This window comes from Lolium perenne, chromosome 2 (genome assembly GCF_019359855.2).
Source record: "Lolium perenne isolate Kyuss_39 chromosome 2, Kyuss_2.0, whole genome shotgun sequence".
Classification (NCBI taxonomy): domain Eukaryota; kingdom Viridiplantae; phylum Streptophyta; class Magnoliopsida; order Poales; family Poaceae; genus Lolium; species Lolium perenne.
The window spans coordinates 316,566,865-316,619,748 of NC_067245.2; the positions used below are offsets into that span (position 1 = coordinate 316,566,865).

The 52,884-nt window shown below is 45.2% G+C and overlaps 3 protein-coding genes and 1 non-coding gene across 6 annotated transcripts; 3 read left to right on the forward strand and 1 right to left on the reverse strand.

The window, feature by feature from the left end:
* Positions 1–6,465: 6,465 nt before the first annotated feature.
* LOC139835889 (beta-fructofuranosidase, insoluble isoenzyme 7-like) lies at positions 6,466–7,032 on the forward strand. Its single transcript, XM_071825785.1, has 2 exons — positions 6,466–6,630; positions 6,715–7,032. Exons 1-2 carry the CDS (start codon positions 6,466–6,468, stop codon positions 7,030–7,032), a joined length of 483 nt encoding a protein of 160 aa, XP_071681886.1.
* Positions 7,033–11,232: 4,200 nt separating this feature from the next.
* LOC127336735 (replication termination factor 2) lies at positions 11,233–14,183 on the forward strand. The gene is made up of 3 exons (XM_071826803.1): positions 11,233–12,184; positions 13,074–13,267; positions 13,823–14,183. Exons 1-2 carry the CDS (start codon positions 11,806–11,808, stop codon positions 13,079–13,081), a joined length of 387 nt encoding a protein of 128 aa, XP_071682904.1. The 5' UTR covers positions 11,233–11,805; the 3' UTR covers positions 13,082–13,267; positions 13,823–14,183.
* Positions 14,184–20,291: 6,108 nt separating this feature from the next.
* LOC127336733 (uncharacterized) lies at positions 20,292–26,810 on the forward strand. 3 transcript variants are annotated; one of them, XM_051363570.2, is made up of 8 exons: positions 20,292–20,661; positions 21,133–21,255; positions 21,749–21,834; positions 23,208–23,285; positions 24,447–24,606; positions 24,709–24,777; positions 25,028–25,135; positions 25,633–26,810. In XM_051363570.2, exons 1-8 carry the CDS (start codon positions 20,425–20,427, stop codon positions 26,659–26,661), a joined length of 1,890 nt encoding a protein of 629 aa, XP_051219530.1. In that variant the 5' UTR covers positions 20,292–20,424; the 3' UTR covers positions 26,662–26,810. The 3 variants fall into 3 exon arrangements, with proteins under 3 accessions (XP_051219530.1, XP_051219531.1, XP_071682905.1); XM_051363571.1 differs by having other exon boundaries at positions 20,293–20,661; positions 23,235–23,285; positions 25,633–26,788; XM_071826804.1 differs by lacking the exon at positions 23,208–23,285 and having other exon boundaries at positions 20,293–20,661; positions 25,633–26,788.
* A 306-nt stretch (positions 26,811–27,116) lies between these two features.
* LOC127337819 (U5 spliceosomal RNA) lies at positions 27,117–27,231 on the reverse strand. The gene has a single exon (XR_007874125.1). It is a non-coding gene; the product is annotated as a U5 spliceosomal RNA (small nuclear RNA).
* Positions 27,232–52,884: the final 25,653 nt, after the last annotated feature.

Consider the following 52,884-nt stretch of genomic DNA (forward strand, 5'->3'; position numbering starts at 1 on the left):
TGCTTTGTTAATTATTCACGAGCAACAACCAATAATAGTTTGTACAAACCTGTTGCTTTCATGAGTGCAAAGAATTCACATGTTTGTCTCGGCTGGCATCTATTTCGAAGCTTGAACATAACTCCCTTTTGTGTGGAATGGTTTAGCAACTTGACATAATGGTAAGAGGAGGTAATCTTGGATTGGTGCACAACTGGGTGTCTATTCGCTTGCAGATTTACGTATGTAGTGTAAGTATATGGCCATTGACAGGTTTAACTATTCGATGCCCTATGCCAGTAATGTTTGTAAGCATATCCAGAGAGCAGCTATTTACTAATACCATGTTCTGCTCTTCTATTTTAGTCATGTGTTCTCTCCAGCTGTTTGCGGAGCTAAGGGACGGTGAAAGCAATGGAATCGCGCTGAACGGATTTTGTTTCCGCCATTGGCGCAGAGCAGTGGAAGACGCTTTTAAGGGCGGTATTTAATCATCGTAGGATGGATCAGGCGGGGCTACTCTTCAAGCTGTGGCGCGCATTGCAGGTGGCGCAGCAGCCCAGTGCAACAGACCTACAGCCCAAATCAAGCCACCGCCATCCTCCGCCTCGCCCTCCTCCCCGGAGCTCAATACAAGGTTTCTGGGACGCTGCCGCCCTCCTCTTTATCCTGCTCGGTGCTCAAGGACACCAGCAAGTACTAGGAATAAGTCTAGGGCGACAAATTTAATCCAATGGTTTTCAAGGTAAATAGCCTCAAAAGCTTTAGTACCTCTATATGTATTCTGGCTACATGATACTAATTCAAGAGATTTAAGATTCTCCATTAATCTGCTGACATGGACCAGACGCGATGGTGTGTGTGTGTCATAATATTAGTCTGAATCTTCATTTGAAGATAAAATTCATGTCACTCTGATTTTATTTTGGCTCAGATGTATTTGGAGAAAAAAATATGAATTTCTTGTTGTTTGGTATCTAATGCATTTGATGTTAGGTGCATCTCTCTGCTGCTGCTGCTGCTCCCCGACCTGGTTTCCTCCTCGACCGCAGAGACAAATAGTACGCCTCACTTACCATTCCCCTTATCTTTTAGATTATTTTCAGTCCCGATTTACCTGGTTGTTACCTATATATGAATTATTGCTTGCCAAAATCATTGATTGTTCGTGTTCAAGATCATACATAGATATGGCTCTATCAAGTGGATAATACTGAACTTGATGGATCTTCCATTCCTCTATTGTTTTAGGTGATTTTATTAATCTCTGAAACCGAAAGTATGATCCTCATTCTTATTATAGTCATATTTTCATTGTTTTCCGCCCCACACTTCGGACTCCATCGTCTCAACAAAGGTGGCTCCAGTGGCCCAATACATGTAAATGGATGCACGGTCACCTGAGTCTATTTTTCCAATCATTTTTCATTGGTCTTCCGCACACAACATGTTCAATGAACTGCAATGGCTAAAGAAAATTAATTTTCCATCTTGCAGGAATTTTTGCAGGTGATGGAAGAGGAGATATACAAATCAAGAATTATTATTGCATCTCTTCTTTTGTAGGTTTTCTCCACTCTTGTCTCATGTGTTGTATTTGATGATGGTTTTGATTTCTGCATGCTTGAATAGTTTGTGTATATTTCCAGCGTTAAGATTAACCTTGAAATATATGATTAGCTGCCTCTATGGTGCTTTACTGAATGAACAAGCATTTCCCTTCTAGAATCTAATGGGTTTATGTAAGAAAATAGCAATGCAATGCCTAACATGCTAAAACTGAGAGAAAGCCATACACGGAACGAATAATTTACAACTCTGTAATGAGCTGGTTGGTACCTTTTTGTATTATTTATACATATATTCTAAAAAAGTTAGCAAAAGGTTCTTGTGGAAATGAATTTTATTTTTTGTTTACCTATGAATCTTCCTCTAGCCTTGGTATAGAAGATTCAGTTTCTTACTCCACCTGAAAATTAAGAAGTTCCTACAAATAAGGCTCACATTTGGATTTACACAACCACTAAATTAGGAAATTGATTGCTTGTAATTTCTGTAGGCACTTTGGCCTACCTTTGTCTTTGTCTTTGTCTTTATCAATACAAGTTTTAGTAATGTTTCAGGTTGGTCATAGCCGTACAAATATGTGTTGTGCCGCCGGAATCCCCATGAATAGGATCAAACCTTATTCCATGCTATTTCCATAAGATTCTTCTTTCTTATTCTTAAGCAAGCCCTCGAGAGGGCTTAGTTGATCATGATTTCTGTTTTCTCTTTCTTTTGCTTTTTGTTTGTTTCGAGAGTGTTGAAGCTCTGTTTTTGTGATGTCTTGATTTGATCATAGCTGCACAATTTTGCTGAGTCTTCTGTTAGTTGAAGGTAATATGGTTGTTTGTTATTTGTAGCTTTAGATAATTGAATCATACTAGGTGGCAAATATCATTGATTGCGCATGGCTGAACTTGCGTGATTCATGGCACATATTGGCATTGACCATGGCGAGGGCGTGGAATTGACCACTTTTTATTAGGATTTATTCAGTACTTATATGCAAAGTTATTTTAGTTTCTTGAGGCACTCTTGAGGGGCAAGTTGAGCAGAAATAGGGTCAAGGAAGACATTTGGTGTGAGCTGCAAGGTAATTATGGGGGTATTTACAAGATTTATGTGTGATCTCCACCTATTATTTATTGTGGTTATCGGTTATATTTCTACGTGGGTTATTCTTGTGATAGCCTTACGCATTATTTGCATACAAACTATATATTTTGAGGGCAAGACTAAGTTGAAATCTTGCAGCTGCCACCAATGGGTTATTTTAAATATTAATTCAGAGTTACTACTATTGCAGCTCATATTTCCTATATTGTTTCTGAAATGCATGTTCTCTCTACTGATGGCATGATGTTTTCTGTCTTCCTATGACTAGCACCTTTCTCAAACGGTTATTTAATTGTAAAGGTAAACAATATTATATGCATTCTTATTGTGTACTATTGTTTTTTCTAATTAATGAACTGATCAGCAATACATATTTTGAATTTTATGTGATAAATCTCACAACAATTGTGAACTGTGGCCAGTGGACAAAATGCATGGTACTGCTATTTTATACGGTATTCGATTTTCATGCAATTTTTCATAACCAAGGGTCAACATAGACATAGAGTTCATCATATTTCCATGTTATAGACATAACAAAATTCACCTTCAGCATTATTTTGGTACTGACATGCTGAAGAGAATACCATAGTTTGATTAAATGAATTTTTGCTGAAGAAATAAGAACACTGTAAATGAATGTTTGTCAAAGAAAAAAAATAGTGAGTAAATGAATATTTCCCTGCAGACAAATTAATGAATGTTTTAGGACCTAACATGCCTGATAAGTTTGTCTTGCAGCCAGATTGAAGCAATCAGGCATGTCTTCTGTTTGCATCCAGTATTCACATTAGTTGGTTCCACTCCTTATGCTTTGGATGTCATTAGGGAGATAGACAAACGGATAGGGAGTTTCTTATTTGCCTCTTAAGATTGATAGCTGGTTCGTCAACATTGTCTGCTTTGGGACTTCAACATTGCTTAACAGATAAGAATTTCAATCTGTCTCTCAAACATAGACCTTATACATACCCCCTGCCAACAGACTCAATTCTTATTGCCACTCCTAATTAGATAACTAAGTCTCGATGGATACAATGTATAATTTAGTGTTGACCCTAAACAATGGCAGCTGCACTTCTAATATTGAAACTTTTAGCTTTCTCATACACATTTTTGTAATCTAGTAAATCAACTGACATAGTAAGAAAAAATAAATTATAGACAGGGCGTACCTCCCTTGTGTTCCTGATCAAATCTACATACCTAGAGCGAGTAGATGAAATAAGCTACCAGTTAGACTCACTTCATTGCTACACACAAGGATATATGTCAGTTATTTCATATGGACCCCCTGCCTGATTTTTTGATGCATGTGCAAATGCATTTGGCAGTGTCACAAGCCTCAACCTAGAGAATTTGAGATTTGGTGAATCAGACATATCCAACTTCCTCATCACTTGCAAGCTGTTGAAGGATCTACATTTGTTCAATTGTGACCGATAATCCCAGCACATTGCAAGTTGAGCACGCTCATCTCACTGAACTCAGTATCGTTGGTTAACTTCTTGAACAAGTTAAGCTAAACTAGCTCTCTCAACTCACGCAAATGGTCCTTGATGATTGTATTTATTTCCAAGATCCACTGGTTCTTGGTCATGTCCCATTGCTCAAGGCTTTAAGCCTCACAAATGTCGCATGTAGTTTTCACAAGATGGTCAAGTTAAGTGAGTTTTCTAGCCATACCTCTATACTAGATCTGAAGCTGGGATTTAAATCCAAAAAGGTTCAACATTGTCGCTTTGCTAGCCATGGCTTCAACTCTTCTCTCAGTTCTCTGCTCATTTCATCAGCATGTGTTTATTCGTTGCAGATTTGGGTGCAGCCAGAATGTCCAATGGAAATTCTTGCATCCTTCCGCCAACTAATCGGACATTTACCTAGAGATTTCTGTTTGCCACGTGGGCTTAATGTTAGGTGTCATTTCCCCTTGACTAATCGGACATTTACTTTACTCTCTACTAGGTGCACATCAGGAGCGTGTGTCATGCACGACGCCATTAGATCATATGCAGCTTCCAAACTCGACATTACAAAAGACCAGCGTACCGGTTGCTGAGAACCTGGCGGTGTTCCAAGCAATCGAGTACATGCAATATTTGCAAAAAAAACACTAAAGGTCTGTAACTACACTACGCTGAAGTTTGAGGTGAAACACTACCATGTGTAATATATTTACTGATTTCATCTACAATTGTTTAGCAGGTGATTACTTATGTACCTATCGTCTTTTGTTTACACCATTTTTTCCTTCTGTATTGTATTTTTTTGCAAAACATGTCATGCTATTGCTGACCCACATAGTGTTTTACTAGAGATTAATACGTGGCCGCACCCCTAATATAAAGAAGAGCAGTATGCTTTGCTCTAACTTTGACTACTACTATTATGTGCACAACATACCTCCGTGTTTTTTCTCGCCTGCTTTTGCTTTTCCGTTCAACTATTTCTGTCGATTTTGACACAGCTTGTGTTATCACCCCCACTGTCTGATAGATTGGACCGGTCTATATTCCAATGATTCTTATTAGGATAGTACCCGTATAAAATGGTATTTCTAATTACTCCCTCCATTCTGAAATAGTTTATATTCTAGCCTCAAAATTTATTCTGAAATACTCTACATTCTAACTTTTAGTCAACAACACAACACTAACAACGAGGTGGTTTTGCTCTCTTTATTGGATGTTGTTATTTTTAGTTTAGTTTGGATTGGTTGTTCACATACCTAAGTAGTATTAATAAATGCACTACTAATTTGTCTCATATTTTCTAGAATGTAAACTAAATCAGAACGGAGGGAGTAGGATGTTCCTGCTATATAATGTACTTTCATGACTATTGCTTCTCCGATCTATTCTCTCATTTTTCAGTGCAAGCTATCGTATCATACTGAACATGAATAAGCTCGTGCTCTTTAATATTGGTTTGATTTAGGCTTTTGGCTTTCAGTGTAGCTATTGATTAATTTGCTTTTTCCTTTGCAGGAATGTCGGCTTTTGGTGATGCAAGTAGCAGCTATTAGGTGTTCATTTTCTGTTCGGGTGTCGTGTCCTCTAAATACAATGTCCTTTCTTGATTGGCCTACATATGAAGTAGGTTCCTGTTGCAAACAATCCCTGTGCAACTTATGTAGATGTTATTTTTGTCATCATTCTTGCTCGGTTGTTTCTATATTTTCTTTTCGAACACTTGAGTGCTTGGTGGCATCTATATTTCCTTTTTGAATAACCAAGTGTTGTGTGCTTTGAACTTACCGCTTGTTTCACGTGTGGATAATATAGCGGTTCTCAAATTGTTTATCAGGTTGGAAGTCCGGGAACACGCGGATCGAGTTGACAGACGACCATGAGTCTTGAAATACTTTCAGAGCCGGAGATTGTGCTTTGAGTCGGTTGCTTTTAAGTTGAAAGGCTTGATAGTCAGCACGAAATGTTTTTTGTTGGTTCAAGAACTATTTATGTGTGACATTGATCTACATGTTTGCCATGGATTTGTTGTTGGCCACATGCATGGTTCAACATTATTATTTGTCTAATATTTCATCTTTAGTTGTACCGAGCCAATAACCGTTGTTATACAAACTGCGATTCGGTGTGGTTTCCACGGGATCGTGCGCCAAGGCGCACATCTAAATCTAGTACACTATAAAGTTATGGACCCAGTTAATTGTATAGTATATGTGTTCTTTTGTGAAAAGAACGGTAGATACTTTGGTGCCGCTCGAAAAATCTCTTTATTGGTTTATGATGCCTTTAGTAATAAAAAAAATTCTTTTATCTCGTGTGGGGTGGGGCTGGTTGGCTGGTTCGTGGGGCGGGGGCCATGCCCCCCTATGCCCCCCTACAAAGTAAGGTGGAGGCGGACACCGACTACTGCACTTGGAAGCCCTTTGACTACAACCTCGTCTATAAGTCCAAGTACGTACACGACGAGGCCAAGAAACGATGCTTGCTCTGGGGCTGGACCAACGAATCCGACAACGTGCATGTCTATGTCGCCAGAGGTTGGGCTGGCGTGCAAACGGTCCCAAGAAAGATATTGCTGGACAGCAACATGAAATAGATTCTTCAGTGGATCGAGGGAGATCGAGACGCTCAGGGTGATGCGAGTCAGTTCGCTCGAAGCGGAGGTGAACGTGGTGGCATGAAGGAGATCACTGGCATCGTGGGATCGCAGGAGGACCTGGAGGTTGTGTTCAACGTCCTATCCCTAGAGGGAGCCGAGAACGTCGAGCCTAGCCAGCTGCTGGACCCTAATAGGTTGTGCGGGGAAAGCGACGCGTTAGTGCGGTTCAGCGCCGGCCCATTCGGGCTTCTCGTTATGGCCTCAGTTGACTTGGAGGAGCACATGACGATCTTTTTCAGAGTGTTCAGGCACCTTGACATGTAGAAGGTCTCATGTGCACCGATCTCACAAAGTAAGTATCCTTTGGAAAGAGAAATGTCACAATTCGTCAATATTTTTCATATGTTTGTTTATTTAAACATCTAGAAAGAGAAATGCCAACCCTCTCTCCCCCACCCCAGAATCTCTTCGTTTTTTGCGAATGCCCTCTCGTGCGCCAAGGATTTGAGGGGCTCCCATGAAAGAAGAAAGGAAAAAAAAACAGCAAATTACAGAAATTGTTGATTTATTGATGAAGAATACCCCGCCTCCCCCCCCCCCCCCCCCCCCCTTGAGGAATACACGAGAAAGGTAACATATTTTGGAAAATGTTAAGACTTGATATATTTTTGTCTCTCCCCCTATGCTAAAATCCTCAACCTCGTCATCCCGCTCCTCAACAACGTTCTCGGTGCTAGTTTTCGTGACCTTTCCATGGCGCGGCTTGGTCGCGACAGTCTTTGGCACCTCGCCGTCTCCGCCATGACCAGGACGTAGAATATCCAAAGTTGGGAGCGGAACGCCGCGCCGCTAGCATGTTGCAGCCGGACATGTTCCCTTTTGTTACAATCACGGCCGGCAAAAGGGGAGAAGTAGATCAAACCAACATAGTGCAACACAACAATTTTAACGTGGAAAAACCTCTTTAAAAAGGAGAGAAAAAATCACGGACGCCAGCCGTTAGAATTTCACTATCGTGGGTAGAGTTCATAAACCGTAAGAATTTCGCATATTCAACTTATTTCATGCAGCAGCTTACAAGAAAGTGTATATAGTGATGGTAACCTAAGTCGGTGACATTTCATATCGCCGGGCTTCCCGTACGCAAACTGCACTGGGTTGAGTTATGTGAAGCACAATGTGACACTTACCAAGAATACTACGTGCTGAGGGGATTCCTTCAAGGTTCCTCCAAGTGCTAACAGAAGTATGTTTATGCTTTTTTTTTTGAAATTGTGGGTTTAAAGCGTAATACGATCATTTGAAAACAATTGTTACTATATTACTACATAGTAAAATACTGTCAGATAGGAATTATTAGCCTGTGCATAAAGATAGTTCACTCTGTGGCATTATTAGCCTAGCACAGGCTTTTCTTTCTTGGACGGCACTAGGCGGCGGCGCCGCATAGATCGAGTCTCCGTGCGACGGTTCACTCCTAAAAAAAATTAACTCCCACTCCATCATCCCGTGGATGCACGGACCAAAAAAGCAGGACTACCGGAGAAAAACAGAGTGCGGCATGCACTTCCGCCAAGCCTAGCTGAAAAGATTGCTAGCTGCCTTAAAGTTGCAGAAATAATTGGCTAGTAAATTTTATTTAATTACCAGGTTTTAACACGGGAGAAAACCATAATGTCCCTAATTAATCCAGTAATTAGTCTTATTAACTGGTAACTACACGAAATTAATATGGCTATTAGAACTACTCTGGAAATTAGTAAATATGGCAGTAGTAACACCACTAATTAATCAGGCAACTCCGTACTAACTAATATGTCAATTACAACTCCGTACTAAACTAATACTATGGAGTATGTCAACTACAATACCAAATTAATCTGGCAATCACCCTAAGCAAATTATGATAACTGGCCTAATTAATCTGTCAATTACTCTTGGTGATTGCATGAGTAATTGCATGCATGCAGGGGTAAAAGGGGAACTGCCCAATTTTTTCCCTCCTGGTGATCGCTGCCTAGTCGCTCCTTAATAAGCGTGCTCAGAGATTTACGCCTTAAGCTGTGATATGGAGGGAGTAGTAATCTGGCAATCACCACTAATTAATCAGGCAACTACTACTAACTAATAACTAGCCTAATTAATCTGTCAATTAATCTTAATTATTCTGGCAGTAGAACTTAGTTAATCTGGCAATTATTAGTACGTACTAAATCCTGGAGCTACTAGTATTAGGGAGTACAGCCATGCCAAGAGGCAAGAGCAGCACGCAGCGGCGGCGTGCCTGAGCAAGCAGCAGCAGCATCCGCGCGCGCATGAGCAGCAGCAGCAAGCAGCAACAGTCTAGCAGCGGCGAGCAGGCAGGCAGGCGTGCGCGCGTGCGAGCAAGCAGCAACAGCGACCTGCCGCGCTCCGGCCGGCAAACGCGGCACCACCCCGCTCCCTCGTGCTCGACCGAGCTGGTCGACTGCCCCTCCTCCGGCCGCGCGTCCATCCGGCTCCTCCCTCCGCGTCCTCGCCCCGCCTCGGCCAGGTCCCTGCCCACCATCTCCGTCTCTCACTACACCACGTCATAGAATTAGGGGCACTTCTCCTAGTGGCACTTGTCAAAGTGCGGCTAATAGTAGTCAATTAGGGGTACTTTTTAGAAGTGCCTCTAATTATATACCTATTGGGGCACTTCTCAAATGCCCCAATATATGTATACCTACTAGAGCACTTTTTCTAATGCCTCAATAGATATATACCTTTTGGGGCACTTCTAAGTGCCACAATTTATGATTTCTCACTTAACAACTATCCTAAAAGATCAATTAACCCATGTAAACGACAGTGCTACTTCATTGCCAATCCAAGAGAGCACATACATTGTTTCAGAATCACATAGAAAGATGTTGTCAGCCATTGGGTTGTTTGCATAGCTAGCTAATTGTTTTTCCCAATAGCAAGTGTCAATAACATGGACATCAGAGGATAAGCTGGTTTACACATGAAAGCAACATCCCATACATATATACTAACACTGCAGTTCATACATACTGACCCATATTGCATATTAGCATTACTTAACAGTCTATACAAACATAGAGGTCCATTTCTAACAGTCCATACTTAGCATTACTTAACAGTCCATACTTGAACTAGATTATTACTGATGTCAATACTTAGCATTACTTAACACTCCATACTTAAACTAGATTACCGAAGTCCAACATTTCATACTAGCACAACAGTGCTATTGCATCCCAAAATGCTACCACTAGTACCGTTGTCACCTTCTTCATGGGTTCAGGTACTGTTGCCACCGTCTTCATGAGTTCAGGGGGCGATGAGAAGCCAAGGGTAATCACCGTTCCTATCGACCGAGAAGCAGAAGATGTAGATGCTACCTTCTTCTAAGCCCAACCTCCTGACAACCTTCGTCCAGCCACTTGTCATCATTGCCCTCTTTAGATATTGTCCCAGCCTCATCTTGACATTGTAAGATTTTTGATATCCCGCACACTAAACTGGTATCATAATTGCATCATCTAGGTACCCGAGGTACCTCTCTATGAACTTCACGGAAAATTCCTTGCAAAATAGAAACAATGGAACATCATTAGGATACAATATTTGTATTCTTCCTAAAGTACTAGTAATTTTGAGAATTTTTGCATGGAGTTGAAATAATTGCAAACCATTTTGCAGTTCTTATGGATGACAGGAGATTGGCTTATCAAACTTGGTATTCCCCGTGTCCTGCAGATAATAGTTGTACATGTGAGAGACATAACCGCTTACACGTGGTCATGCAGGTAAGGATCGTCGTAAACAACACATTTTAGGCATGCGAGACACATACCCCTTTGAACCAGCACTGGGATGGCAAAACCTATTCTCCGCCCAGCAGCGGCGCGTACAAACGCCCGCACGCGTGCAAGAGAGAGCGGGCCGCGGCCCATCTACGGTGGTTTTTCGTTTTTTTTCTCCGGTTCATCGCTGGTTTGGTCGGTTTTTCTTGCTCTTTTTTTTTCCCTTTTTTTTATTTTTCTGTTTTGAACACTTTTTTTTCATATTCGAGCAAATTTTAATTTCTTGCAAAAATTTCAAATCCCTGAAAAATTCAAATTGAAGCAATTTTCAAATTCGAGCAAAAAAGTTAAATTGAAGCAATTTTCAAATTTGAGAAAATTTCAAATTGGAGCAATTTTAAATTCGAGCAAATTTTCAACATTCAAACATTTTTGTAATCCGATTTTTTTGGAGTTTGAATATTTTAAAAAAATAAATAAAATTTTGATAAAAAATAATAATAATTTTGGAAATATTCATACTGAAATTTTGTTCAGTTTTGAAAATTTTGTTCAGGTCCGAATTTGTTAAAACGCAAATTCTATTCCGCAGCTAACCTCGTTTAGGGCTTCCAGCAAGGTCACGGTCGTAGCCACTAGATCACGATCGGACGCAGCGGGCGAAGCAGTGCTCACTCGGCCACAATACAATACAACACACGCACGTACACGGTCCCACCTCCCACGACACAATACACGCACGCACACATGTTCTGTGCTCTCTTATCTCGTTCCCCTGCTGCCTCCTGATGCGCCGCCGCCGCCTGTTGCTCCGGCTGCCGCCGGTCGCCGGCCTAGCTCCCCCAGGGTCTCCTCCCTCGAATCCCCGCCGCCACGACACTGCTCTGCCTGCGTGCGCTCCCGATGGCTAACCCTGCTGATTCCACCCAGCTCGCCCGATTTTCTAATTTGATTCGCGTCTGGGTTTGGAGGGATTCGACGGGATCCTCACGGTGCCGGATGCATCCTCGCCGAAGCCGGCTTCATCCTCGTTCGTGGCGGGGTGCGTCCTCGACGACCTGGCCCTCCCGCCGCGGTACCTCACCGCCGCGTCCGACCTCCCGGTCTCCCACCTCCTCCGCTCCCTCCCGCTCCCTTCCCCCTCCTTCTACCTCACCTCCGATGGCCGCCCGTTCGCTCCATCCGCCCCCGTCGACTCCCTCCCGCCGTCCGCCTCCCTCCAGCTCCGCCTCCGCGCGCTCCGCGGCGGGGGCGGCGACGGCGGGTCAACCTGCGCCGAGTCGCGCGACTGCTACCTCTCTCCATGTACCTTGCGAATAAGCCCGGCAAGGCCGACCCCAACGAGGCCCGCCTCTCGCGCTTCACCTGCTGCGCGCTCTCCGGGGAGCCCCTGGCCGCGCCCGCGGTTGTGGATCGCCTGGGCAACCTATTCAACAAGGAGCCCCTCGTCGAGGCGCTCCTCCACAAGCGCCTGCCCAAGGCACTCTCGCACATCCGCGGGCCCAAGGACATGATCCCCATCCACCTGCACCGACGTGCCCTCAGCCACCAGCGCGCCCTCAGCCACCTGCGCAGCATCCGCCACCGGCGCTGCCTCAGCCACCGACGCGCCCTCATCCACCAGCGCAGCATCTGCCACCGGCGCGTCCTCCGCCACCGGTGCCCAGTCTGCAGGACATCATGTATGCCTCCATTTTTTCCTGCTTGAATGATCTATGTTTACCTTTGAATGAATGAAATCAAGTGGGAATTCGAGATGAAAGCCATGTGTTCCTTGTTGTTTTTGTGTGAATCATGTTCCTTTGAGTTTGCATTCATGAATGCTAGCTATAGGCGTTTACCCACTTGAATGCTAGCTGCATTTGTAGTATTGTAGTTGCATACAGTCTGAACCTGTTGGTGTTATTCACCAACTGAATGCAGCTATAGGGGTTTCACAGGCCAGCATATCTAGTCAGGGTAAATAATGTAGATAACTGCCATGGATGTTTATTTGTGGGATCCTTCAAATCTATTTCTGAAACAGGAATGACCAGTCGATCCGAAACTCAAACATATTTGTTTATGTTTGAGGTCCAATTAAACACTCACAAGTTTATGTTTGAGGTCCACCAACATATTTGTTTTCAGAATTGACAGCTGCCCATAATATTCAACCATCTACATATTAGAATTTATTTGAGGGATCCTTCAATACACATAAAATAAATTTGAGGAAACTGCATTGCAGATACTAAAGTTGCACTATGGTAAAAGCGCATATCTGTTAGTATTGTACTAATTCGATGAGCATCTACTAGTGTTTTAGTTTGCAACTCTGAAGCTCTCATTTCTCATTGACATGGATAACTCTGAAACTGAAACTCACCTGACAGTATCAGCATGGTCGAAACTCACCTGACAGTATATGCATATGTGTTGATAATATCTCTTTGACAGGTACAATTTGCTCATAGTATGTAATGTCCATTTCTTCCTTTCTGGTTTTTCACAAACTATACATTAGCTGATAATTCTTATTGAGCATCTCAAATTATGTGCCCTATGTTCCTTTGAATGAACATTTTTCAGTGACTTAGATGAGGATATCAGTGATGATGGAGAGGACTTTGTGAGCGAGGAAGACGACTATGTTAGTTTCGAAGATGACTACATGAGTGATGAAGAACACTTGCTGATTGAAGAAGATGAGTACGATGAGAAGAAAGAAAGTTAATTATTGTAAATATAATTCTCTTTTGAATTCCAAAAGTGGCCAGTTCCAGGTACGTTGATGTACAGACCAAAATCGACCATTGATGTTCTCTTTAAGTCTCAGCATGTTCTTGTGATATAATGTAAATCATCATAGATTGATAGTTGACACAGACCTTCTTATTGACATTTGCAGTGGATTTAGTGATATAAATTTATGAACCATGGTTAAAGATCTCCTAGCTAATTCCTTACACAAAGCACCTAAACAGTAAATACCACGTTGTTTTAGTTGTGATACACATCTGTGACACTTCAGAGTCGTTTCATAGTGGCACAGTTGTTTTTGTGGTTTCCTGTAGTCTTGTTTCGGGGAATGCTGGATGAAGTTTTTTGCTTTGTTAACTTGGGCTTTGCTTATGCACATCCATGATCACAGTTTGGGCAAAATTCAAGAGTTTTTTACATATCATACAGTAGAATTTAATGTGCACATGGTGAATTGCTGCTGAAATCAATTCTGTAGCTTTAGCCTACCTGCTATTACCTCTGTTTACTTGGCTAAAACGTGCTTTTTTGTAGTACAATTTTCATCTCCGTTTTGCTGAATCAAATTACTACTCAAGGTACAATGCTGAATACTGAAGGTGATGCTGATCACTGATGCTGTACCATCTTAGTCGTTTGGGTTCAACTGAAGGTGATGCTGCTCAGTGATGATGTTCGAAGTGGAAACATGGTGATGATTTTGAGTGTCATAATTTTCGTCTCCGTTTTGCTGAATCAAATTACTACAAACTGAGAGTGTCATAATTTCGTCTCTGTTTTGCTCTGTGAGACATAGTGAGATATTATATTGAACATGGATTACATACTATGTTGCAGCTCTGTTTTACAGTGTGTAATTGATAATTACGCAACAAAGTGCATTGGATTCTCGTATGACAGTGTGTATGATAGTATATATGTTGGTACTGTGTGTTCTTATACAGTGAGCAGCACATGAAATTGGTTTTGAGGAATTTTGGAAAGTGCCACAAAATAGGTTGTGGGGCACATCTCAAAGTGCCCCTAATTAGATTTAGTGGCACCTGGCAAAGTGCTCCTAATTGGATTTAGTGGCACTTGGCAAAGTGCCCCTAGTTGGATTTAGTGGCACTTTGAGAAGTGCCCCTAATTGGATTTAGTGGCACTTGGCAAAGTGCCCCTAGTTGGATTTAGTGGCACTTTGAGAAGTGCCCCTAATTGGATTTAGTGGCACTTGGGAAGTGCCTCTAATTGGATTTAGTGGCACTTGGGAAGTGCCTCTAGATAGTGCCCCAAATACCTTTAGAGACGCAAGTAAAGGTGGCACTTGAAAAAGTGCCCCTATAGCTAATTAGTGGCACTTTGGTTCAAATTTGGGGCACTTTGAAATGCCCCAAATCTTATACCGTGATGTAGTGTCTGCCGGCGCTGCGGGCCTCCTCTCCGTCGGGCCGGCATCCCACCGCGCAGAGCATCCTCGCCCCTCATGGCAGCGTACATGTTGCGTGCTTGGCGTTGGTGGCCTTCTTCGATGCATGCTCCACAGCGGCGGCTTCCCCTCCAGGAGCGTCGGCCTCCCCTCCCGGACGTGCTCGATGGCCCCGTGGCGCTGCTCGCAGCTAGCGGCCTCCCCACGGCGCGCTGCTCCCCAGGGCTGTTGTAGCGTTCTGCGAGCCGACAGGGGTTGCGTGTGGCGGGGCTATGGTCGGCGGCGGTGCATGGCGGAGCGGTGAGGGGAGACGCAGGGCGAGGCGGAGGAATGGGCGACGCAGTTTGCCAGCGGTGGCCTGGTCCAGGAGCTCGGGGTACAGTTCATGTGGGAAAGGTCGGGTGTGAGAAGAGATAAGAGCATCACTAGTATCCATAAACCCTTAAATCTGTAAAAATAACCGCTTTTTTTATAGTTTTCGGCGAGAAAAATGCGTAGATTAGAACCCCTAAATCCCTAAACCCCTAAAAAAGTTTAGAGGTCCAACCCCTACTCCCCCTTCCAACCTGTAGAAGTGGGGGTTGGAGAGGCAAAACTGGCCCAACCCCTACTCCTCTCGTTTCGGCCGGTTGCAAAACGCGGGAGGATTTTTTCCCCCACGCGCCGCCGCCAACCTCCGGCCGCACAGACGCTCGGCCGCCGCCCGCCCGCCCGTCCGTCGCCGCTCGCCCGCCGTCGCCGTCGGCCGCGCGCCGCCTCGCCTCGGCCGCGCGCCCATCCGCCCGCCTCCACCGGCCATGGTGACGCCGCTTCGCTCCGCCTCCGTCGGCCGCCGCCCGCCGGCCCCGTCGCCCGCCTCCGTCCGCTGCCCCGCCGGCCCCCGTCGCCCGCCTCCGTCGCGCGCGCGCCCGACCTCCGCCGTCCCGCAGCCGCCGCCCGCCCGCCCGAGCGAGGTGCAAGTCGCCTCGACGGTGGCCGCGATGCACGTCGGAGCAAAGCGGCGCGTGCTGGCCAGCACGTCGTCCAGCCGCCCCGCCCCGTCGCCCCGGCGAAGCCGCCGAGCAAGGCGCCGCCCAAACGCCCGTCGCTTGGGCCCAAGGGTGCGGCCGCCAAGCCGGCCGTGAAGAAGACAACCGCCCGGAAGAAGCCCACCGCTCCCGCACCCGCGATCACCGACACGCCGCCCGTCGTGGATGAGGTGCTTGATAATAATCCCGAAACATCATTCATGGGGCTTCTCCAAGACGCGGAGGTGGACATCGGGGCTGCTCCTCTCGAGTCTTTTGAGTTTGGTGGTGAGGAGGAGGAAGAGGGTGATGAGGAGGAGGAAGAGGGTGATGATGAGGAGGCGATCGAGATAGAGGAGGAGACGTTCACCGCCGTTGCCCGCCCCACCCCGCGCTCGACAAACTATACCGAGGCCGAAGATATTCTCTTGGTTCGTGCTTGGGCACATGTGGGGATGGATGCAAGCACGGGTACCGATCAAACCGGTAAACGATATTGGCAACGCATAGAAGACACCTATTGCAAGATCAAGCCGAAGACCGGTGGGTACATCTCTCGTTCATACCGGTCGCTTCAAGGCCGATGGGAGTTGATGAAGCCGTGTTGTGCTCGTTGGAGTGCGGCAATGGACCAAGTGAAGAATGCACCGCCTAGTGGATGCGTGGAGAGTGACTATGTGAGTACATATGTGCTCATTTTTTATTTTCTATGCATTGTTGGGTTCTTATGTTTGTTTACTATGATATTGGTGGGTTTGTAGGAGACAATTGCCGGTTTGAGGTACAAGGAGATGCCCGCTTCCAAGGGCAAATCATTCCCATTTAAGCATGCTTGGGCAATTCTTCAAACTTTTGACAAGTGGAAGTTGAGGGATCAAGAGACCGCACCCAAGAAGGCGGCAATGCTTAGGATGGATGATAGTGATGAGGAGGAAAGAAACTTGTGCAAACCCGAGGGAACCAAGAAGGCAAAGCTAAGGATCAAGATGGAAGGAGAGGCGTCAAGCTTAAGAGAGAAGATGGAGCAAATGATGAAGTCTAGGGAGACATTGACAATGAAGACATTGGAGACAAAGCTTCTTATCACCGAGAAGAAGAAAGATGTGAAGCTTGCACAAGTTGAAGCACGGCGTGAACAAGCGAAGCGCAAAGCCGATATGGAGGAGAGGATGCTCAAGCTCAAGGAAGCAAAGGCATGGAAAGAGATCATGGCCGAGGAGAAGGAGCACATGATGATGTGCAAAAAGGACATGGATGAAGACCAATTGACGTGGTGGAAGGAGACCAAGGAGGACATCGCCGAGAGGAAGAGGCTACTTCGTGGTGCGTCCTCTACTCTTCGAGGTGACACTCCGATGAGTTGTGGTGGCGATGGTGGTGTGGAGGACTCCACCACCGGCGCCTATGGAGGTGCTTGAGGCGATGGCGGTGTGGGGGAGATGGCGCCGAGGTGCAACTTTTTGGTGACGGTGCCGATGAGAGGTGGAAGATGATGATTTTGTGATGTAAACTATTAAACCATGCATCAATGATTTTCATTTCCTAGTTGTTTCAATGTTGTTTGTGTTTTTCTAGTGATAATTGTGATATGTCATATGACAATTAGAAGGGTTGGGGTTGGGGCAAATATTATAAGGGTTGGGTTTGAGGGTTCTAGTCTTTGCCTCTGTTTTTCAACCTCTAAAAGTGCCAAAAAATGCATATTCTCAACCCTTAAACTGGTTTGAGGGTTTGATGGTTTAGGGGTACTACTAATGATGCTCTAAGAACAGGATAAAGGTCCGGGCTATTTCTGCTCTCCTTCCTATAGCTATAGGGCGTGATGCTCTTTTTTCTAATCACGAGGCGTCGCACCGGAGAGCGACCGATGCGATGCGGCGCTTCTCACTAGATTTTTCCCTTCTTTCTTTTGCATTGGCCCGCCACACACCTCCTTGTGTCCCATCTCTTTCTTTCCAGGGTCCTTTTTCACCTGCGCAGTTAAGGTTTAGTCTAGTGATAAAAAAAAGGCAACACATGTAGTATTGCTTAGTAACGAAGTAATAGAAGCCACACGGAAAACGACACAAAACTATGACGTGTGCTCCAGAGCACATGCTCCTCTTTCAGAAAATGATTTTCCACTCATATATACTCTATATACTCCCTCCTTCCCACAAAAGTTTGTTTGAGATTTGTTAAAGTTTAGATGTATCTAGATGAGATTTGTTAAAGTTTAGATAAATCTAGATGCTATTAGTGTCTATGTACATCTAAATTTTAACAAATCTCACACAACCTTGACGGTACAGAGGTAGTATTTTAAGTTCAATGAAAATTGCAATTTATCTGCTAGTTTTGCAAAAATACCAAACTTAAACACCTTCTTCAAACTTTAAAAATGATATTCTAGCTACATAATTTATTTTTCCCTACACCTCAAATGAATGGATTTTTTTCTTCCAAAAACTTGCTGGCATAGCTCACTCTAATATCTACGCACCATATATTTTGATTTTATGAAACTTTTCCACACAGTTTTTTTTAATTTTTCGGTAAAACGGAAGCATATTATCCCGAGAGCAGAATTCCACACTCGGCCAAGGAAAAGAGAGCCACACATCTGACTAGGGCATGGAATCCGATCAACTTGAAATATTTGTCGACCAATACTTTCATTCGCAACATTTATTCAGAATGAAATGATGCCTTCATGGAAATTTTATTCATAATTTTTTTTCTCAAATTTGACAGCCAAACCAGTCAAAACTAATTGCAAAGCACTCATATGATATGCTTGTGTATTCTCTAGGACCGATTTCATTTGCACATTTTTTTCCGCTTGAAGCAAGAATTGAACCGTTGAGAAACTATTTGGTGTTCACGCGTGCGCACCCCCGTACAACATCGATTTAAGCCGTATAAACCCATTTGAGCGCCTTTTCTTAGTAGAACACAGATTTCTGGTGGTTTCAGATTTTTTTAAAAAAATTATATTCTTGTGTCTTCTATTTGGGTTTACTTTTTCGTTTATGTTTTGGGATTTTAGTTGACTTTACTGGAAAATGAACTTTTGAAGTTTCAAATCACTTTCTATGCTCCTCATGTGTTGTCATAGTGACATTCTCTTATTTTCATAGATTAATTCCTTTGACCGTTGTCTGTACGTGTCATTTTATAGGGGTGTGCATTCACCACCATGAACACCGAGTCATTTTTGTCGAAGCATTTCCCACAAATAATGAGGCTATAGCTAGAATATGAACCGATTACAGAATTGAAGAAGGCAATAATTTGAAATTGAAATGTGCACGGGGCATGTGCTCCTATGTACCTGAACTAATTTCTGCATTTCGAAGATCCCAAAAAGACTCATGTTGTAAATATGATATTCGACTTTTATACACTCTTGTAAATTTCATAAGAAATAAAAATTTGCACTATGCATGCAAAAATAAGAATTTAAGTAACATAATGTTTATGTAGGCCATTAGTTCCTTTCACAGGACAACAGCTGGGCATGGGCAGCCCGACCCGGATGACCCGGCCCGAAATTCCTGGGCCGGGCCGGGTCGGGCTTGCACTTCGGGCCGGGCCCAGGCCTAATTTTCGAGCCCGGACATCAGGCCAGACCGGGCTCGGGCTTGCAATTTTTGCACTTTAGTTAAGGTTCAGGCTAGGCTTCTCGGGCCGGGCCAGGCTTTTGCCTGTTCGGGACGGGTTCGAGCTCAATTTATAGGCCCGACCGTCTGGCCAGGCCGGGCTCGGGGGGCTTGGCACTTTAGGTTGTTAAAATATACAGTCTAGCCCTTTTTTCAACAGTTCGGACTTTTGGAAAGCTTGGCTAGTGCATCAATCTAATATGGTATTAGAGCCAGGAGGTCTCAAGTTCAAACCCCGGCTTACGCACGATTTAATCTAAAAATAGTTGCAGCCTCCCGTTTATTCCACGTCTAGTATCTTCCTGTTTGTCCAGCCTAGATGTGAGGGGGAGTGTTTAAATATATAGCCTGACCTTTTCCAACAGTTCGAAGTTTTGAAAAACTTAGCTAGTGCATCAATCTAATATAGGTTCGGGCTTTTTCGGGCTTGGCCCGAAGCCCGGCCTGGCCCGAGTTTTGCCCAGGTGTACAGAAATGCTTTTTCAACAAGATATGATAATTTTAACTTATGCTAGCATAATTTTTTGGGGGTTTTTTTTTTGTTAGGAAGTACTTTTTTTTCAGAAAATATCATCTCATGCTTGATTATTCCATTTGGTGACATGATTAGTATTGCTTTTCAAAGGAGAAAAGATGTTTGGTACTGTTACTAGTCAAGGTCGTCGCCGTGGGTCTATGCATAGGTTAGTGTTGCTAAGAAGTGATGTTATTAGTATGAAGGTTCCTTGGTTCGGTGAAGGACAAATGTGGGGAGACGCGCAGCATCACCTTTTGAAGTGGAGCGCTTGAGGAAGATATTCGTTAATGCAGCTAGGCGTCCTTTGCATGCGATTCTTCTTCTACTAGGTGAGTAGGTGACTGTGTGTGACGTAGTACCCACTGCGTCACCTTGCTCGAGAAGATAATGCATGTGACCACTTTCTTTACAAAAAGATGTCACCAGTCCATTAAGCTAATTAACTATATCTATATTTTCCACTTCGTTAATTATTGATTGGGCCTCACCCCTACCCACCACATACTACCATATGATGTCCTAGTCTCTTCAGCTGCGATTCCAACGAAGTAACACACACAGCAAAAACAGAGGACGGACGGAGCCACACTGATTATACCTAGACTAGATGGGGAACACGCAACAGGCCGGCATCAAGAGAGATGATCATGGTCATGGAGGCAGCTGCGACCAGCATCCACAGGCGGCCTCCGTTGCCCCTGATCAGCTCGGGGCCGGCGTCGGGGGAGATCATCATGGCGGCTGCAGCCGCGACCAGCAGCCACAGGCCGGCGCTGCAGATAGAGCACGAAACCCGCTGCATCCTATCGCCGGAGAGCATGTCGTTGAGACCTGCACCTCCATGGTACGTCCTAGTTTCTGCTCTGAAAATGATCAATTATACACTGTGGTTTAAGTTCCTAGTGGACCTGATAGCACTCAGTCTTGAACTGCTAGGTCCATTCTTCTTTTTTTTTTACTTCAGTTCTAGAATACCGCCCCAAGAGATTTTAAATTGTCTAGGTCCATTCTTTTTTACTTTACTTCTAGTAGTACATCGCTAAATTTCTTGGTACTTAAAAAAAAAACTACTGTAAAACTACTGTATCGTTTTACTAATGTAGTATTTTTATTATAAAGATGTAAAATTAACAGTAATGCCTCAAAACGGCAAGGAACTAACAAAATTCACGCATCATGTGTCTTCTCGTTTCTATGGGCATGCCGCATCTAAGCACTCGCTTTCTTTTTCTTTGAATGAATTTACTTACAAGCTCGTGTATTATTATATCATTTTTAATTCTCTGTTTGATCCGTGTCCAATGCCTGATTGCAGTTGAAAAATTGCGAGAAAAACTGTGCTACAGACGGAGGAGGCAGAAGCAACGGGATAGATATTCTCCCGCCTGCTGCGCTGCCGGAGCCAGACGGCTGGCAGTTTGTGCTCCACAGTTTACCGGTCAGAGACAAATAAGTCATAATTGATAATCCATATTAGGGCTCCTTCGATTCGCATGATTCTAAATAAGCATTAATAGAAAAGGCAAATGAAAATAATAGAGATGTGGGTGTAAAAGGGAGACTTTGTGCCCATTCGATTCATGGGATCTGAAAATGAGGTTTGAGTGAATGTGCAGAATCCTTCAATATACATATGATTTCATGAAATTCAGGTAAATTTTTGTCTGTAACATTTCTTGGAATCAAAAGACCGAACAATGCAACTTAAAAAAACACACCATACACAAATATCTATCTATCTATCTATATATGACATAGTGGAGAATAGCTAGTTATTCCACGGCCCGTAGGAAACCGTGTAACAAATATAGTTAAATAGTCTACTACATGGAAAGATTTAGATTTTGCTATCCAAGTCACTAAATTAGATCTTTCATACGCTAGTTTACCTTATTTTTAGCACGGTTTTACTATTTCTGTCATTTGTGCAGGTTGCCAAAGGGTGCATTGGAGACGGTGATGGCTTCACTGCTTATGTGGAGAAGGCTGCGGGTGTGGCTGTCAGCGGATCATATAAGTACGCAAATTAGCTCAACCTGCCTTTTATTTCCTGTCTCTAGGTTAATCCAAATATATACCCATTGTTCAGAATTGGCGAGAGGCATTAGTAGGATCAAGATAAAATTTCCTCTAAATTTTGGTTGACGTAATTAATTTCCTACCTCTTCCTCCAGCTGATGGTTATAACATGTCAAGTACTCTACAAACCTTTATCTTGACATGTGCCGGGGGGGCATTGATAAATCTTTTACACACTCTTCCATGCAAGTAGATCTCCACCGGCATGACAAATTAGGGAGAAGGAGGGCCACACCAGTGTAATTAAATAATATTAAATGTTTCGTAGTAGAAATTAGGCCTTAGTCCATGAGAGTTCTCGGACATACTGGTTTTCATAATGAGTCAAGTATACCCGGACGGAGGTAGACATATCCTTTATAGTTAGTTCTATTGTTGATATGTATAATAGTTAGTTATACCCTATAAAAAAGCTAAATGGTTTAGCCTAACCCTCATTGATTTGGTTACTGTAGATGGGCTATTTTCTCTCCCGTTTCTTCAATCAACTAATGCCACGATTCCCTCCTCTTTTACTTTTTTTTAGATGACCTCCTCTTTTACTTGGTTTAGTGCATAGTTGTTTTTCGTTTTTTCTTTGTTGATGGGCTACCGGTAACCGGCTCCAAGGCCTTCTTCCTTTTTATTGTCGGACGTCTTTCCGATCACGTTTCCCTGGAAACATCTAATATTTTTGAAGATCTACTACTTTATTGATATGTAACTCACTTCACATTCTCACGAAGTGTCCAGAAGCACATGATGCAGCTAGTTTTTTGCATGACAGCTCCTTCACGTAGGCAAAAAAAATATCTAAGTAGGCTTATAGCTTACTAGAACTTTTTTTTTTGCTCTTATAAGTTTAGCTATTAAGTTATTACATTCTACAATCTTCTCCTTATCTCTTTCTTCACATTTATTGCATTTATCTATGAGCATGCATAGAGTGAGCTAGTTTTGTATATCTCTGCTCCACATAAGTAAAAGTGCCACGTAAGTTATAAGCTGGTTATTAGACATGCTCTTTGCCATGCCCCTAGCGAGTTGGGAATTAAGGAAATTTGAAAATAGCGAGTTGTGTGCGCTGGTTTTAAGGGGGGTTAAAGGCTTCGGCCTTGCAATTCTGAAATGTCTGAAAACGTTCAAAGACCTTGGAATGCAGAACAGAGGGAGTACTTATTAGTTCTTGTGTAGTGTTCTCTAACATGATCGATTCGAGATATAATCCACCATATCACCAGATCATTTGGGACTCGTTATCCAAACCAAAACATGGGCCAACACATGATATAATTTTGCCTCATTTTATTACTTGGAATGGCATGGAAACAGGGCCTCATTCAGCATTTCTCTGAGCAGGAAAGGTGATACAAAGAAACGACCTTCAGAAAAATACCGCATTAGGATGAGGTATGTATTCCATAAATCTTTAAGCGAATGGTAATGTTAGTAAAATTTACGTAGTACGTCACTAATTCACATAATTGTGTGACAACTTCTACGAAACTAGAAAAATATCTTGGAATTCTCGGTACTATCTTTGTACAAATACAAATATAATACTCCCTACTTCATATGAAACTTATTTAAAAATTATCTAAATTTAGATGTACCTATGTAATAGATAGTGTCTAGATATATTCAAATTTTAACAAATCTAAGATAGCTTTCATGAGATGGAGGGAGTATTAGGTAGTAATATAGTGTAAAAAGTAATTAGAATTAAAAATACTATAATTCAAATACTGTTAATATTGAATTTGGCCATATGAATTTTTTCGATCGGGCACATAAATACTACAGAGTAAAGACTATAAAATAGTAACGCTATGCACAGACCTGCACCACATAGCTTGCGAGAAAAAAAGAACAAGACATATGCAAAGAACAAGGTTTGCTACCAGAGAATGGACGGACCGGTTACAAACTTACAATTGATGGCGCTAGTAAAAACAAAAATAATGCGGGCGCTAGTGCCGGGCTCTAGAATATACTTTCCTGGCAGTTAAGCCACGATAACGCTGAGATTCAACCTTGCGTCGACTCTTAGCTAGCAGCCGGGCGCTAGAACTTTTTTTACCATGAGCAGGCAGCAAAATCGCAGACGGCCGCCTAGCAGTTAGCGCCTGCAGATAGCGATCACCGAGGAAGAGGACGCCTCTTGCACGAACGCTACGTGTTGTCCCACCAATAATTTTCCTTAAACGATCGATTGAACGTCTATGCATTGTACTTGCCCTAAATATCTGAAAAGCAACTTAATCTTGAAACAAAATACTCCCTCCGATTCATATTAGTTGCCACTAATATAGATGTATATACATATTTCAGTTCTAGGTACATCCATACTAGTAACAAGTAATATGAATCAGAGGAAGTTGATCGAACAATTCCTTTGTACACGCTCTAAATGACCGAACAATTACTTGCATGTACATTGAGCTTTCACATTTTTCCCATGTGATGCACGGTTGTCTTCCAAAATAAATATAAAATAATAGATCCCATGTCATAGACTTTTATGTGGGCTGTGAGAAGATAGTAGCGCATTAACTTTTATGAATCAACAAGGGGAATTGATGCACCGGAGCTAGAAATGGAACACGGGGATGAGGCAAGGAATGAGTTGGTGAAGCTTATTGGCGGAAAGTGTATTACGATCAATGTGTATGGGACAGACCAATATGGAAGATATCTTGGTGACATCTACTGTGACGGAATCTTTATCCAAGTGAGACAGAAATTCCTAATCTAGCTCATACATCTTTTCAATCTTATTTTTCTCTATTGGTTTTTGGAGATAGTTATTGTGATTGGTGTCTAAATTCTTCAGGAAGAAATGTTGAAAAGGGGCTTCGCCTGGTATTTCAAAACAGGCGAGACACGTCCCGAATTGGCAAGAGTGAGATATTGCATCTTAAATTTGTTTTTTAGATAATGGAAATATTTTGCATCTTAATGTACATATTTTTGGATTTTTTGTACGTACCAACATGTATTTGAAGATACTCCATAACTTATCATATAATGCATGTTACTCCTTCCATTTTTGCCTGTAAGGCCACTATCAAAAATATATGATGTGATTTCCCCTTCCTTAGTCCTAACGGATGGAGTTTTCTCTCTTACATTCTTATAATCGTTTTGTTCAGTGGGAAAAGGAAGCAAGAGAAGCACGCCGAGGGCTTTGGTCATCAGATAATCCTCAAAAACCATGGGAATGGAAGAGGGATCACCCGCGCAAACAAAACAACAAAAAAGTGAGTGCAAATGACATCTGCTAAATTTCTAGCTTTTAAATGATACTAGAATCATGGTTTTGGCAGAATGGTTCTCTAGAAGCTTCATGCATATATGACCTCCTCATATGTTGATGATTCTAGAACCCTGAAGTTGATACTTTCCGGTTTCCGCAAATATATAGCAGCCTTGCCAGCCAGTAAAAGTGTGTGGATTAACTCAAAAAAACGAACTAATCACCTTCCAGACTGATCTCAACTAGTAGGATTGGATGGTGGTGGTTTCACAGTTAAGTAAAACTAATGGGTTGAAGTTGGTTTTACATGTGAAATGTGCATTGGAACATAAGTACTGTTTTGGGTATGATATTTTTTTTTCAGTATGTTTTGCGTTACCAGCAGGTAGTGAACATATTAAGTTAGCCGATTCCATGTGAAGTTAAATGTGCGTTATTTTGTTTTCGTGAATAATGATCCTTGTATATAGTCCAACTTGATTGTTGAAAAATTTCTTGCAGGTTGAATTGCAAAGCCAGGGCAAGGAGAGTATTGAAACCCTACCATGGCTGATAAGTAAAGATATGGAGACCCTTGGTAAGGAGTGGAAAAATAAGCTAGAAAAAATTGTGGCTGAGAATGTGGAATTAAACGATCATCTCCTAGAGTTGGAGAGAAATAAAAAGGAGGCCGAGGACCGAGCTGAGGAGTTAAAGAAGGAAATGGAAAGTGTTGTGGCTGACAACGTGAAACTGAATGATAAGCTGGAGGAGTCAAAGAAAAATAAAGAGAAGGATGATGATCGAATTTTCCAAATGACCTTTTTCTCCGAAAACATTGTGGCCGTAAACATGGATTTGCATGGCAAGCTAGAGAAGTTAAAGGAGAAGAATAAAAAGGCCGAGGATCAAGCAAGAGAATCAGATAAGGAAATGGAAAGTCTTGCTGCTGTCAACATGGAACTGAATGATCAGCTCCAGCAGTTAAAGGGAAATAAAAAGGTGGTCGAGGACCGAGCTGCAGAGCTGAAGTTTTCTTATGATAATATCAAAGCTATAAACATGGATTTGCTGGATAAGTTGGAGGAATTAATGAACAAGAACATAGAGGCTGAGGACCGAACTAAGGAGTCAAAGAAGGAAATGAAGAGTGTTGTCGCTGAGAACATGAAACTGAATAGTCAGATTCATAGATTAAATAATAAGGTTTTGAACAATGCTAGGATACACAGAAAGAAACTGCAAAGTGTTATAGCTGAAAACATGGATTTAAATAACAAGCTTCAGGTGTTACAGAAGAATAATGAGGAGGCCAAGGACCGAGCTAAGGAGTCGGAAAAGAAAACGGGAAATGATGTAGCCGAGGAGCGAAACTTACAAGGCATAAGACAAGAGAAGACTGAACAAGTTGTGAAGACTCCAGCGGCACCTCCTCCAGCCAAGAATTATAGCGAGAAAGAACCTGTTATGTGGCGGAAGAAAATGCCCGCAACGACAACTTCCGCACTTCCAGCTAAGGGTCATTTGGAACAGACAGGAGCTACATGTTAAAGGCAAGCTCTTCGATTATGTATATATGTTGAATGACTATTTGTTGCAACAACAAAAAATTATATGCTACAGAATTCCTATGATATGTTGTACAAATGACAGCTAGCTAATAATGCCCAGTATAAAATGTTCAGCTTTAAGTTAATAAAGCCCTTGTCTTTGTAAACCTTATGAGCATAAAATAAATAAATGGAAATTGTACCCCAATTGCAGCCAGACCACATTGTCGCATGAGCTAGTCTCCGCCTTTCCCCAACACGCTGAACCACGGTATGTCGTGGTCGGCTGACATCGCGACTCAATTGCTTGGTCTGCACCAGCATTGTGCCTTCTCTTTGGTGTCACTTCGCCTCGTCTCAACAACCGCACAAACTGCATTCAACGCGTAGCCTGGCCTTTGTAGTTTTGTCTCACTTAAGAGACAATGGCCTTGTAGTAAAAGAAAATTAGAAGTGGGCATTTAAAAATATGGAGGCACGTGATAATTTACTTACAGATCTCGTAGTGTGCACACGGTATTCTTTAGTAAAAGGCGAAAGAATAGTTCGCTTTGTGCCCGCTGCGCAGCTGCATGCTTTCGAATGGTGGCCTTGGACCCCGTTTTTTAGAGCGGCTTGCAGCGCTGTGCTATCCAAGCAGCAGCGAGGTGGGACTAATCCATCTTCTCTGAGAACCTCGGGTTAAGCGCATGTGGATGGAAAAGGCCGGGTCATGCAATGGGCTTCTGGGCCTGCTAATACACTTACCGAGAGGCGAGAGTCGCAAGAGTACACACGCCTTCTACTAAGCCTGGTCACCTCTCTCTCTCAATGGAAAATCTGAACTCGGACGCCAATGTCAATCGCAAGCTAGATATGGATGATGAGCAGGTCGGAGGAAATCAAGGGGTGCCCCCTCCTCCACCGGCCTATATCTCTCCTAGTGAGCAGAGGAAGCTGAAAAAATCCATATCGGGGCCGAGTGGTACTGGGGAAGAGAAGAACAATGAAGCAGCGAAGGCGGGCTCCCTTGAGGAGTGCCGCCGTGATCAATGAGTGTGTTATGCTGGAATAGTCGAGGGCTTGGTATGGACGCGATCTAGCGCGCTTACATACCACATCTGTGTTTTGTATTGTTGAAACTCAATTACATAAGAGCCGGGTGGAAGGACTAGCTAGAACGCTAGGTTTTGACCGAAGCTTTGCTTGTAATAGCTTGGGTCAGAAGGGAGGAATTGTGATTTTCTGGAAAAATGAAGTAAATATTGAAATTTTACCTTACTATCAATACCATCTGGATGCTATTGTTTCATCTGTTGATATGCAACCGTGGCGCCTTACCTATGTGTATGGTGAGGCTCGTACAAATGAGAGGTACAAGACGTGGGATATGCTGAAGTTTGTCAAATCAGCGTCAGCACTCCCATGGTTATGCATTGGAGATTTCAATGAGGTCCTTCATCGTTCGGAACATGATGGTGTGAATCAGCGAAGTGTTGGCCAAATTACGGCATTTCGTGATACGATCGATGTATGTGGGCTCCAGGATCTTGGGTTCAGGGGGACACCATGGACGTTTGAGAAAAAGGTGGCAGGTGGTAGCTACTGCCGCACTCGGCTGGACAGGGCTCTAGCAACGACGAGCTGGAGTGCTCGGTATCCGCTGGCAGAGCTCCATCATCTGTCAGCAGCATCATCAGACCACTCGCCCATCATTCTGTTGTTTGATGGGGAGAGGGCGCAGAAGCAAAGACGCGAACAGATATTCAGATATGAGGATATGTGGGAGAGCCATGAGAGCTTTGATCCTTTCCTTCAACAAGTGTGGACGAAAGGAGGCAATAGTATGACTACAAGTGGAGTGCGGGAAAAATTGACATATCTCTCGCAGAATCTTGTTAGTTGGAACAAAAACTCGTTTGGAAATGTACGGCGGCAGCTCAAACAGCTGAGGAGTCAGCTGGAACGCTTACGAGCTCTACCGGAACGTATGGGACCGTCATATGAGGAAATTAAAGTGTGTGATCGGATCATTGAGTTACAACACTGTGAGGAGGTTATGTGGAAGCAACGATCAAGCATACAGTGGTTGTCTGAGGGGGACAGAAACACAAAATATTTCCATCAGCGAGCAAGTGGGCGACGTAAGAAGAACCGAATAACTAGCATTATGCGAGCGGATGGTGAGATGACAGAAGATATCCAGGAGATCAGCGAGCTATCGCGGAATTTCTTTGGTAACCTATACCAGTCAGAGGGCACCCAGGGGATGGACAATGTACTCAACACAGTTCCAGGAAAGTCACGGCAACAATGAACGCTGGGTTGATAAAGCCATATACAGAGGCAGAGGTCAAGACTGCATTGTTTCAGATGTATCCCATGAAGGCACCGGGACTAGACGGGTTTCCAGCACACTTCTTTCAGCGCAATCGGGAGCTCTGTGGGCAAGAGGTGACGGAATCAGTGCTTCGTATTCTCAGAGGTATTGATAGTCCGGAGGGGATAAATAGCACTTTTATAATGCTCATTCCGAAAGTATCCAGTCCAACAGAGTTGGGGCAATTTCGGCCTATCAGTCTATGCAATGTTCTATACAAGATAGCTTCAAAAGTTCTAGCAAATAGATTGAAGGAAATACTGCCTGAGATAATCTCGCAGGAACAGTCAGCCTTTGTTCCGGGAAGGTTGATCACCAATAATATCATTACGGCCTATGAGTGTCTTCATTTCATGAAGAGAAATAAATCAAAGAAGCACCGACATTGTGCTCTCAAGCTGGATATGAGGAAAGCTTATGACCGAGTTGAGTGGAGATATTTGGAAGCGATCATGATCAAGCTCGGGTTTGATGCAGGATGGGTGGGGTTAGTGATGAAGATGATCTCTTCGGTGTCATTTTCAGTTCTTTTTAATGGATCACCATTGGAATCTTTCAGACCGTCTCGTGGTATTCGACAAGGTGATCCTATCTCTCCGTACTTGTTTCTACTAGCAGCAGAGGGCCTTTTGTGCCTCTTAAAATCCAGAAGTATTGTTGAATCATCAAACCACCAAGGACTAATGGTGGCAAATTCTGCTCCGGCAGTGAACCACTTGCTTTTTGCTGATGATAGCCTGCTGTTTGTTAAAGCTAGTGTGGAGGGAGCACATGAGGTAGTAGAAGTTTTGGAATGCTACTGTCAAGCCTCGGGACATAGGATAAATTTCGATAAATCATATATCTTTTTTAGTAAGGGGTGTCCGGAATCAGTACGCAACGAGATGAAAGGTATACTGCACGTCCCTAATGAGACCCTCAATGAAAAATACCTTGGGATGCCCTCTGATGTCGGAAGGTCTGTTAACGGTGCCTTTAAATTCTTAAGGGACCGGTTATGGAAGAGGGTACAAGGGTGGATTGAGACCATATTGTCGGCAGGGGGTAAAGAGATTCTTATCCAATCAGTTGCCCAAGCTATACCTATTTTTTCAATGGCATGTTTCAAATTACCAAGAGGCCTTTGTCAGAAGCTTAATGCGTTGATCCGTGACTTCTGGTGGGGGAGTCGAGAAGGACAAAGGAGAACCTGTTGGGTCTCGTGGGAGGAAATGACCACTCCAAAATTTGCTGGAGGATTAGGCTTTCGCGATATTGAGCTATTTAACCTTGCGCTTCTGGCTCAACAGGCGTGGCGCCTTTTGCAAAACCCGGAGACCTTGAATGCTCAGATACTAAAAGCAGTCTATTATCCTAATACCGATCTGCTCAATGCCAGTCTTGGGGCCCATCCTTTGCAGGTTTGGCGCTCAATTCTGGAGGGAAGAGACATTATGCTTCAGGGTCTGGTTCGCCGTATAGGGACAGGACAACAGACAAGAGCATGGGATGAGAATTGGCTGCCGAGGGATGAGGTCAGGAGGCCGATTACTTGTCTAGAGAGTAATGCACAGCAGCTAGTATCTGACTTCATAGACCAGACATCTGCAAGTTGGGATTTACAAAAGCTCCAACGTTTCTTTCTACCGATGGACGTAGAGGTGATCTGATGCAGCCCCACCTATCGTCGATGCTACACCATGGCCAAGGGGTCCCCCAAGTGGACCAACAACACAAAACCCCGCCATATATGTCAAGGTGAACTCCTTCCTCTCTATGATCGACTTCAACACCAACTTGAATGGTATGCTACCTCATGCCTATCATCATGGTATCTACAGGTGCCGACATCGACAAGGACCAAGAGAGAAGGAACTCCCATGGTGCAAGGAAGAGAGAAGAAGAAGAAGGAAAGAAGAGAAGAAGGAAGAGGAAGAAGAGGCGGGAGAAGGAGGCCCAGCCGGCCCAGAGGCCGGCCAACCGGGCCCTAGGCCGGCCAGGCCGGCCCCAGGGCCGGTCAGACCGGGCCCCAGGCCGGGCACCCTCCGGCGACAACCGGGCGGCACGCCGACGACAACCGGGTGGGCATCAGGGGCACTTCCGGTTCTAGCCCGGTCCCTGGCCTGGTTTGGACCGGATTGCCCGGCCCCAGGCCCGGTCCAACCGGCCCCTGGACCGGATTTGACGGGTTTGACTCGACCGGACCTGTCCGGGTCGGTCCACCACTTACCTGTTCGACCCAGCTGCCTTGTACCTCTATATAAGCATCTAGGTCGCCCCCTTAGCTCTTTAGACAAGATTTAGGCTTAAACATGGATTTGAGCTTTGTCTCCCTAGGGTTTCATCCCCTTTGTACCCAAGGCAACTCTTGTTGAGATAGGATATTTTGTGAGTGAGATTCTAGTGTGCTCCACTCTCTCCCTCACCGGTCTTCGTCTCCAACACCAATCTCTCACTCCGGGATTCTACCTCGCGTCTCTCCCGGGTTGATTCTATTGGCGTGGTCCATCGAGCCACGAGGGTAAGTATCGATTGTATCGGGTTGGCGTGCGTGTGTTCTTCGTGTTCTTCGCGTTCTTCGTGATCTCCCTCTCTTTCCCCTCTTGGATTTCGGGTCAATCGCGAGATCGGGCCACAAACGGGGTCTTAGACCTCATCATATGGTATCAGCAGCTTTTGGTTTCCGCGAATTTGACCCCCCACCCATCCAATTTCGTCCCTAAAAAATTTTCCCCAAAAATCCCCAAAAAATAGCCACCTCCACCGCCGACCACCGCCACCCCTCTCCAACGCCGGCAAGCACCGCCACCCTCCCCAAACCACCGGGAAACACCACCGCGGCCCCACAACCACCGCCGCAACCGCAAGAGCATCGACACCACCCACCACCGGCTTACCACCGCCACCACCGCCAAGCTACTTTGACCCATCTTATCCGCTAACTTGTGTTTGCTTGTTCCGGTTTGAGTGCCTTGTTTGTACAACTAACCCGCAGCTCCGAAGCAAGCGACGACATCCTCGGCACCCCGAACTTGCAACCGTACTCTTGACATCGCCGTCATCATCGCAAGTTGTGTGTTCATCACCGCCTACACATCCTAGGTATAACTTGCATTCCCCTTGTAACCCCTCTTCTTTTGCGATCTATCCTATCGAGCATTGCTTATTGAGTGTTGCGAGACATTGCACGTGGCCCCGATTGTGAGATGTGTGCGTAGTGTGGAGTCAAGCTTCTAAGCAAAACTCGTGTGGCAAGATAGCAAAAGCGAGCTAACGCTAACATAGTGCGAGAAAAAGCCGCCAAAACACAAAAAGAGCAAAAGTGTGCAAGTGCCCCATACATACATATACAAAAGAGTGTCAAGTGCCACCAAATACAAAAGAGAAAAAGCTTTTAAGCAAAAGAGAGAAAAGAGAAGAGAGGCCGCGTGTGAATCTTGTTGTCTCTTCATTTGCAACCAAAGCTTTTGATAGGGGAAAGGTGGCCGATCTTTCGATGAGATGTGGATAATTCGATTTGTTGGTGGAGTTCGTGCTTGATGATCCGACTACACGTGCAGAGCTCGTGCGCCAATGCAATCGCTAGGACAATCTCCGGGAGTTACTGATCTTGCGGAAGCACGATCAGCCTGACCAGCGAGGGTCTTAATTCCTACCTGAAATCGAGAACAAGTAAGAACTAATATTGCAATCAGAATATTGCGGATGAAAGATGAAAGCTTTATTGATAAAGGTGGGATTCCGAATAGTCGGTCTTGTTCTGGGCGTTGGCCTCAAAAGAAGTACACGAGAGTTGCAGCAATGGCTAACTTTTAGTCTAATCAAAATCCGAGTCTAAACGTGACGGCTATGGGGGTATTTAAAGGAGGAAAAGGTGGAGTTTCGGCCAGCCATACATATGGTGGCCGAACCAAACCCTAGAAGGCCTTTCCCCTTCAATACGGACTCTAAAAAGTGGCTGACTTAATTCCTGCGAAAATGACATGGGCCTGGCCCAAAACTAAAGGTGACGCAGCACCATATTATGCTATGGACGAAACTATGAAGTGGAGAACTCTATATTTCGTCCATGTCTTCATCTCTTCTTATGGTGGCTTCAAAGTTCTGAAATCTCCACTTGCGGCATCCTCTTCAATCCTCAAACGCTTGCTGCCATCTCCTCCATGTATGATCATGCTCCAATGCTTGTCCTCCTCATCCATGCTTGGTCCATCATTCCTAAGAGTAACAAACATATCTGATTTAGGCAGCATCATATTCTCATGTATATGAGGAATAGTTCCAAGAAACGAAAGTACCTGATAGTTAAGTTGTTTGGCACGAGCTCGAGTGATTGGTCCTTGTATTTGTGTGGCTGTAGGTACAGCGGTTGTATCAATAGATGAGATGTCCTCATCATGCCCCCCTTCTTGAATTGAAGTCGTCCTCGACGAAAGCTCCTCTTCTTCACCAAAGTAAGGCTTCAAATCTGCAATGTTAAATGTAGGACTAACCGGACCCAATTCTGCAGGAAGCTCAAGTTTATATGCATTATCATTGATTTTCTCTAACACCTTGAAAGGACCAGCAGCGCGTGGCATTAGTTTAGACTTGCGCAATTCAGGAAAACGATCTTTGCGCAAATGCAACCAAACAAGATCACCAACATCAAACACAACATGCTTTCTTCCTCTATCCCCAGCAATTTTATACTTAGCATTCATGCGTTCTATGTTGTCTTTAGTAGTCTCATGCAATTTTAGTATCAATTTAGCACGGTCTGTAGCATCCAAATTATTTTGCACCGAAGATGGTAAAGGCAACAAATCAATAGGTGCACGTGGTACAAAACCATACACAATCTCAAAAGGGCACATCTTAGTGGTAGAATGCAACGAACGATTGTAAGCAAATTCAATATGAGGTAAACAATCTTCCCACAATTTTAAGTTCTTCTTCAAAACAGCCCGCAGCATAGTAGACAATGTTCTATTTACTACTTCAGTTTGTCCATCAGTTTGGGGATGACATGTAGTACTAAACAGCAATTTAGTCCCCAACTTAGCCCATAAACATCTCCAAAAGTGGCTAAGAAACTTAGTATCACGATCAGAAACAATAGTATTTGGCACACCATGTAAACGAACAATTTCGCGAAAGAACAAATCAGCAACATGTGTAGCATCATCGGTCTTGTGACATGGAATAAAGTGTGCCATCTTAGAAAACCGATCCACAACAACAAAGATACTATCCCTCCCCTTCTGTGTACGAGGCAAACCCAAAACGAAATCCATAGAAATATCCTCCCAAGGTACACTAGGAACAGGAAGAGGCATATATAAACCATGTGGATTAAGTCGAGACTTAGCTTTTTGACATGTAGTGCAGCGTGCCACAAATCTCTCAACATCTCGACGCATACGTGGCCAAAAGAAATGTGCAGCAAGTACATCCTCCGTCTTCTTCACACCAAAATGTCCCATCAATCCTCCTCCATGCGCCTCCTGCAACAACAAAAGACGAACGGAACCATCTGGGATGCATAGCTTGTTAGCACGGAACACAAATCCATCATTGAGGACGAATTTGTTCCATGTTCTATCATCTTTACAATTCAGCAACACATCTTTAAAATCAGCATCATGCAAGTATTGTTCCTTTATGGTTTCTAATCCAAAAATCTTGAAGTCAAGTTGAGATAGCATAGTATATCGGCGCGACAAAGCATCAGCAATAACATTATCTTTACCCTTTTTGTGTTTGATAACATAAGGAAAAGACTCAATAAACTCAACCCACTTTGCATGGCGACGATTCAACTTAGCTTGACCACGAATATGCTTCAAAGATTCATGATCAGAATGTATAACAAATTCTTTAGGCCATAAATAATGTTGCCAAGTTTCTAATGTCCGAACCAGCGCATATAATTCTTTATCATAAGTAGAATAGTTCAGACTAGGCCCACTCAATTTCTCACTAAAATATGCAACAGGTTTGCCCTCTTGTAATAACACACCTCCCAAACCAATTCCACTAGCATCACATTCAAGCTCAAAAGTCTTATTAAAATCAGGAAGTTGGAGTAATGGGGCATGTGTTAACTTATCTTTCAGAATCATGAAGGCGTCTTGTTGTGCATCGCCCCACACAAAGGGCACATCCTTCTTTGTAAGCTCATTCAGCGGCGCAGCAATGGATCCAAAATCTTTCACAAAGCGCCTATAGAAACCAGCGAGGCCAAGAAAACTCCTTACTTGTGTGACCGTCTTTGGCTGCGGCCAACTCTCAATTGCCTCAATCTTGGCTGGATCAACTTCAATTCCCTGCGCAGTAACAACATAGCCAAGAAACGCAACTCGATTGGTGCAAAAGGTGCACTTCTCAAGATTACCATACAAACGTGCATCACGTAAAGCATTGAAAACAGCACGTAAATGATCCAAATGTTCCTCCAAAGATTTGCTATAAATCAGAATATCATCAAAGTATACCACCACAAAACGTCCAATAAAAGCACGTAAAACTTCGTTCATCAGTCTCATGAAAGTACTAGGTGCATTAGTTAAACCAAAAGGCATTACTAACCACTCATATAAGCCGAACTTAGTTTTAAACGCTGTTTTCCATTCATCTCCTAATTGCATACGAATCTGGTGGTAACCACTACGCAAATCAACTTTAGAGAACATAATAGAACCACTCAACTCATCAAGCATATCATCTAAACGAGGTATTGGATGACGGTATCGAATGGTAATATTATTAATAGCTCTACAATCAGTACACATGCGTGAAGAACCATCTTTCTTAGGTACCAAGATAATAGGAACAGCACATGGACTAAGAGACTCACGAATGTAACCTTTATCTTGGAGAACCTGAATTTGTCGCTGAATCTCTTTCGTCTCTTCAGGATTGGTACGATATGGTGCACGGTTGGGCAGCGAAGCTCCTGGAATCAAGTCAATCTGGTGTTCTATCCCACGAATAGGTGGCAATCCAGGTGGAACATCTTGTGGGAACACATCAATGAATTCCTGCAAAAGGTTAGCAACCGCAGGTGGCAAAGAAGGAGGCATATCCTCAAATGAAAACAGAACTTCTTTGCAAATAATAGCATAGCATTGAGTAGTGTTCACATCAAGTTCAGCAATATCAGATTTGCTAGCAAGCAAACAAGGATTCTTCAAACGAATTTCAGTAGCATGGTTTGAATCAGATTTAGTATTAGTCTTATGAGGCACAAAATCTGCAGCAACAATCTGATTTTCACTCTTATTTTTCTCCTCGTTTTTTGCTCTACTAGCTCTAGCAAGATCATCTTTTAGTATTTGTTCAGGAGTCATAGGTTTGAGACCAATTTTCTTTCCATCATGCATAAGAGAATACTGATTAGTTCTACCATTATGAACAGATTCTCTATCAAATTGCCAAGGTCTACCAAGTAACAAAGAACAAGCTTGCATGGGTACAACATCACAATCAACAAAATCAGAATATGTACCAATAGTAAAATGCACACGTGTAGTTCTTGTTACCTTGAGCTTCCGAGAACTCTCAAACCATTGAATGTAGTATGGATGTGTCTTATTTGTCTTGTAGAGAGAGAAAGCTTCTCCACCATGTCAACACTAGCCAGATTATTGCAGCTCCCTCCATCAATGATGATCCTTATGGCTCGCTCTTTTACAACGCCTCTTGTTTGAAACAGATTGTGGCGTTGATCATGCTCAGCTTTGCTCAATTGCACGCTCAACACACGCTGTGCAACTAAGCTCCTGTACTGATCAGCAGTGTCAGCTTCCATTACCTCCATCTCTCTCTCAGAATCAGAATTGGCACCATCACGTGCAGCAATAAGGGCCAATGTATCTTCATCAAAATCACTTGCCGAATCATATTCTCCATCTTCACGCACCAACATCACACGCTTGGTTCTGCATTCTCTCTCTATGTGACCAAATCCCAAGCATTTGCGACATTGAATGTCGCGCGTCTTCCCCGTGGAGGCCATGGAAGATGAACTCCGAGGAGGACCAGCAGATGGTGGTGGAGTAGCCGCAGGTGGTGCTCGTGATGCAGGCGCGGTGTACTTGGAGGTAGTAGGTGCTGGTGCAGTCCCACGAGATGGTGGCGCTGATTGTCGCGGAGACCACGACGATGTACGACCTGCAGAAATATTAGCTCTTCTCCATGGTGGTTGACGATCCTGCACTTCACGTTCAGCTTTGCAAGCAAGATGAAACAAACGAGTAATAGTGTTGTACTCCTTATAATCTAGAATATGCTGAATCTCTTTATTCAAACCACCAAAGAAACGTGCAAGCATAGCCTCATTATCCTCTACAATACCACAGCGAATCATACCAGTTTGCAATTCTTGATAATAGTCTTCTACAGAATTTTTGCCTTGTTCTAAGCGAGACAATTTCTTAAGCAAATCACGCTGATAATGTGGAGGAACAAAACGAGTACGCATAGCAAGTTTTAAACCAACCCAAGTAGTAGGAACATTTGCAGGATGTGCTCTACAATATTCAGACCACCAAATAGAAGAAAAATCTTTGAACTCACAAGTAGCAGCACTAACACGCAAGTGATCAGGGTATTTTAAACATGCAAAGCGTTGTTCTACTTCCAATTCCCATGTAAGATATGCATCAGGATTATATCTACCCTCAAATGGCGGAATATTCAGTTTTAGTTTAGCAACATGATCATCATCACGTACCAGCCGTGGAGGTGGGCGAGCGTTGCGGTTCAGCTGTCGTGGGCGACCAGGCGCAGGTTGTTCGACTTCCTCGCCGTCCAGCACGTTCTCCTCGACCTGCTCGTCACCATCCCCGTCATAGTCTTCGTATCCTTCATCAGAAGGCGCGTCAGGTGCGGCTGCAGCAGCAGGAGCGGTACCCGCATGCACATCCGCACGAGGAACGCGGCGCGCGCGTCGTCGCCCGGTGTCGCGAGGTGGCGGCAACCGCGTCAAGAGCTCCTGGAACTTGGCGTCGAGCTTGGAGTTGAAAGTTGTCTCGAGGCCATCCAGCTTGTCCAACGCGTCAGTGAGTTTAGCGTCAACATCACTGATGCGCGCATCGACGTCGCGTCCATGTCCGCCCAAAAGGTGGGTGAAGTGAGCATGCAACTCCTCAGTCGTCATCTTTGCCGGGTCAACAGCTCCCGGTGTAGGTCTTGTCATGGTTAGTACACAAAAAGCACAAATGTATATGCCTACAAACTACGGAATATGGTGGTTCACGCGCAATTCGTCAAGCAAAATACAAAGCTCTTACAAGTTCTTACCAAACAGGAGGAAGGTGATACGGCAACCAACAAGGATCGGCGTCTCGAAAGATTGTCAAAGCGATTACGAGGTGTCGACACAGTGCACGTGGAGACAATATGTAGAGCTGTAGGAAGGCTAATATGGTAGCAAAACAGCAATTGTCAAAACAGCAATGCAATATTGAAAGTATGCTCAACGACGGTACTGTGCTGGTCCTAGGCTAGACCGTACTAGAGACGCGAGCCTAGAACACTAACGAGGTCACGGCGCGGCACACAGGCAACTAGCAGCGATGAGGTGGCGATGATGTGGCGACCCGATGTGCGAAAAATCACTATGATGGCAAGTGTCTCCAACTGATCCCCGAGGTCTAAAAACAGTATAGCCTCAGAAAATTTTTTGTCGAAATTTCGGAAGTGCTCCGGAAAGCGCGCAGGCGCCAAAAAAATGTCGCTATAACGGCCAGTGGCGAAAAGTGATCGCCAAAGTGAAAAACCAATGTAGCCAGAAATTTTTTTTTTTTTTTTTGCTCCCCTTCTAAATCTTTACTGGCGGCCGAAACTTATCTCACGGAAATTTTTCTACAGCGCAGGATGATATTAGAAGGCAACAGCTAAGTAGGAAAAACAATAAAACCTAGTTCTACACGGACTGTGTCGCGGCAGAGAAATAGCACGAATCCGTGTCGCGGTAGGAAACAGGGTATATGGCAGATGTATATGTCTGTGGCGGAAACGATCTGGTGGGTGTATATGGAAGTGGCGAAAGTATATGGTGGGTGTATCTGGCAGTTGCGGAAGTATATGGTGGGTGTATATGGCGGTGATCTGCGTATGGTGCGAGTGGGCGGCGGCGGCGTGACTAATGTGACCAGAACTCGAAACTCTAAAGGAACTAGACGCTAAGACCAGCAACTCGACACAAAGATGCAGACACAAATTCAATTATGCAAAACTGAAAAGACAATGCAAGGCGTGGCAGGGGGTTTATGGGACGATGATCGAAAACCCTAATAGTATTTTTGGCTTTTTCGTGGTTTATGGGTATGATGGCAGATGCAATCTACACTAGGAAAACTGTAAATTCTCACCGAGCAACCTGAAATCTGATACCACTTGATAGGGGAAAGGTGGCCGATCTTTCGATGAGATGTGGATAATTCGATTTGTTGGTGGAGTTCGTGCTTGACGATCCGACTACACGTGCAGAGCTCGTGCGCCAATGCAATCGCTAGGACAATCTCCGGGAGTTACTGATCTCGCGGAAGCACGATCAGCCTGACCAGCGAGGGTCTTAATTCCTACCTGAAATCGAGAACAAGTAAGAACTAATATTGCAATCAGAATATTGCGGATGAAAGATGAAAGCTTTATTGATAAAGGTGGGATTCCGAATAGTCGGTCTTGTTCTGGGCGTTGGCCTCAAAAGAAGTACACGAGAGTTGCAGCAATGGCTAACTTTTAGTCTAATCAAAATCCGAGTCTAAACGTGACGGCTATGGGGGTATTTAAAGGAGGAAAAGGTGGAGTTTCGGCCAGCCATACATATGGTGGCCGAACCAAACCCTAGAAGGCCTTTCCCCCTTCAATACGGACTCTAAAAAGTGGCTGACTTAATTCCTGCGAAAATGACATGGGCCTGGCCCAAAACTAAAGGTGACGCAGCACCATATTATGCTATGGACGAAACTATGAAGTGGAGAACTCTATATTTCGTCCATGTCTTCATCTCTTCTTATGGTGGCTTCAAAGTTCTGAAATCTCCACTTGCGGCATCCTCTTCAATCCTCAAACGCTTCCTGCCATCTCCTCCATGTATGATCATGATCCAATGCTTGTCCTCCTCATCCATGCTTGGTCCATCATTCCTAAGAGTAACAAACATATCTGATTTAGGCAGCATCATATTCTCATGTATATGAGGAATAGTTCCAAGAAACGAAAGTACCTGATAGTTAAGTTGTTTGGCACGAGCTCGAGTGATTGGTCCTTGTATTTGTGTGGCTGTAGGTACAGCGGTTGTATCAATAGATGGGATGTCCTCATCAGCTTTGCCTCTCCTTGTGTTAGTGTGACACCGAGCACCCTTGCTTTCGGGCTTCTTACACTTTTCCGCTCATTCCTTGGTCGCACTAACCCCTTTCATCTCGTGTGTGAGTTCCACATTTTTTTCGTGTTTATAGTGATCATCGCTTTGACATTTGATTTTTGGATTTCACCCACTCTTGACAACAAACTTGATTTCGGATTTCGTCTTTTGGCTTTCCACCACACTCACCTAACACCATATTTGCTAGCTTTTGCGTGTGTTTTTGTGTGAGTGCCCGATACAATTGATTTTGACCTCGGCTTGTTGGATAACCCCAATCTTATCATACCACGGTGAGGTTGCGAGGTAGTGTTCTTCCACTAACATACACCATATAGATATTGTCGTGCTAACATGTATAGCGACGAAGACGACACGGAGGAGTACACGGAGCACTTCGAGGAGGATACCTCTTCAAGCACCACGGATGTGGAGGAACATGTGGAGCTCTACTCCGACAATGGCTCCCCAAGCATCACCGACATGACCGACATCGAGGAGCTCTACTTCGACAATGGCTCAACAAGCATGGACGCCATGATGGAGCACCACCTTGAGGACGACATCGACGAGCTCTACATCGACAATGGCTCATCACTCATGGACGACATGGTGGAGCAACGCCACGAGTACGACATCGACGACATGGTGGAGCAACACCACGAGTACGACATCGACACCATGGCGGAGCCTTACCTACTCTCCACAATGAGCAAAGACGATGCTCCCATGTACCCCTACTTGGCCAATGGAGCTACATATGAGGATAGAGGACCTCCACGATGGCACCATCATAGGGATGATCAAGAGCGTCCCCATCATGCTCGTCATCGACACACTTCGCCGAGCTCCACTAGGCGCCATCATGAGAGTGCTTATGCACAAGATCATCGACATCAAGGACATCATATGGAGCATCAAGAGCGTCCCCAACATGATCGTCATCGACACTCTTCTCCAAGCTCCACAAGGCGACACAAGCAATATGCCAAGTCGCATGAGCCATCATCTAGGCATGTCAAGGATCGTCATCGACACACACCTTCACATGATCGTCGTCGCCATCCACCATCTCATGGATCCCATCGACACATGTCACCACATGCTCTTCACCAACACAAGCCACCCCATGAGCGCCATCGACACACATCTTCCACGGATCTTCGACGACACAACTCAAGCCACGGTGATGATGCACGAAGACGAGAGCCTCGACATGACGACGACAAACACCATCTTACGGTGTCTACCACTCCAAGGATGGCAAGTGCACATCGCGTATACCTTCCTCATGAGGCGACTTCCACCTCTTGTGCCACCACCACAATGGCCCCTACCTCGTCATATGCCTATGGACTCCGATGCTACAAGTGCAAGCAACAAGGCCACCTCCCACGGGAATGTCCCAATCTCCTATGTGAGGTATGCAAGGCCAAGGGTCACATGGCATGGCAATGCACATCGACGAGCACCGACATGCTCCACTTCGACGAGCTACAAGCCCAAGCCACCAAGAAGCCTTCGACGCCCACACTTCAAGATGAAGACCTACAAGGCCAACACAAGGATGATGTGGATCCGAGCCTAGCTCTCCACATCACTACGGCGCCACCGACGGAGGACGACTTGGGAGGCGATGGAGTTGAGATGGTTGAGCATGGGAATTTCCCTTCAACCAAGGAGGCGCATGGAGATGAGAGAGTCGAGCCTACTCCTATATGCTTGATCGATGAGTTGGTACCAATCCCATGTGAGCGTGAGAGCCAATTAGCCCACTTGAGTGAGAGTGATAGTGAGTTGAGTGACTTCCACCCCATATGTGAGTTTGAGTGCTTCCAATTGGAGGACATGAGTGATACACCGAGTGAGTTGAGAGAGGTAGATGATAGGTCCATGGAGGACATCCCATTTGCTAACACATTAACCTCTCCCTCTTTGGTGTCTTCTTATGTTGCACTAGGTTCCACGGAGGACGAGTTCCCGATTATGGAGAAGATGTACATGGTGCATGAAGACGATGATATCTCACCATGCTTGCTCCAAGATGGACATGTCGACCACATGGATCCTCCTACTTCCACAACACCTACTTCAAATGAGTCGGCCTACAAAGGTAACAACATAGGTGTTGATGATGCCATGATCCCACTAGTGGACATGATGACTTATGAGTGCATGCATGATCTTGATGATACATTTGCTACGTCACATGCTACTTTCATTTTCCAATGTGATGCTTTGCTTGATAACATTGTTGATCATTTGGAATTGACTGCTTGTGATACCATGACCATGCCATGCTATGAGAGCTTCAATTTTTCTACCATTGCTTGCAATATGTCGACCACTTGCTCTTTCCCATGTATTGCTGGCAATGATAATGACAATGATGACATTAGCTTCCGCATGCTTTGCCCCAAATGTTTACACCATTCCATGATCCTTGCATCCAAGATTGTGAACAATTGCTCTTTCTTATGCTTGGTATGCAAGAATGCTTATTTCATTGTCCACGAGATGGCCCCCATAGCCTTCTCACTTTTTGATGATCATGAATTACCACATGCCATGAATGCACCTTCTTGCCATATGCACCATCGCCATGCATTCCATACTATCTTGATTGACACTAATGGTGATGTGCACAAGACATGGAACATCATGATGGATGATGTGTTCCTCTACCATGCACACACGCTTTTTGTTCTCTCTATTGTGTGTATAGGTACCCGCGCGACAATTTCCACCGCCACGGAGCATGAGCTCACGAAACGCGCAATTGAGAGCTACCCCAACAAGGACCTAACCCGCGGGAATCACACCAAAGGGTATGTTCCCACAAGCCTACGCCCTCGTGTGTTTCCAACTTGCCTTGTCGAGTTTCCGGTTTGGTCCAACTCCTCGTCACCTCTTTTGCCTCTTATGCAACATATCTTGAAACATCTTGTTGGCACAATGGTTGTTGTATGTCTTGATGCTTTCATCATACACTCTGAGAATCTCAAGGACCATGTCATACATGAGAGAGACACTTTATGCATCTTGTGCCACATGTCACACAAAAAGTTGCTCTTCTTTGGATTTCTCATTTCATCTTTGGCAATTGCAATGGATTCTTTCACACTTGAGGATACTCATACTCGGCTCACGCCAACCATACTCTCCCAAGCTCGAAGTCTCCATCGCTTTGCCATTGCACATAACAATTTTGCCCCAAGTTTTGCCGCCGACACTTGCCTTTTGTTTGTTCCATTTGTTTGGGACAATGCTACACCACACATTTTTGACACCTTACAACTCTTACATGCACAAATTTTTGCCATACCACATTTTGGATACATCGACACTCTTTTGGTTCCCATTTTTGCCAAATGCCTCTTGGAGAAACGACTTGATGCTTCGTATTTGTTTGAGAGCCTCTTGTTCGCCGATCACAAAATTGGCATCCACAAGCTTTCCATTCGCAAGTTGTTTTTCCCCAAGTTCTTCTTCGACCGCTTCATCGACAAACAAACTCCCAAGTACTTGGTGAGCAAGACGTACACCATCTCGGACCCCTCACCACAACATGGAGATGAGGAGGAACAAGAGTCGAGGACGACTCTTCCCCAAGGGGGGGGGGAGATGATGCAGCCCCACCTATCGTCGACGCTACACCATGGCCAAGGGGTCCCCCAAGTGGACCAACAACACAAAACCCCGCCATATATGTCAAGGTGAACTCCTTCCTCTCTATGATCGACTTCAACACCAACTTGAATGGTATGCTACCTCATGCCTATCATCATGGTATCTACAGGTGCCGACATCGACAAGGACCAAGAGAGAAGGAACTCCCATGGTGCAAGGAAGAGAGAAGAAGAAGAAGGAAAGAAGAGAAGAAGGAAGAGGAAGAAGAGGCGGGAGAAGGAGGCCCAGCCGGCCCAGAGGACGGCCAACCGGGCCCCAGGCCGGCCAGGCCGGCCCCAGGGCCGGTCAGACCGGGCCCCAGGCCGGGCACCCTCCGGCGACAACCGGGCGGCACGCCGACGACAACCGGGTGGGCATCAGGGGCACTTCCGGTTCTAGCCCGGTCCCTGGCCCGGTTTGGACCGGATTGCCCGGCCCCAGGCCCGGTCCAACCGGCCCCTGGACCGGATTTGACGGGTTTGACTCGACCGGACCTGTCCGGGTCGGTCCACCACTTACCTGTTCGACCCAGCTGCCTTGTACCTCTATATAAGCATCTAGGTCGCCCCCTTAGCTCTTTAGACAAGATTTAGGCTTAAACATGGATTTGAGCTTTGTCTCCCTAGGGTTTCATCCCCTTTGTACCCAAGGCAACTCTTGTTGAGATTGGATATTTGTGAGTGAGATTCTAGTGTGCTCCACTCTCTCTCCCTCACCGGTCTTCGTCTCCAACACCAATCTCTCACTCCGGGATTCTACCTCGCGTCTCTCCCGGGTTGATTCTATTGGCGTGGTCCATCGAGCCACGAGGGTAAGTATCGATTGTATCGGGTTGGCGTGCGTGTGTTCTTCGTGTTCTTCGCGTTCTTCGTGATCTCCCTCTCTTTCCCCTCTTGGATTTCGGGTCAATCGCGAGATCGGGCCACAAACGGGGTCTTAGACCTCATCATGATCACCATGATCCCACTGAGTACGAGGAGGATAGATGACTGCTGGGCGTGGCATTTTGAGAAGACAGGGATCTTTTCAGTACGATCAGCCTACAAGATGATTATCAATATAAAGCGTACGCGAGAAGCCTGGATAGAGGAGAAGGCGACGCCTTCCAATCACAGAGAAGACGAGCGGGCATGGACATCTCTCTGGAAGGTCAAGGTACCCTCCAAAATCCGGGTGTTTCTGTGGAGGTTGGCGAAGCAGTCAATTCCCACAGGTGATGTGAGACATCGTCGAAATATGGCACCTGATATTTCATGTGGAATTTGTGGCCAAGCTGACTCTTGGCGACACTCCTTGCTCGAGTGCAACATGGCGAGATGTGTGTGGGCGCTTGCTCCGGAAGCTGTTACGGAGCACATGGAGAGGACAACAGAGCCAGATGTCAAGCAATGGTTGTTCTCGATGATTGCGACATTGCGGCAGGAAGATCTCACTCTCTGTTTGGTCACTCTATGGGCGATTTGGCACGCCCGAAGGAAAGCGATTCATGAGGATATATCCCAAAGTCCCCTGTCCACGCATCATTTTGTGGAGAATTTTATCCGAGAATTGAAGATTGTTGAAACAAAGAAGCCCCAAGCACCATCTGAGAGGCCGAAGCCACAAGTTAAGAAGTGGTTGGCACCAGAGGCGGGACATGCAAAAATAAATGTCGACGCAGCCGTCAGGAAGAATGAAAATTTTGGTGCAGTAGCGGCGGTGTGTAGAGATAAAGATGGTGCCTTCTTGGGAGCATCAGCACAAGTTATTCGTGGAATGTCTGACCCTGCTACTCTGGAGGCAATGGCATGTCGAGAGGCCTTGGCGCTCGCGTGCGACTTGTCTTTAAACCGTGTCCACGTTGCGTCTGATTGCCTGGAGGTGATCTCTAGTATGGAGGGCGAAAATCTGGGACGGTTCAGTTCCGTGTTGAAGAAGATCAAGGCAACTGCTTCTGACTTTACATCCGTAAAGTTTACTCATGAGAAGAGATCTTCGAATGTAGAAGTTCATAGCTTAGCTAGTGGTTCAGCTTATCTGAACACCGGTCGTCACGTCTGGCTTGTGCAAACACCAGACCCGCTTTGTATTCCTATGTTTTTGAATGATCAATAAAGTGGCGACTGGTTACCCTCAAAAAAAAAAAAACCTCTCTCTCTCAATAGTCAATCCTCTCAATAAAAGTCGATCAGACTTTACTTTCAAGACGATCAAATAGGTTATCTTCATACTTACTGCCAAAATGCAGATGCATGCATGGATGTATATTGCGTGGGCATGATCTACTTGGAGAACATCTCTCATGTAACGTGTATGTCAGTAGCAGTCTCATCAGTTCTTTCTTGTGATGGCGTGCACATGAACACACCCCATCACGCATTCACACACGTATGCCGTATATGTACACTAACGATAACACGCCTACTGATCCCACGATGAGCGCAACAAATTTAAATCTACTGATCACACTAAACGAAGGGAGAGCTTCTACACCTGAGTCAAATGAATCTCCTACGGGTAGGGGTGTAAACGAATCGGATCGGATCGGATTGAATTTTACTCATACCATATCCTTACCACATATTTTTTCTGGATTCAGATCGAATGAGCATATACCGGACTGCGAATTCGAATCAGAAACGGGACGGATTCGGACCGGAAACAAAAGTAGTTGGATATATTCTCTTATCGGTAGATAGTTATACTTCTTGCAAATTTTGAGAGCGATTTAAACTTTCAGTCTTGTGTAGTTAAGAAAAAACATAATTTCCGCTAAAACTCAAGCATTGATAGAAATTTAGAGCTAAACATGCTCGCCAAATGAATTCGCCAACTCAATAACTACTAAGATTGTGAGATTAACCTTGGCTTTTGACTAAAAAATCAGATTACCCGGTTTAAAACTTTCAGATTATCCTAATTAATTTTGGATAATCCATATCCGCATGCTATTTGCTATACCATATCCGGAGCACCACGTCGGAATCGGATATCCTTATCCACCAGATTCTTCAAATTCGGATATGAAAACATTAAAACGGATTCGGGCCGGTTTCAGCAACATATTCCTTCCCTAACCTCGCGTTGGGCCACGCCCATGCGCCGGCGCGTGAGGCGGGCGACGGCGGGCCTGCCCAGCCGCCGCCTACCTCACGCACATGCCCCTACTCCGCCCGCCTGCCCTGCTCTGCACGCCTGCCGCTGCTCCGGCCGCACGCGGAAGCCCACCGCCGGCCGCCCGCCCTTGCTCCGCCCGCACGAGCTAGCCCGTCGACAGCCTGCCTCTGCTCCGGCCACGCGCGAGTCCAACTGCCACCAAACACCACAACACGGTCAAGCCTGAGTCCAACTTGCGGCAAATTCCGGCGAGCATCGTCCGATTTTACCAATGTTCGGCCGCATTATGTTGGAGTTTCGCCGGAATTCGGCCGGACACCGGCGAGTCATCGACGAAATGTGTTGGCATGAGGTGAATTTTTCCCAACTGCCAACGCGTTGACCTTATACAGTTTGGCCTGCAAAACGCCTCCGAACCTTTATATATGCACATCGCGGGCTCACATTCGCGGTGCCGTGAAAAAAAATTTACGGGTTTGCCCATTTTGAGGTGTCTGGTCTGACAAAAAAAACCTCCACTCTCAAGCCGGCCTGCAAATTTATGGGTTTGACTAGTTTGAGGGGTTTGCTAGAGAAGTTCTTAGAGTTGTCATCGGTTGTGCTGAAACAACCGAGCTAGCCAATGTGTAATAGCACCTCCACCGGTGCGTCCCATATTGACCCCAATAGCAATTTGGGGGCCGGTCTCGTTTTTGGGCTCACACTGATTCGCCCTAAAAATAGACGGCGTGTTTTCGAGCCCAATAAAATCGCCGGCAACCCCGCGCCGGCCCCTTCAGACGGGGCTTGAATTGGGCGCGCCGGCGCCTGGTGACACGTTGGATGTCGTCCCCCTCCTGACAATCACTTGCCCCAAATCCCAACTTCTATTCCCCAATTCCCTTTCCCTCCCGACCGCCGCTTCATTTCTCCGGTCCAACTATCTAGCTCCCGCCCGCCGCTCCAGCTCCCGCCCTCCTCTCCACCGCCTGCTCTGTCGTCGCCGTTTCCGACATGCCTCCAAGGAAGAAGGTGGCTGCGAAGGGGCCGGCGAAGCCACACAAGGTTACATTGAAGGAGAAGTCAGCGATGATGCTGGAGGAGGAGTGGGCCGTCGTGACGGTGGACCGAAAGAGGCGTCACCATGCTAGCTAGACGAACCATGTCGCGTCGACGGCAGGAGTGCAGGTATGCCTCAGCCTTGGCGGGGCGCATCAGTCCAAAGCTGGGAGCAGGTACTACGTTCTTCATGGAACCACCGTCGTTGTCGCAGATGCGCTTGTCCCAGATGAACGGCCGCGTGCGGTACTCCCCCGAGTTCAGCAAGAGTGATGTGACCATCGATCCGAACGCCCCGTTCTAGCCGGTGACCGCACCAGGACGTCGTGGCTATGGGCTGGACCTCAACATCGACTACACCGACTCGTCAGATATGCGTCGCGGGTTCAATAGCGGCGGTGGCCACATGACTGACGGCACCGGGCTGCCTCGCTCCCTATTTAGCTCCGACGGCATCAACGTCATTCATGTGTTCGGCAATTCGTTCGGCGCGTGCATGGGCGAGGACGAGGTATATTGTGCACTTTTATTGCTTGAACATTTGCTTGTGTGCAAAAGGTTGAACATTTTCTTGTCCGCGAAGGTGATCGGCGCCAAGATCTTGAGTGACATGACCCACCGCGGCCCCAACGTCGAGCCTGTCATCAGTGACGAGGAGGAGGACGAGGAGGCAGAAGAGAAGGAAGAGGCCAAGCTGATCGACGTCAAGACCGGCATCACCTTGAAAAAGAAGAAGAAGAAGAAGAAGAAGAAGAAGATCGTCGGCACTTGTGGGCCGAAGAGGAAGACCTTGGAGGACGAGTGCCTCATCGGCGCGTGGAAGGCGATGGTGGGGTCTGGGGCCCTAGCCCCCCTATGCACCCCTGCAAAGTATGAAGATTGATCCTCAAATTTGCTAGTAAATAAAACTGCTCATATCAAAGACTTCAAGCGCTGGAAGTGGAACGCCACTGAATGAGTCACACCCGCCGGCATGCTGGAGTGCCTACACATGTTCCTGATGGCGAATCCTGGCGCCAAAAATGGGCTCGACTTGGCGTCGGGGAACGACATGGAGGTGAGGTACGTGCTAAAGCAGAGCGTGATAGACATGTACCACGAACTAGCGACCTCATGAACTGGGACGCTCTCGGGAACTGTCACCGGTTCGACCATGGCAGAGCGTGATAGACATGTACCACGAACTAGCGACCTCGTGAACTGGGACGCTCTCGGGAACTGTCACCGGTTCGACCATGGCAGAGCATGATAGACATGTACCACGAACTAGCCATCTCGTGAACTGGGACGTTCTCGGGAACTGTCGCCAGTTCGACCATGGCCACACATGTATGCGCCGAAATCCTTCTACGACTCTCGCAACAAACGACGCGTGTTGTGGGCGTTGGTGGACGAAACCGACAGCGGCGGCGGCGCCAGGGGCTGGGATGTCATCCAGGCGTTCCCGAGGGCGATGTGGTTGGACGCGTGGAGGAGATCGAGTCGCTCAGGCGGAAGCAGGTCGGCCTGCACTGCGCCACAGACGTGGAGGCCGGTGGAACGACGAAGGTCACGGGCATCGTAAGCTCGTAGGCTGACTTGTAGGTCGTGTTCGAGATCCTGAACCTGGAGGAGGCAGGGATGTTGGATCCAAAATGGATGCAGGATCCGCCAAGGCTGTGCAAAGAGAAGGGTGCGTTCGTGCACGGTGGAGTTGGTGAAAGGACACGGATGCCGCCTAGGGGGGTGAATAGGTGGTTTAAAACTTTTACGAATATGGCTTAACAAATGCGGAATAAAACTAGCGTTTAATTTGTCAAGCACAAAACCTATATAACTAGGGTTCACCTATGTGCACCAACAACTTATGCTAATCAATAGGAGTAACTATGTGATAGCAAGATATATATATAACTTCAAGCACGAAGGCTATCACAAAGTAAAGTGCATAAGTAAAGAGCTCGGGTATAGAAATAACCGAGGTGACGCGGAGACAACGATGTATCCCGAAGTTCACACTCTTGCAAGTGCTACTCTCCGTTGGAGCGGTGTGGAGGAGAAGTCACTCCAAATGCATGAAGGCCACCGTATTCTCCTCGAGAATTCCCACCAAAAGGGATGTCCTTGATCCACTATGGAACCTTAGGGTGTTCACCGAACCCGCACAAATCTTGGGGCTATCTCCACAACTTAATTGGAGGCTCCCAATAAATCGCCATAAATGCCTTGCCCTTGAAGAAGCTCCACAACTTAATTGGAGTCCCCAACAACACCACAAAGACCACTAAGCCGTCTAGGGTCCAAAGACCCAAGAGGAACAAGCTTCGGGAACAATCTCCCAAAGTGAATATCTCACGAACTTTCACCTCCACGTATCACCGCGGAGAAGTCAAACCGATGCACCAAATGCAATAGCTAGAACACCACAAAGATGCCCAAATCCTTCACTCTCAGATTCCAACAAAGCTACTAAAGCTATTGGGGGAATAAGAGAGGAAGAACAAATGAAATCCACAAAGAACTCCAAGTTTCTCCAAGATCTAGATCTAGGTGGTTCCTCTCACAAAGAGAGGGATTTGATTGGTGAAGATGTAGATCTAGATCTCCTCTCTCTTTTCCCTCAAATGGGGGCAAGAATCATGGAGGGATTGAGAGATAGAGCAAGATTCTCAAGGTCAACAATGGAGGAGAGAGAGAGTGGGAGAAGCACTAGCCCAAGGAGGAAGAATGGGGGTATTTATACCCCCCAAGGAAATCGAGCCGTTGCAGAATTCTGAGGCCGGATATTCTGGCCTAAGTAAGGGTCGGATATTCCGCCCCCCCTCGGAATATCCGGTGCGAAGCAAAATATCCGGCCAAATATCCGGCCGACATCCAGTAGCTTCGGAACTTAAGTCCTTAGCCGTTTTTCAGGGGCCGGATATTGTGATATCCGGCCCCGGATTATCCGGCCTGGCAATCTTGTAAAATCAATATCTTAAGATTGGTAGCTTCGAATTGAGTGAAACCAATTTTGTTGAAAATATGGAAACAAGAGGGGGAAGATTTTCTATTAATTTTAGAGGTGCAACACCTCAACATGAGAAACCGAGAAAATCACCGAACTCGAAAACGCAACAAGTGATCTATGCGAAATCCGTTTTCGATGCACTAGAGCTTGTCATGGAAATAATCACAAACTCTAAAACACCACATAGATAAGATCCAAATAACAACCAAGAAAGATGATGCAAGGATGCAAGGGTTTGAGTTCTCTCCGAACGATACGATCGAGTTACTCACTCGAGAGCCCTCTTGATAGTACGGCAACTAAACTATAAACCGGTCTCCAACTACACCATAAGACCGGCGAGAAAGAAACCCTATCAAGAGCAAACATTAATCTTGCGCATTCCACTTGAGCTCGATGAAGACGGTCTTGACCGCAACAAGATGGAACGCCTTTCTTAATTGTGCTTGCTTGATGAAGTCATGCGAATTGCTCCCCCATAAACCACTATGGGAGAGCTTCTTCTTCAGTGCATCTTCACATATCCATGATCACCATATGGATGACAAGTTTCAAGCATATGATCTCTTTGAGTTGGCTCATCTTGAACTTGCGCTTCATTTCTTCATTCTTTATCATGTTGATGTCTTGAAGTTAACTTTGAGGGCTCACTTCATCTTCATCTTCAAGACATAGTTGACACTTGATATTCTTCATCAGTTTTTTTTCTTATTGCAACCTTGAAGCCAATATATGGTTCAAGCATTGCCTATGGACCACTCCTACAAATATAACTCAATGCAAACATTAGTCCATAGGGATTATCATTAATTACCAAAACCACACATGGGGGCTCCATGCACTTTCAGTTGGCCCGTTCGGGCTGCTCGTCATGGCCTCTGTTGACTTGCACGGTGGAGTCGGCACGATCTCTCAACATTTTTGCAGATATTTGTTTTATTCAAACATCTAGAAAGAGAAATGTCACCGCCTCTTCATCTTGTGCGAAGCATACCAGGGGGGCTCCCCCCCCCCCCCCCCCAACCTGAGGAAGACGTCGAAAAGTTAACATATTTTGGAAAAATGTTAAGACTTGATATATTTTTTATGTCCCCCAATGCTAAAGTCCTAGAACCGCCCCTGGCTACAACCCCGTCATCTCGCTCCTCAGCAAAGTTCTCGGCGCCAGCTTTCGCGACCCTTCCACGGTGCGGCTCGGTCACAACGGCCTCTGGCACGTCGCCGTCTCCGGAATGGCTAATGATGTCGTGGATTCCACCTTGATATACCGGAGCAAGGACTTCCGGTGCCAGGAGCAGAACCCCTCGCCGCTACCATGTTGCAGTGTCAGGACATATTCCCTTTGTTACAAACTTGACAGGTAAAATGGGAGAAGTACTAGATCAAACCAACATGGGGTAACAAAACAATTTTAACATGGAAAATCAGTTCAACAAGAAGAGAAAAAAACATGGGCGCCGCTCACCATCTTCATATGAATTTAAATCATGATATAACACCCGTGGCGGAGCACCGAAAACTTGCAAACTGAGAGGGGTTGAGTTATGTGCTGAAGCAGAGTGTGATAGACACGTACCAGGACTACTACGTGATGGAGCGATACCTCCAAGGCTCCAAGTGCTAACAGAAGTACGTTTATGCATATTTTTTTTGAATTTGCGGTTTTATAGCGTAATACTATCATTTGAAAACAATCGTTACTGTATTACAGTACTACGTAGTAAAACACTGTCCGATA

Bases quoted from the DNA above. Each gene is read 5' to 3' on its own strand.
- LOC139835889 (XM_071825785.1), top strand. From the start codon at position 6,466: ATGCCCCCCTATGCCCCCCTACAAAGTAAGGTGGAGGCGGACACCGAC. The intron at 6,631-6,714 runs GTCTATGTCGCC...TAGATTCTTCAG, and splicing joins ACGAATCCGACAACGTGCAT to TGGATCGAGGGAGATCGAGA.
- LOC127336735 (XM_071826803.1), top strand. From the start codon at position 11,806: ATGTACCTTGCGAATAAGCCCGGCAAGGCCGACCCCAACGAGGCCCGC.
- LOC127336733 (XM_051363570.2), top strand. From the start codon at position 20,425: ATGGGGAACACGCAACAGGCCGGCATCAAGAGAGATGATCATGGTCAT. The intron at 20,662-21,132 runs GTACGTCCTAGT...GCCTGATTGCAG, and splicing joins TTGAGACCTGCACCTCCATG to TTGAAAAATTGCGAGAAAAA. The intron at 21,256-21,748 runs GTCAGAGACAAA...TCATTTGTGCAG, and splicing joins TTGTGCTCCACAGTTTACCG to GTTGCCAAAGGGTGCATTGG.